The 72,089-nt window shown below is 40.7% G+C and overlaps 1 long non-coding RNA gene across 2 annotated transcripts; it reads left to right on the plus strand.

The window, feature by feature from the left end:
* Nucleotides 1-4,036: 4,036 nt before the first annotated feature.
* Nucleotides 4,037-58,697, plus strand: LOC129655359 (uncharacterized). 2 transcript variants are annotated; one of them, XR_008715930.1, is made up of 4 exons: nt 4,037-4,230; nt 15,418-15,588; nt 21,185-21,331; nt 57,968-58,697. It is a non-coding gene; the product is annotated as an uncharacterized LOC129655359 (long non-coding RNA). The 2 variants fall into 2 exon arrangements; XR_008715933.1 differs by lacking the exon at nt 4,037-4,230 and adding an exon at nt 12,310-12,514.
* The last annotated feature ends 13,392 nt before the right edge of the window (nt 58,698-72,089 follow it).

The following is a 72,089-nucleotide window of genomic DNA, read 5'->3' on the forward strand; positions in this document are numbered from 1 at the left end:
GAATTTAACTGTCAAAAGACGGAGAAAAAAAGATCTTTTATTCATGTTATGTACATGGGAATTCACAGAAAAATGTAACTCAAGAAGTGACTAGAATCCGGGGCTTATATATCATCATAATGGGTGTCCCAGGTGGTGCAGTGGTAAAGAACCCCCCTGCCAATGCAGGAAATGCAAGAGACTCGGGTTCAACCCCTGGGTCAGAAAGATCTCCTGGAGTAGGAAATGGCAACCCGCTCCAGTATTCTTGCCTGGAAAATCCCATGGATAGAGAAGCCTGGGGGGCTATAATCCATGAAGTCACAAAGAGTCGGACACGACTGAACAACTGTGCGCAAGCATGAATACCAACATAGCAAGGGAAGAGAAGGGGGAAAGGGGCACTTATGGGAAGACCAAATGACTCTGGGGAAGATAAAGGAACCTTTATGAGGTTAGGTAGTAGTTTAATGACAATATCTATTTAGGTGACTTCTTATTCTAGTACTATCTCCAGTGATAGAAGTCAATCCTTCTTGGATTCCTGGAGGGCATTTATGACAGTATAATTCTTTTGGGAGTCTCTGCTTTTAGTCAGATAAGGAAAATTTAGGAAAGAAAATTCTTCACAGTGATATATTCAGAATTCCTTCACCATGTTTGTATTACTCACCCCAATACCAGTTTCTGTAGCCTCTGCCAAGGGGAACTGACCCACTCATGGTTCCAAATAACTGGGTGGGGCTCCCCTCCTCTCCTGCCCTCTCCCTACCAGTCAGCAGCTAATTGGAACAAGACCAGCTACGTGACCATGGACAAGCACTGTGTTCGTTTTAAGGGTGCTTGCGGCACGTCTTTACTCAGAAAGGGAAAAGCTGAACCAATCATGATCTCATTATTGTATAGATTTGAGATGAGAAATAAGCAGAAATGCGAACTGTTCACAGTGAATGCACAGCTTAAAGATGCATGAAGGAGAGATGAGACAGAGTAGTTACCTTGAAAGATCATAAAGAGGTCAATTGAGACTATAGAGAAGCAGGATATAGTAGTACGATAAGCTATGAGGTTGATACAAATATGTAGAATAAAGAGTAGTGTTTTAGAGTAAAGGCTTTGAAGTCTGATAGAATTTGAATTTTCACAGTTCTACTTAAATGGTATTTGACTTGCACTAACTAATCTTCTGAGCCATATTTTCCTTATCAGTGACATGTGGATAATATTTCTCTTATGGAGCTGTTGAAAGAATTAATTGAGCTATTACAGGCAGGGTAAGACCACCTTCTGGAAGATATTAAGAAGAGGTGGCAAGAATACACAGAAAAACTGTACAAAAAAGATCTTCATGACCAAGATAATCACGATGGTGTGATCACTCACCTAAAGCCAGACATCCTGGAATGTGAAGTCAAGTGGGCCTTAGAAAGCATCACTACAAACAAAGCTAGTGGAGGTGATGGAATTCCAGTGGAACTATTTCAAATCCTGAAAGATGATGCTGTGAAAGTGCTGCACTCAATATGCCAGCAAATTTGGAAAACTCAGCAGTGGCCACAGGACTGGAAAATGTCCGTTTTCATTCCAATCCCAAGAAAGGCAATGCCAAAGAATGCTCAAACTACTGCACAATTGCACTCATCTCACACACCAGTAAAGTAATGCTCAAAATCCTCCAAGTCAGGCTTCAGCAATATGTGAACCGTGAACTTCCAGATGTTCAAGCTGGTTTTAGAAAAGGCAGAGGAACCAGAGATCAAATTGCCAACATCTGCTGGATCATGGAAAAAGCAGGAGAGTTCCAGAAAAACATCTGTTTCTGCATTGTTGACTGTGCCAAAGCCTTTGACTGTGTGGATCACAATAAACTGTGGAAAATTCTGAAAGAGATGGAAATACCAGACCACCTGACCTGCCTCTTCAGAAACCTATATGCAGGTTCAGGAAGCAACAGTTAGAACTGGATATGGAACAACAGACTGGTTCCAAATAGGAAAAGGAGTATGTCAAGGCTGTGTATTGTCACCCTGCTTATTTAACTTATATGCGGAATACATCATGAGAAACACTGGGCTGGAAGAAGCACAATCTGGAATTAAGATTGCCGGGGGAAATATCAATAACCTCAGATATGCAGATGACACCACCCTTATGGCAGAAAGTGAAGAGGAACTAAAAAGCCTCTTGATGAAAGTGAAAGAGGAGAGTGAAAAAGTTGGCTTAAAAAAAAAACTCAACATTCAGAAAATGAAGATCATGGCATCTGGTCCCATCACTTCATGGAAAATAGATGGGGAAACAGTGGAAACAGTGTCAGACTTTATTTTGGGGGGCTCCAAAATCACTGCAGATGGTGATTGCAGCCATGAAATTAAAAGATGCTTACTCCTTGGAAGGAAAATTATGAACAACCTAGATATCATATTGAAAAGCAGAGATACTACTTTGCCAACAAAGGTCCGTCTAGTCAAGGCTATGGTTTTTCCAGTAGTCATGTATGGATGTGAGAGTTGGACTGTGAAGAAAGCTGAGCGTCGAAAAATTGATGCTTTTGAACTGTGGTGTTGGAGAAGACTCTTGAGATTCCTTTGGATTGCAAGGAGATCCAACCAGTCTGTTCTAAAGGAGATCAGCCCTGGGATTTCTTTGGAAGGACTGATGCTAAAGCTAAAACTCCAATACTTTGGCCACCTCATGTGAAGAGTTGACTCATTGGAAAAGACTCTGATGCTGGCAGGGATTGGGGGCAGGAGGAAAAGGGGACGACAGAGGATGAGAAGGCTGGATGGCATCACCGGCTCAATGGACGTGAGTTTGAGTGAACTCCAGGAGTTGGTGATGGACAGGGAGGCCTGGCGTGCTACGATTCATGGGGTCACAAAGAGTCAGACACGACTGAGCGACTGAACTAACTAAGACCACCTTAACTGCCTCCTGAGAAATCTGTATGCAGGTCAAGAAGCAACAGTTAGAACCAGACATACAACAACAGACTGGTTCCAAATTGGGAAAGGAGTATGTCAAGGCTATATACTGTCATCTTGCTTATTTAACTTATATACAGAGTACATCATGCAAAATGCCAGACTGGATGAAACACAAGCTGGAATCAGGACTGCAGGGAGAAATATCAATAACCTCAGATATACAGATGACACCACCCTTATGGCAGAAAACGAAGAGGAACTAAAGACTTTCTTGATGAAAGTGAAAGAGGAGAGTGAAAAAGCTGGCTTAAAACTCAGCATTCAAAAAATGAAGATCATGGCATCGAGTCCCATCACTTCATGGCAAATAGATGAGGAAACAATGGAAACAGTGACAGACTTTATTTTCTTGACTCCAAAATCACTGCAGATGATGACTGCAGCCATGAAATTAAAAGACATTTGCTCCTTGGAAGAAAAGCTATGACAAACCTAGACAGGTTAAAAAGCAGTGAAGTGAAAGTCACTCAGTCATGTCCGACTGTTTGTGACACCAGGGACTATACAATTCATGGAATTCTTCAGGCCAGAATACTGGAGTTGGTAGGCTTTCCCTTCTTCAGGGGATCTTTCCAAACCAGGGACTGAACCTAGGTCTCCTGCACTGCAAGCTGATTCTTTACCAGTTGAGCCACCAGGGAAGCCCAAGAATACAGGAATGGGTAGCCTATCCGTTCTCCTGGGCAACTTCCCAACCCAGGAATTGGATCAAGGTCTCCTGCATTGCAGGTGGATTCTTTACCAGCTGAGCTACCAGGGAAGCCATTAAAAAGCAGAGACATTACTTTACCAATAAAGGTCCATCTAGTCAAAGCTATGGTTTTTCCAGTAGTCATGTATAGTTGTGAGAGTTGGACCATAAAGAAAGCTGAGTGCTGAAGAATTGATGCTTTTGAACTGTGGTGTTGGAGAAGACTATTGAGAGTCCCTTGGACTGCAAGGAGATCCAACCAGTCAGTCCTAAAGGAAATGAGTCCTGAATATTCATAGATGGACTGATGCTGAAGCTGAAACTCCAATCCTTTGGCCACCTGATACGAAGAACTGACTCATTTGAAAAGACACTGATGCTGGTAGAGATTGAAGGCAGGAGGATAAGGGGACTACAGGGAATGAGATGATTGGGGCATCACCGACTCAATGGACATGAGTTTGAGCCAGCTCTGGGAGTAGGTAATGGACAGGGAAGCCTGGTGTGCTACAGTCCATGGGGTCGCAAAGAGCCAAACATGACTGAGCGACTTAACAGAACTGAACTGAACAGGTAGGATTCTTAGCACACAGTGTCTGATACATAAGAAGCACTAAATATGTAAAATCACTATTATAACTATTTCTCCTCAAATATAACATATATTTGATATCCTTCCTGTACTATATTTTGAATCTTTGGTATTTAATATATCAGTTAATGAATATGTGATTAATGTTTGTAATTATGTTCTATAAAGTTTTTGTATTGAAGTTTGGATTTTTTTATTGACCAAAATTCTGAAATAACCAAATCAGTTTTCTTATCTACAACTTTATTCTACTTTTAAGGAAAAAAGGTGATTCTACCAAGACTGCTTATTTAATTTGGGCCATATGTTAATAACGTGAATTTTCTTTCCCACAGTCTGTTAAAGTTTTGAACTCACACAGTAAACAAGGTTATTAGCTGTGAAATGCCAGTTGACAACTGGGTAGACTGTATTCTCATAAGATTTTTGAAGTTTCTTACCTTTTTCTCTCAGAAAGGAAGTGCCTAGAATTTTCACTCTTGCTGGAATGGTACAAAAAGCGGGGAGGGGATTCAGTTTTTAGTCATGTCAACTTTCTGCCTCTTCTCATCCCCTCCCTACCAGATAATTAAGGACCACGTGTCATGTATAAATAGCTTCAGCTGAGAACATCCTCATATCTTTGCCCCTCTCATCATTGAGCTGAGCCCATAACTGATGTTGCAATTAGAGTACTGATTTAGCTCTGAGAGACACATTGCAAATGATCCTCTGAGGAGGATGGTATTTATATCAGTACTGACTGATGAAGACTTTGTCAACTGTACTTTTGGCAGGTCATTTCATGGCATGCCCCTGGGTTAATCTACTTCTCATTATAACCAATGATCCATGATGATGTATTTTCAGAACCACTCATCTTACACAGGGTACCATGATGTGGAACAGACCTATGGAAATGCAGACAATTAAGAAAATTCTCAATCAAAATGTAGGGGTCAACAGAAGAGCTGTAGAGGTCAGGCATTTCATGATTTATTGGAACATGTTTGGTATCATTTGTGCCACAGGAATTCATACTTCTGTACTTCAGGCTTAACTGTCTATTTTTTAAAATTTTGATTAATTTATTTTAGTTGGAGGCTAATTACTTTACAATATTGTGGTGGTTTTTGCCATACATTGACATGAGTCAGCCACAGGTGTACATGTATCCCCACGTCCCAAACCACCTCCCACCTCCCTCTCCATCCTATCCCTCTGGGTTGTCCCAGTGCACTGGCTTTGAGTGCCCTGTTTCATGGATCAAACTTGGACCAGTCATCTATTTCACATATGGTAATATACTTGTTTCAATGCTATTCTCTCAAATCACCCCACCCTCACCTTCTCCCACGGAGTCCAAAAGTCTGTTCTTTACATCTGTATCTCTTGCTATCTTGCATATAGGGTTATCATTGCCGTCTTTCTGAATTCCATTTATATGCATTAATATACTGTATTGGTGTTTTTCTTTATGACTTACTTCACTCTGTGTAATAGGCTCCAGTTTCATCCACCTCATTAGAACTGACTCAAATGCATTCTTTTAATAGCTGAGTGATATTCGATTGTGTATACGTACCACCACTTTCTTATCCATTCGTCTGCCAATGGACATCTAGGTTGCTTCCATGTCCTAGCTATTGTAAACAGTGCTGCAGTGAATACTGGGGCAGGTACACATGACTCTTTCAGTTCTGGTTTCCTCAGTGTATATGCCCAGCAGTGGGATTGCTGGATCATATGGCAGTTCTATTTCCAGTTTTTTAAGGAATATCCAAACTAAGCTATACTAGTTTGCATTCCCACCAACAGTGTAAGAGGTTCCCTTTTCTCCACACCCTCTCCAGCGTTTATTGTTTGTAGACTTTTTGATGGCAGCTATTCTGACTAGTGTGAGATGGTACCTTGTGGTTTTGATTTGCATTTCTCTGATAATGATGTTGAGCATCTTTTCATGTGTTTGTTAGCCATCTGTATGTCTTCTTTGGAGAAATGTCTATTTAGTTCTTTGGCCCATTTTATGACTGGGTCATTTATTTTTCTGGTGTTGAACTGCATGAGCTGCTTGTATATTTGGGGGGGGGATTAATTCTTTGTCAGTTGTTTCATTTGCTACTATTTTCTTCCATTCTGAACGCTGTCTTTTCACCTTACTTATAGCTTCCTTTGTTGTGCAAAAGTTTTTAAGTATAATTAGGTCCCAATTGTTTATTTGTGCTTTTATTTCCATAACTCTGGGAGGTGGGTCATAGAGGATCTTGCTGTGATTTATGTCAGAGAGTGTTCTGCCTATGTTTTCCTCTAAGAGTTTTATAGTTTTTGGTCTTACATTTAGATCTGTAATCTATTTTGAGTTTATTTTGTGTATGGTGTTAGAAAGTGCTCTAGTTTCCTTCTTTTACAGGTGGTTGCCCAGTTTTCCCAGCACCACTTGTTAAAGAGATTGTCTTTTCTCCATTGTATATTTTTGCCTCCTTTGTTAAAGATAAGCTGTCCATAGACGTGTGGATTCATCTCTGGGCTTTCTACTTTGTTCCCTTGATCTATATTTCTGTCCTTTTGCCAGTACTATACTGTCTTGATAACTGTAGCTTTGTAGTATAGTCTGAAGTCAGGCAGGTTGATTCCTCCAGTTAACTGTCTACTGTGACATAAGAGAAAGAAAATGTAAATAGATTGACTAGTGAAGTTTACCATAGAAAAGTCAGGCAATTTGAAGTCTTTTCATTTCTTAGATGCTATGAGTGCTTCAGAATCATAACATATTCTCAGAGTCAAGTAAGTAATACCAGAATCAGAAATTCTAGGATTATTCAGTTCAGTTCAGTTCAGTCGCTCAGTCGTGTCTGACTCTTTGTGACCCCAAGGACCGCAGCACGCCAGGCTTCCTTATCCATCACCAACTCCTGGAGCTTTCTCAAACTCACGTCCATCGAGTCAGTGATGCCATCCAACTATTTCATCCTCTGTCATCCCCTTTTCCTCCTGCCTTCAATCTTTCCCAGCATCAGGGTCTTTTCCAATGAATCAGTTCTTTGCGTCAGTTGGCCAAAGTATTGGAGCTTCAGCTTCATCATCAGTTCTTCCAATGAGTATTCAGGACTGATTTTCTTTAGGATGTACTGGTTGGATCTCCTTGCAATCCAAGAGACTCTCAAGAGTCTTCTCTAACACCACAGTTCAAAAGCATCAATTTTTTGGTGCTCAGCTTTCTTTATGGTCCAACTCTCACATTTGTACATGACTACTGGTGATGGACAGGGAGGCCTGGCATGCTGCGATTCATGGGGTCACAAAGAGTCAGACATGACTGAGCAACTGAACTGACTGACTGGAAAAACCATAGCTTTGGCTAGATAGACTTCTGTTGGCAAAGTAATGGCTCTGCTTTTTAACCTGTCTAGGTTTGTCACAGCTTTTCTTCCAAGGAGCAAGTGTCTTTTAATTTCATGGCTGCAGTCACCATCTGCAGTGATTTTGGAGCCCCCCCAAATAAAGTCTGTCACTGTTTCCATTGTTTCCCCATCTATTTGTCATGAAGTGATGGGACCAGATTCCATGATTATTTGGTTAGAGTTAAAAGCCAATGATTATTTGCCTATTTATTATCTATCTATCTTTCCTTAGAGAAAGATGAGTAGTGGAAACACAGATAGGGAGGTGGACTCACTCTTTCTAACTCTGTCCTGGCTAGGATGTGGGATCTTATAGTCCTTTAGTAGAGAGCTTCATCTTTGCTCTCTTCTTTCATATGGAGAATTGGTATTTGCAAACATAGCTTCACACCGTTCCTGATTTTCAGCAGTCCCAAGTAGATTACCACCTCTCAGCCTTCCCTCCTAGAAAGACTTCTATTGGTTAAACATGCTGCAGGAGTCTAGATGATGTTTCAGTACGGAAAGCCACTGCTTAGTACACACTGAATCCCCCTGAGGCACCAGGGCACTCCTCTTCCTCTCCTTCTTCTATGGTTCCCTTCTCTCAGGACCAATCTCTTCACCTTCTCTGATTCTGGCTCAAGTGCTCAGCCAGTTAGATGGGTCCTTTGGAGCTGGAGATGCAGGAAGTTAGGGGGAATTCTTACTCTTAAGAGAAAGGGAAGAATGAAAATGGCAACTCCTGGTCCAGTCTCAAAGTGAAACTACTACCAAACTAATTCTTGTTTTACTGGCTTTGACCCACTTTTGGAAAACTTGTGTTGTTTTGTATTTCTTCTCTTTGACCTTAGACCCTCCATATTGTTCTAAATTGTATACAATAAGATGAGGAGAACATTACTATATAATCAAGGCCTTTCCTGTCTTCTTCTATAAATATCTGCTTCCCTCGTGACAACTGGCTGTGGGCTAAGGACCATCGCTATGCTCATTTCTGAAATATCTGATATTGCCCCTTGGGAGGATAAAAAAAATAAGCAGGAAATCAACATCTGATTTAGGACTTATATAAGAATTTTCAAAACTCAGAACTAAGGAAAAAACTCAATATAAAAATGGACAAATAACCTGAAAAGAAACTTTAAAAAAATATAAATACCTAATAAACACATGAGAGGATGCTCACCATTGTTCAGTTCAGCTCAGTTCAGCCGCTCAGTCGTGTCCAACTCTTTGGACCACATGAACCGCAGCACGCCAGGCCTCCCTGTCCATCACCAACTCCTGGAGTTCACTCAGACTCACGTCCATCGAGTCAAGTGATGCCATCCAGCCATCTCATCCTCTGTCATCCCTTTCTCCTCCTGCCCCCAATCCCTGCCAGCATCAGAGTCTTTTCCAATGAGTCAACTCTTCGCATGAGGTGGCCAAAGTATTGGAGTTTCAGCTTTAGCATCATTCCTTCCAAAAAAATCCCAGGGCTGATCTTCTTCAGAATGGACTGGTTGGATTTCCTCGAAGTCCAAGGGACTCTCAAGAGTCTTCTCCAACACCACAGTTCAAAAACATCAATTCTTCGATGCTCAGCTTTCTTCACAGTCCAACTCTCACATCCATAAATGACCACTGGAAAAACCATAGCCTTGACTAGACGGACCTTTGTGGGCAAAGTAATGTCTCTGCTTTTGAATATGCTATCTAGGTTGGTCATAACTTTCCTTCCAAGGAGTAAGCACCTTTTAATTTCATGGCTGCAATCACCATCTGCAGTGATTTTGGAGCCCAGAAAAATAAAGTCTGAGACTGTTTCCACTGTTTCCTCATCTATTTGCCATGAAGTGATGGCACCAGATGCCATGATCTTAGTTTTCTGAATGTTGAGCTTTAAGCCAACGTTTTCACTCTCCTCTTTCACTTTCATCAAGAGGCTCTTTAGTTTCTCTTCACTTTCTGCCATTAGGGTGGTGTCATTTGCATATCTGAGACCAGCTTGTGCTTCTTCCAGCCCAGCGTTTCTCATGATGTACTCTGCATGTAAGTTAAATAAGCAGGGTGACAATACACAGCCTTGACATACTCCTTTTCCTATTTGGAACCAGTCGGTTCTTCCATGTCCAGTTCTAACTGTTGCTTCCTGACCTGCATACAGGTTTCTCAAGAGGCAGGTCAGGTGGTCTGATATTCCCATCTCTTTCAGAATTTTCCACAGTTTATTGTGATCCACACACTCAAAGGCTTTGGCATAGTCAATAAAGCAGAAATAGTGTTTTTCTGAAACTCTCTTCCTTTTTCCATGATCCAGCATTGTTAGAGAAATGCAAATTAAAACCACAATGGGAAGCTACACATATAAAAGAGTGGCTAAAATAATAAAATAAAATAAAACTTGACAATAGCAAGTACTGATGAGGATGCATAGTAATTTGAACCCTTGTCCATTCTTGGTGAGAATTGCAAAAGGATATAGCCATTTTAGAAAATAGTTTGGCAATATCTTATAAAATTTAAATACACCATATGACTCAGTAATCCCACTTTTAGGTGCTACCCTAAATGAACCGAAAACTTATGTTCATACAAAAGCCTGTATACAATGTTTACAGCAGCATTATTCATAAGCACCAAAATCTAGAAACAATCCTATCCTTCTACTGGTGAATGGATAAACAAACTATAGTCCACCCAAATAATGGAACCCCACTGAGTGAAAAAAAGGAAGTAACTTGTGATACATGCAAGGATATGGATGGATCTCAAATGCATTATGCTAAGTGAAACAGTCCAGACTCAAAATGCTCAAAAGCATACCAGCTGATTCCATTTTTATGACATTCAAGAAAAGGCAAAACTACAAAGACAGAAAAGAGATAGTAGTTGCCAGGGACTGAAGGGGAAAACAAAGAACTGTAAGGGAACTTTTTGAGATGGTTGAGATGTTCTGTATCTTCATGGTCATCATTATATCATTGTATGCATTTGTTAAGACTCATAGGATTATACCCTAAAAGGAGTGAAGTTTACTATATGTAAATTACACTACAATAATTTTTTAAAAGGGATGGCCATCGATAAAATAGACAAAATTAAATGGGATCAACGATGGCAAGAAAGCTTTAAAAAAGATAAGAAAATTAGACAAATCTCTGATGATATTAACCAGGGTTGCCAAAAAGAGCCAGGGAGAGAGGTGGAGCATGTAAGGTAACAGGCCCATCCAAGGCAGTCTCTCTTATGTCCCTCTGAGGTTAGGACTGCAGAGGAAAGGGACAATGACTAAGCGCTAGGAAAATAACACCTATGAGGAAAGGTTAAAGGAATTGAGATTACTTTCCCTGGCAACAAGGGGCCAGAGGGATGATTTAATAGCAGTCTTTGGGTTTCCAAGCCTCCTTGACAGCTTGATTACAGTGCCATTTAGCAGGGTGAGCAGCTTCAATGATCTTTAGCACATTATAATGGAATTGTGTCCATGGGATTAATGGTTTCAGTAAACAGGGAGGTCCTCTCTGAAAGGGAAAGTACTTGTATTGTCCTATAGAATGAGAATGTGCCTGACAAGCACAGAATAGCCATAAGGCTTGCAGCCTCTGTCTCCATCTACAAATTGGACACAGCGTTACCTATTTATTGTTTTGAAAAGAGAATTCAAACAGACGGCTTATGAAAAGTGCCTGGTTATCCTTCTGCTTTCCAAAATCATCCTTTCCTAATTGGAAGCTCAAGCATTAAGATTTTGAAGATAATAATATTAAAAAACTAATAATTTATTGTGCTTTCTATATGCCAGATGGGCTTCTTGGTGGCTTCATGGTAAAGAATCTGCCTGCAATTCAGGAGACACAGGAGATGGGTATTTGATCCCTGGGTCGTGAAGATCCCCTGGAGAAGGGTATGGCAACCCACTCCAGAGTTCTTGCCAGGAAAATCCATGGGGTTGCAAAGAGTCTGACATAACTGAAGCAACTGAGCACAAATGCCGGATAGTCTTCTCTTCTCTTCATGTTTATTAACTCGTTTAATCATCTCAGCAATCCTATGGCAGGAGGTAGTATTATTTCCGTTTTATAGATTTGGACATTGAGGAACAAGAGAGGGAGTTGCAGTTCTATCTCTGGTACTTTTAGAAAGCCCTCAAGTGACTGTAAATGTAAACTGGAGCTAAGAAACACTGAAAACAATTGCTGAATAATGCCGAGGGCTTCATGCCCATCCTGCCTAAGTAAAATTTTCATTATTATTTACTCTCACATTCATTCACTTATTAATTCGAAAATGTTTACTGAGTACTTGCTATGTGTCGGTTGCTTTACTAAACAATGAAAAAGTCTTATTTCACTGATTATTTCCCTCTCATTTTAACAATCATATTGTGGATTAAATCCTTCAAAAATGTAACAGGAGTCAAGATACTTGAACACTTACTATGTATTACTGAAATTTTACAATGTCTGCTTGTGGTAGCCCTGTCCTTATTATGTCCCACGTTTGACAAATGAGGGAGATGAGGCACAGAGAAGTGAAGTAACTTGCCTAAGGCCACACAGCTAGGAGCTGGCAGGGCTCAGCGGCTCCAGAACGGTGTCCTTAACTGCTCTGCTGTGCCTTACCTCCATGCTGAGCCCAAAGATAGTGCTATACAAACATGTCTTGACAACTCAGAAATACTGAAAGCACAGTTAGCCAGAGAGCTTTAAAATGATGAAGGAGATCTTGTTTCAAATGAATGCATTTCACTGGCCGGTATGGAGTCATGCGGCCGCATCTTGTTGCAGGTGAGGCTGAGAAAAGCATTCTGGCTGTGTGTAGACGAGGAAAGGGCAAAAGGATGAGTGAACAAGGCGCCAATCTTTGCTACAGTCTCCTCTGAGAGGTTTTGAATTTAGCAGTCAAAGTGTCACTTTTTGTAAGTTATGAACTTGTTGTCTTTTTTTAAATTAATTTTTATTGGAGTATAATTGCTTTACAGTATTACTTTCTACTGTATGGCAAAGTGAATCAGCTATACATATACATATATCCTCTCTTTTTTTGGATTTCATTCCCATTTACTGTATAGCACAGAGAACTCTATTCGATGGTCTGTGGTGCCCTAAATCGTGTCTTATTTTAAAAATACTTCTCTGTTATAAGGACATGAAGATTTTATGTTGTATTCTTGTCTAAAAGATTTCACTTTTGACTTATACATATAAGTCTCTAATCTACCTGGCATCATTTTTGGTGTATGTTGTGAGGTATGGATTACATTTATTCTCTTTATGTCTGACGTTCTAGAATTTCATGTTGCTGCTTTTTGGTATAACTTTTTTCTTTTGTGCTAAAGTCTCTCAACCTGAAGGTTAATGTTCTTTAAACTCTGAAGACATTTCCTGAGTTCTTTATTTGATAGTTTAATGCCCTTTGTTTTCTCTTTCTGGAATTTCCTATCAATATTTGACTTGGATTGATCTTTTATACATTCTATTTTCCTCTCATATTATGCAGCTTTATCTTCTGTTCCACATTTGTGTGTGTGTTTTATTTAATTATCATTATTGATTTAATACTAATAGCTATCATTTCACATACAGCATGTTCTCAACCAACATTGACAAAGGCCATTCAAAAAAGCTGATGTCACCATTTTGACTGATGGTGACACAGGAGTGCAAGCCAATAGATGTTCTATTAGATGCTCTAATAGAGGCAGACATGACCCTTGCCTCTCTGCAAACTTCATAGCAGAGCCTGGAGGCCTGTGTGATTTCAAGTCCAGTGTTCACATACTCACAAAACTTTGCCAGGTCTCTTTTTTTTTGGTGAAAAGCAGGGGAGAGAATGCTCAGGAAGAGGCAGCGTGAACTGAGCCAAGAAGCCTGGCAAAGGTGTGGTATCGGAGCTTCACTGCCGCTGTCAACCACTCATTCTTTCCCTCACTCCTTAGACATTTGCCAGCCTTGTGTGCATGGGATTTAAGATTACAGACATTTCTAGTGGCTGAGAGCCCTCCAGTGTAGCCCAGGGCAGGGGACATGTAAGAAAAATGGGTTAGGGAAGACAAGTAGACTCTATAATCCTGCTGTTGGGGAAGGGGGAGGGGACTGACTGATAATTAAGTGTATTTATGTGTATATATAGATATATTGGAGAAGGCAATGGCACCCCACTCCAGTACTCTTGCCTGGAATATACTTTATTTTCCAACCATTTTATCAGATTTTCCATTTTAGAAGAATGGAAATTTTTAAAAGTAGCACATTTTCCTATTTTTAAGTTTCCCAGAATTCTTTATTATTCTCTGTTCTTTTTTAAAAATAGCATTTTGGTGCTTTTTTTTTTTTTTATAAATGAAATATCTTTTTTAACCTTTCAGAAGATACAAGTTCTCTTTGGCTTTCTATGTTTTCTTTGTTTATTCTGAGATGCTATTATCTGTTTGTTTTTCCTGGTGTCTCCCAACTATAAAGGTCTGGTCACCTGCAGCATTTTGTTCATAATTAAGCATGAGCTGCAGAAAGCAGAGTGGGGATGCTTCTCATCTGGGTGGGGCTTCCTATCCAGTGACAGCAGGATTAGGTGATTGGCAGGGAGTTGGCTCACTGCTGGGAAGCTTCCAAATGCCATTCTTTGGAGGTCTTTTCTCTGGAGCCATTCAGCTTTTCCAGATAAGAAATCTCATAATTCTCGTCTAGAGAAAAAAAAGGGCCTGGCTACCAGGAAACTGGGTTCAGGCATCTGTGGATGTATAATGTATTGATAAAGTGTTCCAAATACAGGCCTCCTCAATCAGTCCTGTTCTTTGCTGTATTAATAATATAAATGGCAAACTCTTATCTATAGCTTTCTTTTGTCAGGCACTGATCTAACTGCTTTACACTGGTATTTACTTTATTCATTGCTTTACTCATTGAATCCCCTAAACAGACGGTGTTACAAAAGAGGAAACTGAGGCACAGGGAAATCAAGGAACTAGCCTGAGATCACAGAGCTACTAATTGTAAAGCCAGGATTTGAACCCAGGTCTTCTGTCTGAATGCTGCCTCCTTGAAAGAAAAATGATACAGGCTGGCATTCAGACAGTGTTATTTCAGAGGGCACCCCAGGACTGTAAGCTCCATGATGGAAGGGATTTTGTCTATTTTACTCACCACTGTTCACCCAAACTCTCACACAGACCAGGGCAATAAGCATGCTTTATATGCTTACATGAAAAAAAATTGGGTCTTAATGTTAAGGATTTATTGCTCTTTTGACAGTGTAGTTATACTGTCCACTAAAAGCTTTTTGTAAAAAATGGGCCCATGCATAATCAGCATCTGAAGTTTTATTGCCAATGTCACTAATATTTATTGTAGTGGGGGAGTAGAAATGATTGCCTTTTAATTTGAACTGCTTGTTTGCAGTTCCAGACTTCTCAATGGGTTATGGTTAAGGAAAATACTTTTGGTGGATTTTTTGTTTGTTTGTTTGTTTGTTTTAGGAGGACAGCTGTCTTAGTCTGTCCAGGGTGTCATAATAGAATACCAAAGACTAGTTGGCTTATAACAGCAGAAATTTGTTTCTCACAGTTCTAGAGGCAGAAAGTCCAAGACCAAGTCATGGGCAGATTCGGTATCTGGGGAGAGTCCACTTCCTGATTTATAGATTACTGTCTTTTCACTATCCTCATATCACAGGAGGAACAAGACTGCTCTGTGGGATCCATTTTATTTTTTGATTGTATTTATTTTTTATTGGAGTATAGTTGATTTACAGTGTTTTGTTAGTTTCAGATACATAGCAAAGTGATTCAGTTATACATTTGTATGTATCTATTTTTCTTTCCAGATTCTTTTCTCGTATAGGTTATTACAAAATACTGAGGAGAGTTCCCTGTGCTATACACTATTTCTTGTTGGCTGGGATTTATTTTGTATGGACACTAATTCCACTCATGAAGATTCTGTCCTTATGACCTAAGTACCTCCTAAAAGCCATCCTGATGCCATCACACTGGGGGTAAGCATTTCAGCATATGAATTTAGAGGAAGGATACAAATATTCAGTACATAACAGTGGCTGTGCTGATAGGACTTTTGTTTGTTTGCTTTGTTTTGTTTAATTAAAGAATGCAGTTCACTGGAAGAAAAGGTGTGATATGAATAGGAAAATGAAAAATTACTTAAAAGCAATTAGCAGCTATCAGAAATTGCTTAATTAAAAATCACAGAAACCCATTTGGTCTATGTTAAACAAAATAGAAATATTTATTGAAAATTATGGAAGCCTAATATAGGTGAGTACAAAAGGACTGAAAAGTCAGAGCCTAAGATCTCCCCCCTTCCGTTTCCCTCCCTCTCTCTCTTCTTCCTTTCCTTCCTCCATTCCTTCCTTCCACATACCCCCATCTGCCAAGTACTGTGGATACAGTGGAGAACTAGTCATACGAGAGCTCTCTTGTCAGTGTATATTCTCATAGAAGAAGATTGACAATAAGTAACCCAAAGTCAAACAAAAATAAGAGTCTTATAAATAGGATGACCATAGATTTTTTGGCCACACTCGAGAGCAAAAAAAAAAAAAACTATTAATAGTCATGCTTGACAATAAGTGTAAACCTGTCCAGGGCACACACACACCGGAAATGTCATGGGCAAAGGGCTATGGAGAGGATTAGAATAGAGCAGTGTGGCAACTCCTGGGAGGCTACTTAAGAGAGGTGATAAGAGGTGCTCTCATGTAATCTATAACCTGAATGACAAGAAGGAGCTGAGCACTGGAAGATGGCAGGGACGAGCCTTCCAGGCACAGAGATCAACTAGGTATCTCAGGGAGGTGAGGGCATGGAGCAGCCAGTGTGGCTGGCGTGCAGTGGGAGAGACGGGTCAGGAATAGGATCAGGGATGCAGATGGGGCCATGTGAGGCTGGGCCTTCTAATCCTTAATAAGGGAGTTGGCTTTATTCAAAGCATGATGGGAAGGCAATGGAAAGTTCTCAGCGCAGAAATGACATGATGTGCTTCACCTTTTAAAAAGAACACCCCATAAAGTTATGCAGTTAGGGTGTTTAAAAAATTGGTTGCAATTTTTGCTAATCTTTTCTTTGGTAAGATGTTCCAATATATGATAGAATATTACTCAGCCATAAAAGGAACAAATCTTAGTCAGCTGTAATGACGTGGATGATCCCAGAGCCTCTTATATAGAGTGAAGTAAGTCAGAAAGAGAAAAACAAATATTCTGTATTAACACATATATATGATTTTCTTTGAAAGTTCTTATCTTTAAGAGATGAAAACTGATGCAAAGTCATATTGCTTATAGAACGAATGATGAGGCATCTGGAATTTATCTGAAAATTAGAAATGAAACAGAATTGGCCATGATTGAATGCTTGTTGAAGGTGGGCTCATGATTTGATTCACTTTTGTTTCTTGTGTTGGGCTTCCCTTGTGGCTCAACTGGTAAAGAATCCGCCTACAATGCAGGAGACCTGGGTTAGATCCCTGGGTTGGAAAGATCCCCTGGAGAAGGGATAGGCTACCCGCTAAAGTATTCTGGCCTGGAGAATTCCATGGACTGTATAGTCCGTGGGGTTGCGAAGTCGGACACAACTGAGCAGCTTTCACCTTCTTTTGTTACTATTATCACTATTGTTAATATAGTTACTAGTGTTTCAACTTTTGTATATGCTTGCAATTTTTTTATGGTGAAATGTAAAAAAATTAAAAAAGCTCACTCTTACTGCAACTGTGAGAAGATTGTATTGTTGAGAAGTAAAGAGCAAGAGGGCCAGTTAGGTCCAGAAGGGTCCACCTGAGATATGGTAATGGATGGGGATAGGTTGGTTCTAGGCAGACAGAGAGAAGTGGGTGGATTTGGGACAGATTTTGTAGCTAGAGCCAGCAGGACCCACTGGTAGATGAATTGGGGAAAGGGAGGACAATGAGTGAGACCAATGACAGCTCTACAGCTTTTAGCTTAGCAACTGGCTGGATTAAGATGTTATTGACTAAGATAGAGAAGACATAGGAGGAACACGTTGGGGGAGGGAGGGAGGAAACGTTCTCTTTTGACCACGTTAATGTGCTTTTTAGACACTGATGTGGGAACGTCAATAGGTAAGGATGGCGCTGGGAGGAGAGGACAGGGATGTTGGATAAGACACCTCTGATGCATTACTTCAGGTGCTCTCTGACTCACCCGACCCTTTGCATTTTTGTTCTGCCTCTGTTGCTGGCTCTGTGCGGGCTCCCACTGACTTTCTGTGAGTGCATTCTGACAAAGCCTGCTTCCCAGGTGCCTATCAGCTTCCATCCTGGGGCTCCCCTGTTGATGCAGACCTGCTCAGTGCCCATGTGGAAGCAACTGGGGAATGAGGAGGAGTCAGTGCTCCCTGGAGTAAACCTTTGGTCACTGGGGAATGGGAGTGAGCAAATAAATTCTTCCCTCTTCCTCTCTTTGGACAGCCAGTTCTAAGATGTTCATTGTTTTTGTGGCCCCTTGGAAGATAGTTCTGGGAGATGAAGCAATCAATCATGCTTGATCCCAAGAGGAAGGCAGCTCTGTAATGCTTACTGTATTTGCTTTTCTACCTTTCCTGACCCACTCTCCTTTCCCTCAACATTTGGAGAACAAAGAAGGCAATTTCGGTAAAGCTGATGGAGAAGGAAGAAGCAAAATAGAAGGAAAGTCAGGAGAAAATTGTGTCATGGAAACCTGTGAGGGAGGTAGTACTCGTCTTTGCTGAATGCTGTAGGCAGCCAAGCAAGACAGGACTAGAAGAGGGGTCCTTACAGCTGGCAAACATGGACATCATTAGAGACCTTGACAAGCTCAGTCTTCATGGTATAAGAGGGCAGGAAGTGGACTGTAGGGAGAATATAAGATTAAACATTTAAAAAGTGGAGGCAGGAACAGAGAAAACTCTTTGCTTTGAAAAGGAGCAGAAAATGAAGTGGTGGCTGGAAGAGGATGTGTGGGAAAGGGAGGATCTTTCTTTTTTAAAAATTTGGACAATAATTACTGTATATTCATGGGACTAATCCAGGAGAGGAGCCATAATCATGAGAGTGAGAAGTCTGTGGAAAGAAAATAGGGGGGTATAATTGAAGACTCAAATGAGAGGGCAGGTGGGCATGGAAGGGCTGGAGTTTGAAGAAGGTGAATATGTATTTTGGAAATGAGGAGAGATGTGTGGAGGGGCCACTGGACCGTACTGAGGGCAAAGTGAGATTTGCAGCTGCAACAAGTCCACTTGCACTGATGTCTGTCTCTCTCAGTGAACCTGCTTCATTCTGTTTTTCCTCCCCTTGAAGACTGGCTTTTCATTTCTTCTCAGTTTAGGATAGGGAATGGGGAGTTCTGGAATCCCAGACTCTAGGAGAGGTGCCATAACCAGGATCTACTCCTATACTCCTGGTTCCATCAGCTGTGGTAGGGAGCTGGGGTCATGAGTGAGGCACAGGTTATCAAAGAGCAGGGCATAGATAGGGCAGGCACTCCAGGAGGTGTTTACCCCAACCCTCCTCAACTTCTGAATGTCCTGCTCACTAGAAGAGCCTAGAGAACAGGTTGGATGCATTTAGCTAAGTTGATTTTTTGGTTTATCTGTTTCTTGGGAATATCCTTGTTATAGACAGAGTGATCATAGTCAGTCTGTGTTCTGATTTTTAGTCTGGAACAATTGCTGCAGGGAAACATCTTTTGTTAAACTCAATCATTTCAAAGATTTGTGTAGGATGGGTAACAAAGAGAGAGAGATTATGTGTGTGTTCTTCCTGTGAGTGGTGTCTTGGTTCTTTCTAGATACATGAATCTACAAATCTTCTTTGTGAGAGAGGAGTCTTATGCAGTGATTTGTTCACAGGAGCTGCTGAGTTAAGGGACCTTTAGGGGAATGTTTTTGGAGTCTCTTTTTAGTTGTCCTTCTGGCAGCACGGGGGCAGAGGAGTTCAGAGCTTAATGAATCAATGTTTTGCTCTTTGTTACTACTGGCAAGTCTCTGGGTCATTGCATTGTCCAAGGTTGCCATGATATTCCTTTATCCAGGGTGAAAGTTTTGGAGCTCAGATCTGTAGTGAGATCCGGTTCAGGTCCTTACTCTGCCATTTCTTAGCTGAGTGACCACAGGACATTATTAATCTTCTTTATGTGGTTCTTGGGAAAAGCAAATGAGATGTGGTGTGTAGAGCATTCAGCAAGGTACCTGGCACAAAGCAGACACATAATATTAACCATAATTTCTAGAAGAACTTATTGGCATAAAATGCTGCTATTGGATACCCAGTGTAGTGTATGGTCTAGAGGAAAAAAGAGAAAGCTATTTGGTGAATGAGATGGGATTGGGGAATAGAAGAGCATGATGAAACATGGAATTACAGAACTTCAGTTAATGATGCAGATTTTGACGCAAATTCTAAGCATGCTGCTTGGGCCCTTAGGGGTAGTTACATCTCTGAGTCTCAGTTTCCCATCTCTAACATGAGACTAATGATGTTTACTTCATGAGGTTGTTGTAAGAAATAGATCAACAAAACACTAAGCACAAGGCCTGACACGTAGCAGCTAATTCATCAAAGCGCTTTGATGGTTAATAATAGAAGATGGAACTTGTTGCTCACATAATAGAGGCAGTGTAGCCGAGTGGGAAAGAGTGGCCTTCTGCATTCCTGAAATTGCACCAAATTAGTAATTATCCACTTTGCAAGGGCAGAGACTGACCCTGCCCAAATCTCAGTTCTGATGATTCAACAAATGTTGTTGGATTTGACATGACAAGGGTCCATTTCAAACACAGATAAGTTATTAAGAATCTTGAACATGAATCTTGGATACCCCATCTTTCATTTTGCTGTGGATATTTTGCTTTCTGTTAAAAGTAGTAAATATTGAATCTCATTTTTAAAAATGACTTTTATTTTTTACTTTATTGAATTCAATCACTGGGACCTTGGTAAAATCCTTGTTCTGGAGTTTGTTCAAAGTTCATGGGAACAGCATTACAATGTACTGTTCTTGCCAAAATTGCTTAAGCGGAATTGAATCACAAGGAAGCAATCAGATTAACTCAGAACATGGCACATTCTAGAAAACTGCCCCAGAGTCTCCAAGCACTTGAAAAACAAAACAACATACAAAAGAACAGAACTGAAGATAGGTAAAACTAGATTTTAAAAGACCAAGCACACATGATAACTGAATGCAAAGCAAGAATCTTGAATAAACATGGATGGTCCTCTCCCTGACCAAAAATCCAACTATAAAACACGTTTTGGGACAACAGGGAACATGGATTATGGGTTGTATATTAGATAATATGGAGTCAGTGGTAATTGTCTCTGGATGACTATGGTATTGTGACTATGTAGGAGAATATCCTTGTTTTTGTGAGTGATATAAGCGTGACTATTCAGGAGTGATGTATCACAATCTCTGCAATTTGCTTTCAAAAGGTTCAGTAAGAAAATACATAAATATTTATAAGTATATAGATAAGCATAGAGAAGGAAAAATATTCGTTGGACCATTTGGAACAGGAAAATGCGGACATCCAGTTAACCTATATGAAATGTTTATAGGTGTTCATTAAACTGTTCTTTCAACTTTTCTGTAGGTTTGAACATTTTCAAAATAAAACATTGAGGAAAAATTTCGTGGAAGAAAGCCAGCTGGCTAGTCTGTCTGTCTTCTTCCAGTGAATGTTCAGTGAAGACCCTTCATTGGAGGCTCACACACTCAGGGCTCCCACCACAAATCAAAGGTAAGGGAGGTGTTCTAACCCTTGGTCAAGCCTCACCTGGGAAATCCACAGTTCTTTAGCATCCTGCACTTGAAAATCTGGATTAGGAAATAGGTGTGGAGAGAGGGCTTGCTCGGGAAAAGGAAACAATGAAACAAACATGCATTTGAGAGAGCAACCATTTTTTAAAAAATGACAGACCCTAAGTAAGTAAAAGTCCCTTTAATTTTCGCAAAGCATTTGGCCCCTTTAAGCATGTGTATAAACTTGGTAGGACTCACGTCTTCCTAAGTAATGAAGAATCAGAATTCCAAGGTGAAAAGAATCCTGAAATCTCTGAGGAAAAATGAATATAATCATGTAATATTAATTATATATTTCAGGGGGAAGGAATTTCTTTTCAAGAATGGCTATATTAAGGACAGATGGGTCCTGGGTCATTCTCCTTGAAGCCTAATTACCTTTCTCTGACGTAGTTTGAGATCTTAATGACTTGACTCCTTCATATCCACTGGTGTCAAATTTAAAACCGACCACACAAAATGTTGGGGGCAAAAAGTAGTTCAGTAAACAAACTTATTAATAGAAATGAAATCCCACAGGGAACATGGACACACTCAAGTCGGTGAGATATTAAATTCCTGTGATAAGTTAACATGGATTAAGCAAAACTTTTTATAGTGCAAGTTCTTAGTATCAAATTTTGAAGCACAGCAACATCTAATAATATAATTATTTATATTAACCATTTCTTAATAGTTTGCAAATAATGATAAAGGAATATGTTGAAGGAAAACATTGATTTATTCAATAAATAGTTATTGGACACCCATTCTGTTCCTAATTTGGGAATAAAACCAGGGACATCTCTTCTTGGAATTCACTCGGTATGGATGAGGTAGACTTAAATGATTACAAGCTGAATTACAATAGGAGGAAACCCTATTTAAGAGTGGTTTGTAGGTGTGACATCTGTAGCAGCTTAGATCTTGTGATCATTAAATTAACGGGCAGCTCAGCTAGGGGCCCTGTGATGGCCTTGATGGGTGAGATGTGGGTGGAGTGGGAGGGAGGAATATATGTGCACATATAGCTGATTCGCTTCATTGTACAGCAGAAAGTAACACACATTATAAAGAATTATCCTTAAATAAAAAATAATTGTAGAAGAAAATAATCAAATGTAGGACTATTTTTAATATATTTAAAGTATTTTTTTAAACTTTCTTCATTGTGCAAAGGTTTTGAAAAGGCTTTAAAGATCATTTCTTAAATGCTGAAGGTTGAAACCTTAATTACCTTGCTTAGTTCTCCTCTCCCAGTACTTCCAGATAGGGTGATTTACAGGATCAGTATCTGTACATGTGATGGTGGGAAGACCTGTGGGAATTTACACATAGTCATCCACTTGATCAGCACGCTGTTGTTGTTGTTGTTGAGTCTCTCAGTTGCGTCCGACTCTTTGCCACCTCATAGACTGCAGCATGCCAGGCTTCCCTGTTTCTTCACCATCTCCCAGAGCTTGCTCAAACTCATGTCCATTGAGTCGAGGATGCCATCCAACCATCTCATCCTCTGTCATCTCCTTCCCCTCCTGCCTTCAATCTTTCCCAGCAACAGGGTTGTTTCCAACGAGCTGGCTCTTCACATCAGGTAGCCAAAGTATTGGAGCTGTAGTATGGTGGTATGGTTCAGTGGTTAAAGGTACCAATAATAGTATTAGATTCTTGCGTTGAAGACCAGGCTTTGCTACTGGGTAGCTGCCCGGTCTTGGCTAGTCAGTTGGCTCTCCTGAATCTAGTTTCCTCAGCTGAAAATGGGGATAGTAGTAGTACTACCTCCTCATGGATCCATATCTGTATTTCTATGTTTATATTTACTTCTATTTTGTATTCTAAATAAGAGGATGCAGGTGAAGCACTTGACAGAAGGCAATTACTTGATAGACTTGAACCATTCTGTGGTTACTTTATTATGACTATTAAGTTGTCTGATCATTCATAATCTGTCCTATTCTTGGCACACTCATGGCTTTTTACTCTTATTTTTGAAGTTGAGTGCACGCAGATGCCTGATTTCACACTGAATGCCTTTGTCTTCTAAAATTGTATGCAGAGTAATCAGAGTAAGTGGGCTTTTATTCCAACAGAGGTATAAAAACATAAAACTTTAGCTGCAGTATGAACACCCAAATTTAGTATAGGAAAGGAGGTTTAAAGGTATCAGAGATTAATATGTGAAAGCTGTTAAAAGGGCAAACACACGAAGTTTAGAACAGTCTTTTCCCTAAATGAACATCTAGATTGTATGCATGGTGATTTGTACACTCATGAGACCAGTTAGTGCCAGTTCCTTCTGAGTTCACTGAGGACTTGTCTAGTGACTCTGGGAAGTCCACATGTTTTTGCTTTTATCTTTTATGCTGGGCAGTGTGGCAGATATAGCTAGTTGTCCCAATATTTTTTTCTGCTTTCTTTTTGTTAGAGACTGCTGATTTTCAGTTGGACCTACAGCTAGCCAGAAATATAGACTACCTTTCCCAGGCTCCCTTGCAGTTTGTTGTGGTCATGTGACTAAGTTCTAGAAGGGCTGTGGATAGAAGAGATGTGTTCTGGAGAGGAAAGATGTGCTCTTTTGCCCTTTCTCCGTCTACTAGCCAGGATGCGGATGTTGTGGTGAGCTAACTGGACCATGCAGTTGAGGGTAACACCCCAAGAAAAGTGGAAGGAACTTGTGCTTGTGACACTATGGAGCAGTCATGTTGTATGAGGGAGAGAAATGAATTTCTATTTTGTTTTTCTATGGGTACTTTATCTCTGGTACTGTAGTCATGTCTATATCATAAATAATACATGCAGGAATGAGTATGATAGCAGAACTGTCTCTCCAATCCCTCCCTATCTTCTTTCTGGCTTGAATACTGGGGAAAATGCTAGTGTGTGAGTATGTGTGTTTTGTTTTACTCCATGTGTAAGAACTCATTTATCTGACATTTACAGCATTTATATTGAGAGTGCCAAGCATTTTACCAGGCGTATACATACATACATATATATATATATATATATTATACTTGATATATATATATATATATTATACTTGATATATATATAAATCAAGTATAATTTTTATGTTTAATGAACATACAGTCTAGAATTGGGAAAATCTATATAGTATGAGAAGACCTATGTAGCCAAAAGAAGATAATGAGCAGTAGAAAGTTGCACAAAGCCTGGGCCACCGTTTTTACTTTGAACCCAGTGAGTTACCCATAAAAGTAGAAAGAGTCTCCAGAATGACAAGGGATGGGAATCAGCTTCATTTAGTCTTCCCCACTGTTTACAGAACAGCCAGCACAGCCTATGTGCAGAACTGAGAGTCGTGTGTCAGGTTGCCCTTCCGTGGTCTTTGGCTCTCTCTTGGCACCTGTCCCCCTCCCCACTCTTGTAAGGCCCCTGCTCCAGAAGCCTCTGTTACCTCACAAACCTGGCTTTCCTTCCTCCCTTCATGCAAGGCAGGCAGCCAGCATCACTGTTCCAGTTTCACAGACAGAGCAACTGAGTCATTTTTCTATTGTTACTAGACCAAAGTTAACCAGTGAGTCATTCTAAAGTCTTAGAACCGGATCCTAATTCTTGTTCCTGGCATCATTCACAGAAGCTGAATTACACCGAAGGTTCAAGAGGATGTTGGCCTTTGAATAGCTCAGAAAGGAACACATGTCATGTGACTGAGTCAAAAACAAGGATTAACGCTCTCTTGAAAGCTGCAAAGCTGAAGAATAAAAAGAGGGAGAAATGTATCTGTGTAACATCACCATCATACCAAAAGGATTCTTAAACCCTTTCTAAATGTTCCACAAATTCTCTGGTTCATGGCTTCCTTAGTGCTAGGTTTTTAAATAGAAAATATCTTACTTGCAGTTGAGCCAATCAATTTTCTTCATCTTACCACAGTCACTTATGTGAATTTAGATCTGAGAGGATGCTAAATTTATTTCCTTCTTTTCACAAGAGAATCTTTAAAGTATATGGCAGAAAAGAAATGAACTCGCTCATGAAATAAAATTAGTAACACAAACCATTCTAAACACACACTGTTCATATTTAGTAGAGAGATGCTTTTTATGTAGCATTTTCTGCATAGCTTAGAGTCTCCAAAATTTTTTCCTTTCCTTGGGTTTTTCTTTGCATCACATGTCACCTATTTATTCATCTTGTCATGTCCCCCCCATGCCAGCAAAGTTGATGAGAGGCACAAGGTGTGACTGCAGTAGAAACTCTGGTTTAAAAGTATTAATAGCTGCAGGATCAGCTATTAACTTGAAGGCAAGTTATAGCTTTTGTACATTGAACTTGGTGATTTTATCCTTTATTCATAGCTATGGGAGAAGGGAAAATTTTGGAAAGCAGAAATAGTATTTCTTACTGGGAATACAAGAATCCTGAAAGCTGTCTTGTCAAAAATTATCATCTTCAACAACCTTTCAGACTCTTCCCCAGATGTCTTGAGTCAGGATCCTTGAAGGTGGGTCTTGAGAATGTGCATTTTCACAAATTCCCAGGTAGTTCTTATACCCACTGAAATCTCCAGGGTCCCTGATTTGAGGGTGTCCATGGCTGGTCTTCAAGGGCTCGTGAAGCCCGTCAATGTGGTGTGTATGCATATGTGCATTTTTCTGAGGGAGATTTTCAAAGGGATCTGTGACCTTGGAAAAGCTTAAGGACCTAGCTGGACAATAATTGTTAAAAAAACAAAACAAAACAAAACCCAATCTCACTTATTAGTGAACAGGAAAATGCAAGTTAAAACAAAGATTATCACTTTTCACCTACAAATTTTTGACAAATCTGACATTGCAGTTGGCAAAGATAAAGAAAAGTAGGAATTCTTATACATTGCTTATGGTTGCAGACATTTTGGGAAGCAATTTGACAATAGCTAGTAAAACTCAAAATATATTCTCTTTAAAACCCAGAAAATCTACTTTTAAGTAGAAACAAACTCTTGAAAATAATGATTGTGACTTGTTCAAGGATATTCTATAGGATATTGTTTAGAATTGACAAAATTGGAAATAAACTAAATATCCACCAATAGGCGAATAGATAAGTAAAATGTAGTATAATTAGTGATAAATAACTAACTCTAAAGTAATTGCAAGGAATGGTCTAAGTCTATACATTAATAATAATGACAATAATAATAGTAGTTACATAATTGTTAGCAGCTTTAGCTTTACAAAAATCTTTGCATATATTGTATTAACAAAAGAGGCTGAATCTCGAAGCATAATATTGAGTGGAAAAAGTACACTGGAAAATGATAAAACATGGTGATACTACCTGTATTTCAAAGTACAAAATAGTATTCATATGGCTTATCATTACATACGTAAATAGTGAAAATGTTAAAACATGGATTTCACAAATATACACAAAGTTCTCTAAAATGGTGGTCTAGGGTGGCTAGGGAAGATTTATAAGACTAGGGCAATTTAAGTCTACTTCAGCTTTATCAGATACATGTTATTTTCAAAAGACCCAGAATTAATGAACACTTACATGATACAAGACCAGTTAACAAGATGTGATGGTTAATTTTATGTGTCAGCTTGACTGGGCTAAGGGACACCCAGAGAGATGTTTAAGCATTATTTCTGAGTGTGTCTCTGAGGGTGTTTCTGGAAGAGATTAGCTCTTGAATCAGGAGACTGAGTAAAGATCACCCTTACCAGTGCTGGGTGGATATTGTTCAATTTCTTGAAGGCGTGAGTAAAACGAAAAGGCAGAGGAAGGCCAAATTTGCTCTCTGCCTGAGCTCAGACCTGCATCTTCTCCTGCCCTCAGACACTGGCACTCTGATTCTTGGGTTTTCATACTCAGACTCAAATTTATACCATTGGTTTCTTGATTTTCAGGTCTTCTCAGAATTCACAGTATTCAAGGAATAAAGGGCTTGGTGTTGTCAGGCATGTACCTTAATATTAAGATTGAGAAAACTGGGGAAATAAAAATATATAATTTTGATTTAGCAAAAGCACATCTCGCCTCCCCGCCAACTCCTGTGCCCCTTCCTATTGAAAAAAGAGAGAAGAAAAAAGGGTTAGAAAAAAAAAATATTTATGGCTACTCAGGGAATTCTCATTTCAACCAGATTTCAAACTTAGAGCTCTTTACCTCCTGCTTCTCTGTCCCCTTTGTCTACAAGATTAAGTGGACCTACAATAATCTCCAGGTTTGGTCCCAGCATCCTCCTGCTTCTCCCTTCCTGCCACCCTCGTGGATTCCTCCCCCTTCATTTTTTATCGGCCAACCTTTGCCCATGCCCTGACCCTGCCTGCCTGGGAAAGCCCAGTCATCCTTCAAGAACCTGCTCAAAGGTCACACCCTTAGTTAAGGCTCCCCTGAAGGAGGAGCAGCACAGTTGCTCTTTATACACTCAGTTATTCACCTCACATATGCTTACCAAGTGCTGTTAATGTCCTTTAGCCAAAGACCACCAGGACCATCTGACAATGAAGCAAGATAGGCTTGTTACTCACTGTTGGAGAGAGAACATGCTCCTTGGGGAATCATGGAGTGTCTCAGTAACAGAGTAATAGGCAAAGTTATGCAGTGGCCTTATTTTGTTTCATTCTATTATGGTTCAGAGTAAGCTTGTCTGAGGTTGGTGTTCTGTGAGCTTGTTTATGTCCAACTAGGGAATAGAATTGCCAAGCTATGAGTATCAGACCAGCTTGCAGTGCTTTTGGGGTCCAGCTGTGATTATTTCCAGATGTCAGGGGCTGCTTTCTTTCTCTCTCAGCACCTAGAATGCACCAATCATTGGACTGTGATATTTTACATTTGTCTTTTACGTCACTCAGCATGTTGTATTGTGTAGTAGATATGGTGGTTATCTCTCAAGATCTGTTCTAACCCTTCCCCAAAGTGGAGCAGCCATGGGATGTCAATGAGACAGACTCCACTTCCAGCTTCAATGATCAGTTCTGATTTGTCTAGAACCACCTCGGTGACTGGTTCAAGGATGGGTATTTCAGGTGGGGTTCCCTGGAAATAGACACTGCAGATTTGCATGCAGGAGATTTGGTGGGGAGGTGTTCACAGGAATGATGTAATGGAGCAAGGGAAGCCCTCTATGGCGGAGAGAAATGTGGCTGCCCAAAGTCTCACTCGATACCCCATGTGAGCTCCAGAGCTGGGATCTCCCTCCAGATGTCTGAACTGAGGTGGGGCTTTTGTGCCAACCCATTGACTAGTCCTTCAAGGCAATTTCTTCTGAAGATAAGCAAGCAGCTCCTTTTGGTGAGGGCAGTGCCTGGGGAGGAACTTAGCTGTGAACAAACAGCAGTAATCCCTTCCAGTAGTAGGGGGAGTAGGGGGTGGAGGAGAGGAAATGAGAATTTCAGTCCTAAAAAACATCTGGTTAGCATAGTCATTACAATGGGCAAATATTATAAACAAGCTATTTTCTCACCTTGCTGATAATTTCATCTTCTAGAGGACAGGTTTTGGGTGCTATTAATAATTCTCTCCAACAAGGAGCACTTGTTAGGTAAAATGAAGAGCCTTATTTAAACACATTGCCCAAGGCTAAGTCAGTGGGGAGTACCATTCCTTGGGTAGAGTGATTATTTCAGAGGCATTTAGAATTTTTTTTTTTTTTAATAATTAAGGGAAGAGACGCTTGTTCGTTCACTGGACACTACCAAGAAAACATACAGTCCCTGTTTCTGACTGCATCGTCAGGATAAAATCAGCACACCAAGGATGGAGGAACCATGAGACTTGCAGAGAATGGAGGGTGGCAGTGGTGTGTCTGAGCTAGCCTGCACCAGGCCAGAGGTGGATGTGTACATCTTGTCCCAATTCTGTGTTCAGGAACTTCCTGCTGATAGCTTGAAAGAAACAGACCATGTGAGGAGTATTTACAGCATGGAAATTGGCAAACACTATGAATCAAAGCTTTGTTCTCTAGAGTTAGTTAGTTGTTAGATATGCTCCAGAACATCACTGAAGGAGCCCAAATCAAACCATGCCTGAAGCCTACCCTCCTCTGGGCCTTTAAATTACATGAATCAACACACTGTCTTTATTACATAAACTATTTTGACTCCTAATTATCACATACAATTTATCTGTTTGCACATTTGTTTTCTGCAACAAGCTGAAAGCGTCCTAAAAGTCATGGAAGATACTAATCTTTGAATTATCAGTGCCTAGGACATACTTAGTATCTAATGTAGATTGAGTAAACGAAGCAGAATGATCCTTGAACTGAAAACGATTGAGCAAGAATTGATCAAAGAGAAATAAAGCATTTAAGATGAGTGAATGTACAAGTGTTCAAATAGTCCATTCTTCCAGCCTAAACAAATCACATTCCACAGTCGAGGGAACTTTGAGAAGTTATGGATATGGGAGAGAAGGTGAAAGGTAGGTTAAGATAGGTGGGCTCTTCTGATTTTTCAAAAAGGAAGAATGTGAATTCTGCAAGTCATATAGCTTCTTGATTATCACATATCAGGTTCTCAAAGAGATTATTGAAATGTTGGCTAGTGAAGGAAAGGGAACAATGTTCCCCAATGATCAGGCCACGCTCATTAGTAGTGAAAGAAATGTAAAAGTAGAATGGTCGCGGCTTTGCATGATGAACCGTGGCCATAGAATTAGCTTTAATAGGGATAATTGAAAGACATGTGTATTTGGGTCCAAAACACAAATAGCACACTTTAAGGATGTGACGTGGCTTAGCAGTGATGTGTATGACAAAGGTTGAGAGATGCTCTTTGACAATAAATCCAATATGAGTCACCGATATGATGTGGCCACCAGAAAAGCTGCTGCCATCCTGCTCTGCATTAAATGAAGCTTGGTTTGGTCTTGCTGCTTACTGACTGGTGTCTGGGTCTCATCTAATGACTTGAATAGAAACAGATCCTACTTGAACACCATTTTGAATAATTTGTTCTCCTTCCTTCCTCAAACCCAGCAGTCTTATTGAGAAAGCAGTGCGTGTGATTCAGTCGTGATATTACCTGCTTATGAATCACATTTGTGGTTGCATGGAGAGTCCACCCAAATTCAGGTCATCTGACTAACTTTTCACATGCCACTACTGTGCAGCAAGAATTACAGACACTTTGTGGTATGTTACTGTCTGATAGAGCTGGTTTCCCAACATAGCTATTCCCTTTCAGTATTTTTGAGATTTTTTTGATGATGTTGATGATATGTAGTCTCCTATTCACTCTGGCACCTGTGTCTCTATTTCACACCAATGGGACATGAGCATGGATGGGGAAAAAGGAAACGGCAGCTCTAAACATTCATTTCTCTCTTTCTCTATTTTCATACACACGTGAGCACACAAACACATACACACATGCACGCATGCACACACCTCTCTCTTAAGGAGACACAGTGAACATGGGCTCTAGAGTCTGACAGCCACGGCTCTAACTTCCGTTTTTGGCTCAATTACTCATTAGCTTTGATCCTTGACAGGTTCTCTAAAACCCCTAAGCCTCAGTTTCCTCATCTGTAAAGTGGGAAGAGGATGCCTCCCTCAGACTGAGAGCGAAGGGAAATGATACATGGAAAAAGTACATAGCCCAGGGAAGAGTCTTCATCAATGGAGGTTTGCTGTTTCGCTTGTAGCAGACGTTGCTTTGTTATTATATTCAACAGTTCTGTTTCTATTGTACTTATTACCATCTGCAAACCACTTCCCTTTATTTCCTTTGTTCCTGTTCCTGAATTTGAATGTGAAAACACTGCATCTCTACTGTATCAAACCTTTCCCTGAAAACTAGCTTTTCCTTCTAGGAAGAATGCAGGCAACAAGCTGCAGTGATAACGTATGAGCGCTGTGACTTTGTCACCATGGAAATCACAGGTCTTTTCATCGCATCTGATAGTTGTTGCAGGCACCTCGAAACACTGTTTTATCCCATTGCTTTTTGAAATAACAATAGTCATTTGACCCTTCATCAGATCTTATTATTTAAAGCCTTGATGAAGGAGTCCAAATATCACTATATCACATTATTTAAATATTTGATAACCATAACCGTGTAATTGTTTTCCTTTCCTTTACAGTTTTACAAATTGAAAACACTATTCTGAGAAGGGCTCTGTAGGCTTTGGAAACCAGGACATGCTAAAGGTTAAGAACCCCTGCCCTGGGGCTGTGTTGCTGCTTCAGTTTGTCATCTTGGTTGACTAAAGGGCAATGAAGGTCATCCAAGTCCCCCTGAAGAGTCAGTTTACTTCATTTCATTCTATTCATTGGTCCTATGTCCAGAGCATGTTATGGCCCGCATGCCCAGAGATCCAGTAGGGGCTGAGTAAGACCCACCCCAGCAAGCCCATGTTTGATAGGAGGTTGAGTGTTCTATAGATGATGGATCTGTCTTGGTGTTGCTTTATGGACATAGAATTTGTTAGCTGGCCAAACACAATAAAGGCAGAAATGAATCACTTGTAACTGGTGGAGAGACCTGTGGTGTATCGCAGTTCCTCCTTCTGGCTATCTCTCCCTCTCAGTCCAGGCTTTGTAGTCTGTAATCCAGTAAGGCCCCCCAGTTCCTAGTCCTTCTTCTCCATCTCCACTCTTCTATTTCTCTCCATCTTTGTTTCTGCTTCTCTTTTTCTCTCTCATCCCCACCACCTTTTCTTTCACTCTAATTCCCTTTCCTCTACTTCTTCATGGAGGAAGCAGTAGATAATTCTGAATTTAATCATTGGGCATTCTGTATACCTGGTTTTGCATTCTTGATCAATGCTTGCATTGATCCTTCTTGGTTCTGGGCCTGTGCTTGCCCCCCTCTCTGTCATCATACACACACACACACACACACACACACACACTCATTCCATTTCTGTCTCTTCCTGACACACTCACACCTCAGAAAGATTATATTTATAATACCCTAAGGCATATCTAAATATCAGCATTCATTTTGGGAGCACACTTGTTTCTCTTGCTTGGAACAGACTGAATTTTCCCCTGACTCAGAATTTTGAACTTCTTCTGGCTGAGATGGGAGAGTCTCTAAGGGACCAGCCATATGTCAGAGTGCTATCAGCTTTCTGCGCCAAGGGGTGCATGCACTCATGAGTACAGAACATTTGTTGAAGGACTCATGGCCGCATTTGGCCCAAGCAGCTCATGTTGTGCCTTTTCAGATAAAGCCTGGGTGGAGAAAGGGCATTTGGATTGGAGAGACCGGGTGTTGAGTAAGAAGAAAGAATCTGAATCCTACAGGGCTGATACTTGTAGGCCGTCAAAATAGATCTATTTCCTAGAGGAAGAGGAGGGTGTTAAAACCAGTCACTCCCCGAAGGGCAAATTATAACTTTCATTCAACTCTTGTGAATTCATTTGAGTGGCGGCTGATGGCTCTCATTTCTCAAAACTGGACCCAAAGCTATCTTTCTGCATAGGCAGACTTGGGCAGTTTTCCTCCTTTTCCTTGTATTCAGCTGTTCCATGAAATATCCTTAAAAGGGCTCAGAGGCAGCCATTCCACAATTAGAGCTATGCCTTTAAATCCTCATTCCTGTGAGAGTTGACTCACTGACTTTAATTCACACTAAAGTGTGAATGACTAACGTAAGTTTCTTTCCTTTCTTGGAAACAAGTGTATTAAATAAGAAATATGAGAGAGTATTGAAGAGAAAGAGGAGGAGGAGGGAAAGAGAGAGACTGAAGTCTGAGAGGGAACTGAGTGGAAGGACGAAGGAATGGAATTCTAGAGACTTTATAGCTTTATAACAATGCTCAGTTGTGCTGTGCTGCGCTGTGCTAAGTTGGTCCCAGTTAATTTTCTGGAGACAATTCCTTAGTTTAATTCTAGATTTCTCCCCATAAGTTTCTAGCACTCAGTTTCAACTAGACTTTCTATTGGTTGGTTTCCTTAGCCTCTCATATGAGAAGCTCTTCTGTGGGTAAGACGGCAAAGTGGCAAGAGAGAGGGGGAAGTGCTAAAATGGATCAAACATTGTTCAGAGGATGATGTTTTGTCAGCTTCCATGTAATTTCATCAGATGGCATCTCAAACCAGAGCTAACATGCTCTTTTCTACCTCGCAGCAAACAAATCTTGGGAGAAATCCTTCTGGCTGAGCGCCTCTCCAAGGCATCCTTCTTTAAGGGGAGAATGTGTAAACAATTTGATGTTGATTTTCAGTCTGGCTGCCATTTGGTAACTGTCTAGGTCACCAAGCGAAGAAACATAATGTGTCACCTGTTCTGAATATAAATATCACCTGATTGTAACTGCTCAGTGAGCTCCGAGGTCAAAGGAGAGGTTAGCACCAGTGGAAAAGTATCACTTTCAACACAGGATGTGCTGTGCATATTAGCAACATGTACCGCATTAAGCAATTTGTGCAGGTGTCCATGAACTTGCCAGCCTGGTCTATGTAAACTTCACAATGAAATCCACTTTGTTGTCAGCCCAACTTTCTAGCTCCCCTTGCAAGGAAGGAAAAGACATAAATGAGGAGGAGGAGGAGATGGGTCCCGTAGCACCGCTGCCACGGATGGAAAGGAAGAGAGTGCTGTGCTGTGCTTAGTTGCTCAATCTTGCCGGCTCTTTGAGACTAAGCACAGGCAAGAATACTAGAGAGAGTAGCCATGCCCTCCTCCAGGGGATCTTCCCAACCCAGGGATTGAACCCAGGTCTCCTGCGTTGCAGGTGGATTCTTTACCGTCTGAGCCACCAGGGAAGCCCAAGAACACTGGAGTGGGCAGCCTATCCCTTCTCTAGGGGCTCTTCCTGACCTAGGAATCAAACTGGGGTCTCCTGCATTGCAGGCAGATTTTTTACCAGCTGAGCTACCAGGGAAACCCAGGGAAGAAGTGTGGTTGAGTTTGAAGTCACTGTTCTCAGACACAGGGAAATTAGAGGAGGGTTTTCCTTGGGCCCCTCTTCCTTTGGGGGGAGATTGAGGCTCCAGTGCCAGATTGTGTAGAAGCATAGAAAAATGCTTCACTATTGGCAAAAAGTTCTTTTCAGTGTTTGTAAATTGGGAATAATAATACCTTTGGCACAGAGTTAAGAAGTAATGAGATAAACTATGGAAAGTACCTAATGTAACACTTGGTCTTAGATGTCACTCAATTGTTTCTTTATGCCCTGGTATGGCTGGAGGCAACACCCAGTTCATGGCTGATGTTTCTCACCAGTATTCCAGCTATCAGACTAGTAGAATAATATATTGTATCTTTCAGTTTAAATTTTCTGCCTCCCTCCTTCCTACTCTCCCTCCCTCCCTCCTTTCCATGAGGTTAATTAAAGGTGTCCTATGTACCAGGCATTTGGTTGGTGCTAGGTGCCTGAGGATGAATCAAACACAGGAGCACCCACGTATGGAGAAGGCAAACCTGAGCAGTGTTAAGTACAGGAGCACCTACTGAGCACGATTGGAACCATGGGCAGGGCCAACAAGAAAGACAGGGTTCCTGCCCGCACAGAGCTTACTCTTGGGAATAAATGATTATAATAGAGAACAATGAGAGCATCAGAGTTCTTGTGATGAGCCCAAAAGGGAGGAAGTTCAGCCAGGTGTGTTGGGTCAGGCTTCCCAGAAGAGGTGCCCTTTCTCTGGACACTCGGGAGCACGCCGGACGCTGGAACATGCATGACTGGCAGTAACTGTGGGTTGCCCTACCAGGAATGAGTCATGCTGAAGAACAGCAACTGCCGGTGGCCGGGCCTGGGTGCCCAGAGCTCAGAGGGACAGTGGGAGGTCGTCCTTTAGGGTTGCAGCTAGGAAGTTAGATTTTTTTTGACGGCTGTTGGAAAACTGAGCAACATAGATAGTAGCCTTTGACCATTCGTTCATTTAGTTGACAAACTTTTTCTGAGCACCTACTATGTGCTAGAGACTCTGCTGGCTGCTAGGAATACAGAGGAGAGTCAGGTCCTCAATTTCTGTCCAGTGGGCTCCGAGTTTGGGGGCAAATTTCCCCAGGGCAGCATTTTGAGGGCAGCAGTTCTTCAAGTGTGTTACAGATGTTCCTGGGCACTCAAGGAGGTGTGAAGTGGTACAGACATGAACACTTTTGATTTTATGAGTTGGCTCTGTTTAGAACAAACCTAAATAAAAGTTGAGTCTCTTTAAAGAAAATATCCAGTAAAAACAGCATAAATGGTAGGCAGGCACAGCAAAATTTATAAAGATAGGATGTTAAGGGCTGAAGTTTTGGAAATACTCTATTAGGAAAATCTGAATGATTAAGGGACACAATGCCTTTTCCTTTGAGTCCTCCCCAAAGCCTCCCTTTATAGGTTGGTGAATGGGTGTTGGGTGCTCAGGCCAGCCAGGGAGATCATGGAGTCTCCCCTGGTGACAGTGTCTGTGGCCTCAGGTCTGTCCACTCGCCCTTCCTCTTTGCTGCCTGTCTTGGGCTCTCTTTGGCCTTGGCAGCATCTGTGAGAGGTAACAGGAGGATGTGGGAACTTGCGGGTTGTCACACGGGAGAGAGTGCAGTGCGATGGAAAGGATCCAGAGACTGGAATCAGGAGATCAAATATTCAAATCCTAGTTTGCAACAGATTTCATGGGAATATCAGTGTATCAGTTTTTTTCATTTCAAATAGGAAGAGAATCATATCTACTCTACTATATAGTTGAACTGAAATAATATATGGGAAAGCTTTTGTAAAAATAGACTTTATTTTTGTGTTTTAGAACATTTTTAGGTTTACAGGGAAATTGCTCAGAAGGTACAGAGAGTTCCCAAATACCACCCACTCCCCAGCCTTGCCTACGGTTTCCTGGGTCAGGAAGATACTCAGGAGAAGGAAATGGCAACCCACTTCGGTATTCTTGCCTGGGAAATCCCACAGACAGAGGAGACTGGCAGGTTATAGTCCACGGGGTTGCAAAGAGTCGGACATGACTTAGCAACTAAACAACATCAAAGTAGTATGGAACGTTTGGTACAATTGATGATCCAATATTGATATATTGCTATTAGCTAATCCATGCTTTATATTAGGATTCACTCTTTGCATTGGAGTGGATTCTGACAAATGCATAGTGTTGGGTATCTACCATTACTGTGTCATATAGAATAATTTCACTGACCTTAAAATGCCCTGAGCTTCACCTATTCATCCCTTCCCCCTCCTCTTGAATTTTTGGCAACCACTGATCTTTTTACTGTCTCTATCGTTTTGCCTTTTCCAAAATGTCATATAATTGGAATTTGTAGCCTATTGAATTCATATATTGTGTAGCCTTTTCAGACTGGTTTCTTTTACCTTACAATATGCTTTTAAGTGGAAAATTCTTCAAGAGATGGGAATACCAGACCACCTGACCTGCCTCTTGAGAAACCTATATGCAGGTCAGGAAGCAACAGTTAGAACTGGACATGGAACAACAGACTGGTTCCAAATAGGAAAGGAGTACGTCAAGGCTGTATATTATCACCCTGCTTATTTAACTTATATGCAGAGTACATCATGAGAAACACTGGGCTGGAAGAAGCACAAGCTGGAATCAAGATTGCTGGGAGAAATATCAATAACCTCAGATATACAGATGACACCACCCTTATGGCAGAGAGTGAAGACGAACTAAAGAGCCTCTTGATGAAACTGAAAGAGAAGAGTGAAAAAGTTGGTTTAAAACTCAGCATTCAGAAAACCAAGATCATGGCATCTGGTCCCATCACTTCATGGGAAATAGATGGGGAAAGAATGGAAACAGTGTCAGACTTTATTTTTTTGGGCTCCAAAATCACTGCAGATGGTGATTGCAGCCATGAAATTAAAAGATGCTTACTCCTTGGAAGGAAAGTTATGACCAACATAGACAGCATATTAGAAAGCAGGGACATTACTTTGCCAACAAAGGTCCATCTACTCAAGGCTATAATTTTTCCAGTGGTCGTGTATGGATGTGAGAGTCGGACTGTGAAGAAAGCTGAGCGCCAAAGAATTGATGCTTTTGAACTGTAATGTTGGAGAAGACTCTTGAGAGTCCCTTGGACTGCAAGGAGATCCAATCAGTCCATTCTAAAGGAGATCAGTCCTGGATGTTCTTTGGAAGGAATGATGATAAAGCTGAAACTCCAATACTTTGGCCACCTCATGCAAAGAGTTGACTCATTGGAAAAGACTCTGATACTGGGAGGGATTGGGGGCAGGAGGAAAAGGGGATGACAGAGGATGAGATGGCTGGATGGCATCACCAACTCGATGGACATGAGTTTGAGTGAACTCTGGGAGTTGGTGATGGACAGGGAGGCCTGGCGTGCTGTGATTCATGGGGTCGCAAAGAGTCAGACAGGACTGAGCGATGGAACTGAACTGAACTGATGCTCTTAAGATTTCCCCATGTTTTACTATGGCTTGTAATCTCATTAATATTTTTTTTAAATCACTGGTTAATATTCCATTGCCTGAATTTATCACCATGTTTACACATTCACATGTTAAAAGGATCTATTGGTTGTTTCCAAGTTTTGGTAACTTTGCTACTTTGTCAAAGATCATTTCAGTTGACTATATTTATTTATGCTGTGCTGTGCTTAGTTGCTCAGTCGTATCGACTGTTTTTGACCCCATGGAATGTAGCCCACCAGACTACTCTGTCCATGGGGCTTCTCCGGGCAGGAATACTGGAGTGGGTTGCCATGCCCTCCTCCAGGGGATCTTCCCAACCCAGGGATCGAACCCACGTCTTCTGCATTACAGGCAGTTTGTTTACCGTCTGAGTCACCAGGAAGCTCTGACTATATTTATATGGGCCTATATATTTATTCTGGGCTGTCTATTCTGTTCCATTGATCTAGTTGTCTTGATCACTGGAGAGGCTTTTTTTTTTTTTTTTTTTTTAATTGACCCACGCCCTGTGTCTTGCAGGATCCCCAAGCAGGGATTAAACCCATGCCCTCAACAGTGAAAGTGTGAAGTCTTAACCACTGGACCAATAGGGAATTCCCTGGCTTTCTAAAACCATAAAGTCTTAAAGCCACGGGTGGCACTATTACTAGAGGCAGTGATCAGACAGGGCCTAGTGGGCATCTGCCTCAGTTCTTATCCTGTCTGCTTTTTGTGAATTAAGGATTGTGATCGCTCATCTCTGAGGAGAGAAAGTCGAGGCTACAAAGCCCCAAGGGTCATGGTATACTCGGTCTCCTCCTTTCTTAAGTTGGAGGACAGGGGTTGTTCAGAATGTCTGTTTGAGGGACTTCCCTGATGATCCAGTGGCTAAGACTCCATGCTGGTAGTGCAGGGGGGCCAGGTTCCATCCCTGGTCAGGGAATTAGATCCCACATCCTGCAATTAAGAGATCACACACTGTGGCAGATTCATTTTGATATTTGGCAAAACTAATACAATTATGTAAAGTTTAAAAATAAAATAAAATTTAAAAAAAAAAAGAGAGAGATCACACTTTGCAGCAAAGATCAAAGATCCCGTGTGCTGCAATTAAGACTTGACACAGCCAAATAAATAAATAAATATTTAAAACAAACAAACAAAAATGTTTGATTAATCCCTGCCCTTTTTTGACTTTAAAGATCAGATCACAACATTTTGCTTCTGGTAAGTCAGGCATTAGATCTTCTATTATTTGCATATGTTTTATTATTTTCTTCTTTATTCTGGACAAAAATGTTTCTTTTTACTGCTCAATCTGGACATGCTTCATGATCATCCATTATAGCTGGCATTCTTCCTGTGCCTTCACAGTGGTTCGCAAAGTGGTCCTTGGCCAGCTGAGTCAGCCTGCCCTGACTGGGAAGTTGTTAGAAGTGCATGTTCTCAGGCCTGACCCTGATCTGATGAACGAAACCTCTGTAGGAGAAGCCAAGTAATCTGTTTTTGAACAAGCTCTCCAGAAGATGCACATTGGAGCTGGAGAACCAGTAACTTTGAGTCAGCTTTTTATTCTGTCGGTAGCCACATTCTTACATGCATTCTCTTGGATAGACGGTCACATAGCCCACTTGCCCTCTTGAGCTGGAGGAATGGAGGTTTAGACATGCCATGAGGAGGAGGGTCCAGAGCCAGGCTCATCTTGGAGTGACTATAGTTCTCCTTTCCCTTTGGGCATCAGAGCTCATCACAGATGTCCTTGCCTCTGCTGGTTCACCTTAAGGAAGTTATCCTAGAATACAACTCAAAGCACTTCCCGCATGGCCTCAGGAAGGAGAGCATCACTGGTCAGGCTGTTGAGTGACAGCTGATTGACAGCCTGCCTCATCTGCTACTTTGAGTCCTGTCTCAGAGGAGCTCCCTCTCCCTTCTTGATATTTCTTTCTATCTCTGTAGTCACATCTGCCCAGATCAGCTGAGCCACAGCCACTGCCTGTCTCTGAAGGAGACTGTGTGGCCAGAGAACAGTTGGGCAGATGGAATGGCCTCTCCTTAGAAACACTCTCTGCAGGTCAAGGTCTCAGAAGATTGCCTGTTAGGGCATGGGGCAAGGGCTTGTCTGTTTATTGAGGGTGTGGACTGGGAGTCAAGGCAGGCTTTTTATGAATAGAGAAGAAGTTTTGTAGACTTTGTGACCTTGTGCTGATTCTTTTGGGAAAGCTGACTGGCATGAATAGAGAAATCTATGATGGGGGATGGGAATCAATTTTAGTAAAGTAAATGTAGGTAGATTCACTTTTATTTGTCAATATCTTTCTTCCATTTGTTGGTACTTCATCCATAAATTGCATGCATATACCCATAGATTCAGAATCCTTTTTATTAACCATCTAGTTTGCTTTTTCTCAAGCTTAGTATCTGCCAGTGTGGTAGTAGATTCTGGCTGCTGTAGGTGGTGGCCCTTCTGACAGTTGATAAACAGTGATGGGCAGCATGTGCCCTTAGTTCTGTGGCACGCAAACACACACACACATATACAGGGGCGCACATTCTATGTCTATTTAACTTCCAAGAGTCTGTTAGACATATAACATTTGCCTTAGCCTGAAGTATAAAGTTAAAAACTCTGAAATAATGGATGAAAGCCATTCAGGCACTTGGTGGTTTAAAGTAAAGCTGAATTGCCTGCTATTTGGAAAGCTTATTTCCATAAATAAAGCTAAGTGGGCAGAGGAAGACCTATTCCTCCCTACTGAACGGGAAGCAAAACTACACATATTAAAGAATGTCTCAAAGGTGCTCATACTGCTTGGGAAAAATGCCCTAGACACTCAGCCTATTTGTGTTAAGATTGAACACATGATCTAAATGTGAATTAAGTAAGGCCACGGTAAAGTTGACTGAAAATGAGTCAGCAGAACTTTGGGAGCCATTCATTCTCCTATTAAAACATCTTCCTCCTTAGAAAAATTCCTCTCTTTTTTGAACTTGGGCAGTCTTTAAAAGACAAAATTCATCTGTGATGATCTAATCTCTTTTAAAAATGCTTTGCCCTCATCTATTGCTTGTAGGGATTTAAAATAGTATAGCTGCTATGAAAATGTTTGATTCCTCAGTAAGTTAAACACAAAGTTATTATGTATGCTTATGACCCAGAATATTCCACTCCTATGTATATATCCAAGGTAATCAGACCATAGGTTCATATAAACACTTGTATATGAATGTTCAAGCAACATTACTCATAACAGCCCCAAAGTAGAAACAGCTTAAAAGTCCATTAACTGAAGATGAGATAAACAAATGTTATATTCATACAATGGAATATTATTCAACCATCAGAAGGAATGAAGTGTTGTTGCATGCTACATGGATGAACCTTGGAAACATTATGCTAAGGGAAAGAAGACAGAAACAGAGGCCTGCATGCTTCTATTTATATGAAAAGTCCAGAATAGGCAAACCCATGGAGACAGGAGGTAGATTAATGGTTTCCAGGGCCTGGTGGGAGAGGAGAAATGAAGAATGACTACGAATGGGTATGAGGTTTCTCTTAGGGGTGATGAAGATATTCTGGAGTTAGATAGTGATGATGATTGCAGATCCTAGTGATGATATTAAAAACCACTAAAATGTATACTAAAAGGATGAATTTAGTGGTATGTGAGTTATATCTCAACTAAAAAAATAAAAGCCCTCAACAAGGCTCTACTACTTCATTTTTCTTCTTTTAGATTAAATCAGGTAAGTAGAATGCTTCGTTACTTGGGCCCCTGGTCAAGTCTTCATTGAGCTGAGTGCTCTCCTTTGCCTTCTTAATATGCTATAAGGTATCAAGTCTTAGATCTGAAAGAGCAGATAATAACTAAGAGGAGCTCATAAAGGAGTAAAGAGTTGGACAGGTTATCTGAGATTCTTAGGGAAGAGTTAAACTCTACATATTTATGTAGTCAAGTATTTATGGAACCCTTTCATGGACTAAATACCATGTGATTATTAACACAAGTAGGACCAAGTCTCTACCTTCATGAAGCTCAAGTTAAGGTGTGCTAAGCAAAAAATTTTAATTCAGAGTGATCCACCTACCACAGGAATGTAAAAGAGATTCTGGATTTCGCAGGAGAACTTGCAGAAGAGATGGGGGCAGAAGATAATGTCTTCCAAGCATTGTCAGCAAGAACAAAGGGGCAGAAGTAAGAAATGGTGGTGTATTTAGGGAAGATGGGGAAATGGTCAGAATTTCATTCACATCCTCAAGGCAAGAATGCACAATTCTTTGCTTTGTTTTTTGTAAAAATTCTTTCTAAATGTTAGCTGCATTGGCAAAAGTTTTGAACAGTACAAAAAGGAAATACACTGGAGGGTAATCTCCCTGATACCCCTTCTCCTAATTGTCCTCTCCAGATGAAACTTATCTCCAGAAAGGCTTCTAATAGACCCTATGCATCCCCCTTTACTTTATTTTTTGAGAAATAGGGCCTTCTTCATCAAGACTAGATCACAGAGAGAATAAAATTTTAAAATTGAATTCTATAAATTGATTGTTTTCCATTTGCCTAATTCAGTTGAGTTCAGTCTAATCTGCTTCATTCAACCAAGTCTAATTATCTTTACCTTGTGGCAGTCATTTCATAGTAATTAATTGATTATAAAATTTTAAATTAAAAATGTTTTTCAATTGATTTTCATTCATTCAAACATTTGTCATTCAATAAATACTTCCTGAATCTCCTACCAACTGTGGGCTCTGTTCTAAGACTTGGATACATACTGAACAAGATAAACATCTTGTATCTGTCCTCAGAGAGCTCACTGGGGGATAATAAAGATAAGAAAGTATGTAAGTTAACAAGAAAAGCAGGTGGTAATAAGTTCTATGGTGGCAATTTTTTAAAGGGTGAAGACATAGAAAATGGGGAACAGGGGACCTATTCTAGATTATCTAGTTTTTGAGGATGTGATATTTAGTTTAAGACCTCAAACCAAGAAGGACCAGCCATGCAAAGATCCGGTGACAGGCGCAGCTAGTGCCAAGAACCTACAGTGGGAACCAATCTGGCAATTTAAAGAAACAGGGAGAAGGCAAGGATGGCTGAATTTCAGAGTGAGTGAGTGGACCTGTATTAGTATGTTAGGGCTTCTGTAGGAAAGAACCACAGCCTGGGTGGCTTAAACAACTGAAATTTGTTTTCTCATGTTTCTGGAAGTTAGACGTCCAAGATCAATGTGTCAGCATTGTTGATTTCTTCCCAGGCCCCTCTCAGTGCTTTTTAGATGACCAGCTTTCCCTCTGTCTTCACATGGCCTTTCCTTTGTGCATGTCTGTATTTTAATTGCTTCTTATTTTAAAGACAACTATCACATTGGATTAGGGCCCACTCATATCATCCCCATTTTACCTTAACTACTTCTTTCAATACCCTATCTCCAAATATAGTCACATTTTGAGGTATTGAAGTTAGGATGTCAATATGTAAATTTTGGAGGGACATAATTCTGCCCCTAAGAGGACTGGTAATGTCTGAGCAGGAGCCAGACCGTATAGGGTTTTCTTGGCCAAGGTAAGGAGTTTTATTTAATAATAAGAGCCACTGGAGTGTTTTAAGCAGGTGGGTCTGCAGATCTGACCAATATTTGGGAGTTAGAACTTCTCTGCAGATTCCCATAAGGAGAACCAAAGCACTCCTGGCCCTAGCCCAGAGATGATTTTCCCTATCAACCCAGGGCCTGGATTAAACTTTTTTCATCCTGTTCACAGTCCCTGTTTTTCATTAGAGTTTCATCAGAGTACAAAAACAAACCAATACACTCAAGATAGCATTCCTCAATACTCCAAACAAATTCTGAAAAATGTAAAGGGTCAAAGATAAATACACATTTTGCAAGACTCTCTGATCTATTTACGTCACAAAAATCTCCTAGGTAGAGGAATTGCATTGACTGCAAATAGCCGTTGTTGACTTTCTATGAGTACATGATTAGCATGTGGGTTGTACACCACAGGATTGTTGAAAAGAGAGATTTCTGCATGGTGGTAAATTTCTGTACTCATCAGTAGACTTTACTTTTTTCATTTGGATCAAGATTTCCAACCATAAACAAAGGGGAAATTTTGGCTTGAGAAATATCTACGTTGTTAATAAGCAAATCTGAAACTGGAAAAAAATACTTTTGTTTTGTAAACACAGACTCGTTCAGTTAGTGCAAAACATAGCTCTTATAAAACGCTACAGGGACATGGTCCCATGAGGCTAGTAGTTAAAATGGAGGGATAGAAACAGCAGGCCTGTTTATTGTGCAAATGCAGGGAATGTCAAAGCTAGATAAAAATTATTTTAAACAACTGAATGCCACTTACCAGCTGTGAGCTACCTGGCTCAACCAGCCTCTTTCAAGCTTAAAAGGAGAAAAATCTGTCTTTTCTCTCCATGCATTTGAATTCAGCATCAGAATTAACATCTGACTCATAAATAGTCCATGAAACAGATGACTCTTCACATCCTATGACTTGATGTTTTCAGATAAAATCTCTTTCTCTTTTGCATTTTTAAAAGCTAGTTTCCTTCTCTGCTTGGTCCTCTGGTTAATGTGTGGAGGAAGGCTCTTGGCAGCCAGATGGGATATAATCTATATTTAGGCTTCCATTAACTCTTATGTTTGAATGTGCTACCATTTCCTAATTTTAATACAAATATTTTATGAGAGTGGATTGCCATTTATGTTATTGCTACATAAAACAGTCATTATGCTAATATATCTTGTTTTTCATGGAGATTAATTTAAAAACATGTGTGCCCCCTTTTCATTGGTCACATGTGGACAAGTGGGATCACATTTGATATCCAACTGCTGCTGCTGCTGCTAAGTCGCTTTCAGTCATGTCCGACTCTGTGCGACCCCATAGACGGCAGCCCACCAGGCTCCCCTGTCCCTGGTATTCTCCAGGCAAGAACACTGGAGTGGGTTGCCATTTCCTTCTCCAATACATGAAAGTGAAAAGTGAAAGTGAAGTCGCTCAGTCGTGTCCAACTCTTTTCGACCCCATGGACTGCAGCCCACCAGGCTCCTCCGCCCATGAGATTTTCCAGGCAAGAGTACTGGAGTGGGGTGCCATTGGACTGGTCAACCTCAATTCTCGTTTTACTCCATGTCCCTTCCAGGCTGGTCTGGACTCTGTTAGTGCTTTCTTTTTAGTTTGTGGAAGTTTAGTAACCCAATTAACCTTGAGAATGGAGGAATGAGAAATGGAACCAGTTCATCTTAAGCTATAAGGTTCATGTTGCCAGAGTAACTTTTTTCCTAGAGTAAGAGATTATTATGTCATTCCAAATGCATAGGCAACTACTGTACGAAAGTGCTACAGCGAGCTTAACGCTAAACTTTGCTCAAATTAGTATTAATGCAAGTTTGGGGGTAGTCAAACTCAAGAGAGAGATATTCTGCTTTTATTACCACTTCCCAAACCTGTGTAATAGAAGGCTCTAATGATGATTATAATAATAACAGCTCCTCCTTGCTTGTGCTCGACAGAATATAAAGCAGTTTCACAACATTTTTGCTTTGAATCAGAGTAATCCTCCCTGTGTCCTCTAGCAAACACTTCCCTTGGGCCAACAGAATGCTGGCATTGCCATCAGAATCCTGGGAGTCAAGTCTTGGGTGGGTCTTGGGATTCTAATAAATACAGCACATGGAACAATCTTATTGAATCATACTCTTTAACAGAAAAGAAAAATCTGAGATCACAATTACTCAAAAGGTTTTTTGGACCTTAGAAAGGAGATGAGGAACCTAATAATGGCCTTCTATGCAAAAGAAGGTAGATAATCAGACTCATGTAAGTTCTCAATTATAGCAGCTATTTGAATTCCAGAAGGAATATCCACTATCTAGTTTGTCACATGATGGAAAAGATCAGAAATTGGGCTTGGTCATTTCCAGTCACCAAGGTGAGTTCCAGTTGCTTCTGGATCAGAAGATCAGACATGGATTCCGATGTTTGCTCTTTTACACGTCAACTCAGACAAGCTTCTTGCTGCCATGTCACAAGGCCCCTGGCTGGAGAGGATGATGAGGGGAGAGCTGAAGTCACATCAATAACTTTCCATCCAGCTCCTGCTATTCTTACAGTCTTTGTTCTCCCCTCACAATGAGCCACTGCAGGCTCCCTTCTGACTTTTCTGACTGCTTTTCTCTGCTTTCTTCCTGAGCCTCTCTTCCCAAAACTGGCAACTTAAATGTTGACATCCCTTGGGTTTACCGTATCTTTTATCTGTTCTCAGTTTACCTACAGTCTTTGGACAGCCTTGTCCATTCTCATGGCTCCAGTTGTCATGTTGTGATGGATCTAAAATTAAATATACGTCTCTAGCCCAGGCCTCTTTCTCTGCTTCCTTAGATGTCTCAAACTCAACATGTTTGATCTGAATTCACAGTGCTCCCACCCCACCTGTGTTTTCCTCCAAGATCCTTGTCTCTGGGACAAGGTTGACTGCTCATGGTATTCCAGGCTTGGTTGGTTCCAAGCATTTAATGCCCGTTACCTCATTTCACCTTTGAAGAGCCCGATACAGAACGTACAGCTATTGTTGCCATTTCACGTATCAGAAGTAAAAAGTAGTCCAGTGCTTTGCCCCAGGTTCAAGAGTTCATCATGAGTAGAGCTGGAGTTTGAATGTAGACTGGGTAGACAGGGCCCACACTTTTTGTTTGCTTTGTGTTGGCTGAGTGGCCTGCAGGATCTTAGCTCATCAACCAGGGATTGAACCCATGCCCCCTGCAGTGGCAACACAGAGTCTTGATTACTGGACTACCAGGGAAGTCCCTGGAGCCTACACTTTTGATGACTCTGCCTTCTGCTTGCTGTGGAACATTTACCCAGGTCAGAAACCCGTGCAGCATTTTTTTTCCTGTATTTAAAAAAATAAAATTCTTTATTGAATTTGTTATAATATTGGTGGTTTTATGTTTTGTCTTTCTGGTCCCCGGGTATGTGGGATCTTAGCAACCTCATCAGGGATCAGACCCACACGCCCTGCATGGGAAGGTGAAGTCTCAACCACTAGACTACCAGGGAAGGCCCCCAGGCAATCATTTCTGAAGTCTCGTTCTTGCTGGCCTCCCATATGTAGTCCAGGGCCACGCCTATCATTTTTGCCTCCAGAATAAATTTCTGTTTCTCTCCGTCCTTACTGTCACCACCTTAGTCCAAGATATTGCCACTTTCCTGGACATATGCAATGGCCTAATGGCCCTTTCTGCCTGTCTTTCTTTTCTCCTTCCCACCCCATATACGTCCCATATTGCAACAAAAGAAATATCTGAAACATAAATTAAGTGTTGCCACTCTGCTAAATAAAATGCTCGAATTGTATCCTACCGTCCTCAGGTCAAAGCCTAAACTCCTGTTAAAGGATAAAGTGAGGCATATTAAAGAGTTTTAGAGTTTATTTGAGAAAAAAATCAATTTGAATTGGGCCACTCCAAACCAGAAGTGGTTAGGAGTGCTGCAGACAGGAGCCCGGGGAAAGACCTATTGTGAAAGTGTGGAAGCAAGGAAAGGAGATTCTGTCACTGGACACAGCTTAAAGTCTTATTAGTTGTTTGTGAGTAGTCCTCCTTAGGTTTGCATTTCTTAACCTTGAGAAATTTTCAAACTTAGATTTTTGGTTTGCTTGTGTAGATCAACCAACTTTAGAGCTACCTCAGTCTAACGGACTCTTGAGTTTAACTAATTTAACACTTTTCAACATATCTTATGGAGAAACAAATGGCAACCCACTCCAGTATTCTTGCCTGGAAAATCCCATGGACAAAGGAGCCTGGTGGGCTACAGTCCATGGGGTCGTAAAGAGTCGGACACGACTGAGTGACTTCACTTTCACGTTTCACTTTCATGCATTGGAGAAGGAAATGGCAACCCACTCCAGTGTTCTTGCCTGGAGAATGCCAGGGACAGGGGAGCCTGGTGGGCTGCCGTCTATGGGGTTGCACAGAGTCGGACACGACTGAAGCGACTTAGCGGCAGCAACATGTCTTAGGGTTTCCCTGATGGCTCAGCAGGTAAAGAATCTGCCTGCATTACAGGTGATACAGGTTTGACCCCTGGGCCAGGAAGATCCCCTGGAGAAGGAAATGACAACAGACTCCTGTAATCTTACTTGAAAATCCCATGTAAAGAGGAAACTGGTGGGCTACAGTCCATGGGGTTACAAAGAATTGGACATGACATAATCATGATGGTGTGATCACTCACCTAGAGCCAGACATCCTGGAATGTAAAGTCAAGTGGGACTTAGAAAGCATCACTATGAACAAAGCTAGTGGAGGTGATGGAATTCCAGTTGAGCTATTTCAAATCCTGAAAGATGATGCTGTGAAAGTGCTGCACTCCATATGCCAGCAAATTTGGAAAACTCAGCAGTGGCCGCAGGACTGGAAAAGGTCAGTTTTCATTCCAATCCCAAAGAAAGGCAATGCCAAAGAATGCTCAGACTACCTCACAATTGCACTCATCTCAGTTCAGTTCAGTTCAGTCATGTCCAACTCTTTTCGACCCCATGAATCACAGCAAGCCAGGCCTTCCTGTCCATCACCAACTCCCGGAGTTCACTCAAACTCATGTCCATTGAGTCGGTGATGCCATCCAGCCATCTCATCCTCTGTCGTCCCCCTCTCCTCCTGCCCCCAATCCCTCCCAGCATCAGAGTCTTTTCCAATGAGTCAACTCTTCACATGAGGTGGCCAAAGTACTGGAGTTTCAGCTTTAGCATCAGTCCTTGCAATGAACACCCAGCACTCATCTCACACTTTAGTGAAGTAATGCTCAAAATTCTCCAAGCCAGGTTTCAGCAATACGTGAACTGTGAACTTCCAGATGTTCAAGCTGGATTTAGAAAAGGCAGAGGAACCAGAGATCAAATTGCCAACATCTGCTGGATCATCAAAAAAGCAACAGAGTTCCAGAAAAACATCTATTTCTGCTTTATTGACTATGCCAAAGCCTTTGACTTTGTGGATCACAGTAAGCTGTGAAAAATTCTGAAAGAGATGGGAATACCAGACAACCTGACCTGCCTCTTGAGAAACCTATATGCAGGTCAGGAAGCAACAGTTAGAACTGGACATGGAACAACAGACTGGTTCCAAATAGGAAAAGGAGTACGTCAAGGCTGTATATTGTCACCCTGCTTATTTAAATTATATGCAGAGTACATCATGAGAAACACTGGGCTGGAAGAAGCACAAGCTGGAATCAAGATTGCTGGGAGAAATATCAATAACCTCAGATATGCAGATGACACCACCCTTATGGCAGAAAGTGAAGAGGAACTAAAAAGCCTCTTGATGAAAGCGAAAGAGGAGAGTGAAAAAGTTGGCTTAAGCTCAACATTCAGAAAATGAAGATCATGGCATCTGGTCCCATCACTTCATGGGAAATAGATGGGGATACAGTGGAAACAGTGTCAGACTTTATTTTTCTGGGCTCCCAAATCACTGCAGATGGTGACTGCAGCCATGAAATTAAAAGGCGCTTACTCCTTGGAAGAAAAGTTATGACCAACCTAGATAGCATATTGAAGAGCAGAGACATTACTTTGCCAACAAAGGTCCATCTAGTTAAGACTATGGTTTTTCCAGTAGTCATGTATGGATGTGAGAGTTGGACTGTGAAGAAAGCTGAGCGCCAAAGAATTGATGCTTTTGAACTGTGGTGTTGGAGAAGACTCTTGAGAGTCCCTTGGACTGCAAGGAGATCCAACCAGTCCATTCTAAAGGAGATCAGTCCTGGGTGTTCATTGCAAGGACTGATGCTAAAGCTGAAACTCCAATACTTTGGCCACCTCATGCGAAGAGTTGACTCATTGGAAAAGACTCTGATGCTGGGAGGGATTGGGGGCAGGAGGAGAAGGGAATGACGGAGGATGAGATGGCGGATGGCATCACTGACTCGATGGATGTGAGTTTGAGTGAACTCCAGGAGTTGGTGATGGACAGGGAGGCTTGGCATGCTGCCATCCATGAGGTTGCAAAGAGTCAGACACAACTGATCGACTGAACTGGACTGACTGAGCGACTAGCTCGCATGCAGCATGTCTTTAAAGCCCCACCCTGGGCTCTGTTCTCTCCAGCCTCATCCTTCTCCCCATACTCCCTCCCCTCCCCTTGTGTTGTCCACATGATCCAGTCTTTCTGAACATCTTCCCTTTTCTGGCTTTTGGAAAGACATCTGCTCTCTTTCACCTCTCAGCCTCTGAGCTGCCTGATCCCTTTGCCTGGAGCACTCTCCCCCTTCTCTCTAGCTGGTTTACACCTGCTCAATCTTTAAAGCCTAGGGGTCTCTTCCCTGAGGTCCTTGAAAGGGATTTTGGTGGCTTGGCTGTGTGTTCCAGAGCAGCTGACACTTACCATGTGCCAGGCTCTGTTCTGAGCATTTTAAATACATTCACTCATTTAGTTTCACAACAACCCCCTGAGATGCAATTATAATTTCCTTCTAGCAGACCAAGAAGTTGAAGCACAAAGTGTATCAGTCACAGTCCAGTCAAACAGTTTATCTGTATTCATTCATTTAATTTCACAATTATAATTTCCATATAGCACATGAGGAAGTGCTATATGAGTACTCCGAGTGACCAAAGCTGAGTCAGGGTGGAGAAGACCACAGCAGGAGGATGTAAGAGAAAATGATCAGGGTAAAAGCTCACCATTGAAAACTCTTGAGGCCATTTACAGATCAAAATCTGAGAACTGCCCATCTGAAGGTAAGGTGGGACTGAGAGTTTCACCTCTCTAGGACAAATTATTTCTGTTTTTAATTCAGTAATTGAGTTGGTATGCACTGGGAGCAAACTGCTCTGCCTGTTTCCCTACATAGAGAAGACGGCAAAGATAATTCACACTAAGTGTTGGGCTTCCCTGGTGGCTCAGATGGTAAAGAATCCACTTGCAATGCAGGAGACCTGGGTTCAATCCCTGGGTTGGGAAGATCCCCTGGAGGAGGGCATGACAACCCACTCCAGTATTCTTGCCTGGAGAAACCCATGGACAGAGGAGCCAGGCTACAGTCCATGGGGGCACAAAGAGTCAGACATTACTAAGTGTTGGAAAGGCTGTGACAAATTAATTACCGATGAATTTTGGCCCAAGGACATGGACTAAAACTAATTTTTTTATTTATTTGCAACAAGTATGCTTTGGGGATGTTGCCCTTTCTTGAAGCTGGTCATCTCACCAGTTGAAAGAGTTGGGCTTCTTGTGAGAAGCCATTGTGTTTTTATCAAACAAATAATATAAATTATGTGCTTACTGATGGTTCCCTTTTTCCTTTGGCTGCTTACAAAGGGCAGAGCCTGGACTGGCCTTTCTGCTCTTGGAGGCCTGTAGGATTTCACAGCCCACCTTTCAATTCCTAACCTCACCACTGCAACTCATTTTCTATCCCATTTTCTTTGTCTTCTTTTCTTCAACTTATGTTTGAAGGCTTGTATATTGCTGAATGTATCTTTCTTCTTTGTGATTGCATAATTGCATCTTTGTAAGCCACCCCTAGTCCTTCAGGAACAACATAAATAAATAGTCACCAACTCAAATGTTTTTTATCATAGACTTGATTCCTCTCTTCGGTTTTAGCTGAGAACTTTAAATTACTGACATGCATCAATGTCCCATTAATTTCTAGAATGAATGAATTTAGCAGAAGCCTGGGCTTCCCTTGTGGCTCAGATGGGAAAGAATCTGACTGGAATGCGGGAGACCTGGGTTAGATCCCTGGGTTGGAAAGATCCCCTGGAGAAGGGAAAGGCTACCCACTCCAGTATCCTGGCCTAGAGAATTCCATGGACTGTACAGTCCATGGGGTTGCAAAGAGTTGGACACAAGTGAGCGACTTTCACTTTTACTTTTTTAAGGCAAAAAGCTAAATATTAAAAATGTGTGGCTTCTAGCTGAGAGATTGTAATTTTAGAATTAACTGATTAAGAAATATATGTTGAGTGGTCGCCTGAGGCCGAGGATGAGAGGTGAGTAAAATGGGTGAAAAGGGTCAAAGGTAAAAAACTTCCAGTCGTAAGATAAATAATTCCTAGGGATGAGAAGTATAGCATGGTGACTATGGTTAACAGTCAACCCATATGGTTGACTTTCAAATTGTATATGTGCACGTTGTTACTGCTACTGCTACTGCTAAGTCACTTCAGTTGTTTCCGACTCTGTGTGACCCCATAGACAAGAGAGAGTAAATCTTAAAAGTCTCATCACTAGAAAAAATATTTGTAATGATGTGTAGTGATGGCTGTTAACTAGATTTATTGTGGTAATCATTTTGTAATATATACAAATATCATTATGTTGTACACCTAAAATGAACATAATGTTATATGTCAGTTATGTCTCAAAAATACAAACAAATAAAATCAGATACTCATTTAAAAAAATAATTGAGTCATCAGAAATGATAGTAAGTGACTGAAGAAATAGTGTTTGCCAGAATGAGAGGTACCAGAGGCAAGGCAGTCTGGATGTCTTAATATTGGCTTGTTAAACTCATTCCTAGCTATTACATTTGTTGTATTTTGGCTTTTGCTCTTGTAAAATATAGGCATGGTATACAAAAGAGAGGGGCTTCCCTGGTAGCTCAGCTGGTAAAGAAGCCACCTGCAATGCAGGAGACCTGGTTCGATTCCTGGGTCAGGAAGATCCCCTGGAGAAGGGATAGGCTACCCACTCCAGTATTCTTGGGCTTCCCTGGTGGCTCAGACATTAAAGAATTTGCCTGCAATGCAAGAGACCTGGGTTTGATCCCTGGGTTGGGCAGATCTCCTGGCAGAGGGCATGGCAACCCACTCCAGTATTCTTGCCTGGAGAATTCCATCGACAGAGGAGCCTGGCAGTCTACAGTCCATGGGGTCACAAAGAGTCGGACACGATTGAATGACAAAGCACAGCACAACACAGCACAGCATATAGTAGAGATCAAGGAAAAGGGACTAATTCGAGCAAGTAGATTAATACAAATAACTCTGTGATGGTCAGTGCTAAAAAAAAGACAAAGAAAGAATTATATATTAAAAATCAGACTGATTTTGAATTTGCTTAAAAATGAATTTATATTTTATTAATGCACATATGAAAATAAAATTAATAAATTTGGCTACCTGATGTGAAGAACTGACTCATTGGAAAAGACCCTGATCCTGGGAAAGATTGAAGGCAGGAGGAGAAGGGGACGACAGAGGATGAGATGGTTGGATGGCATCAGTGACTTGATGGACATGAGTTTGAGCAGGCTCTGAGAGTTGGTGATGGACAGGGAAGCCTGGCGTGCTGCAGTCCATGGGGTGGCAAGGAGTCGGACATGACTGAACGACTGAACTGAACTGAATTGTATTTGACTAATTGCAACCAGTCTATATATATTTGAAGAATAGGGGCATAGACATCCAGTGAAAACAAAGTCTTTGTTGGTTCTTAGATCAGTCTTGAGCACATGGAGAGAAGACCCTTCCCAAGAGCCTGTAGTGCCCTAGAGGCTGAGGATCCTGGCCTTGCCCTGTTTTCAAGGCATACGTGGTTACTGCTAGCGCCCCAGGTATGCTGTTGCACTAGAGCGCTTTCCTTTTGTGAAAAATGGACAACAATGGCTCAGACGCCACCTTCATTGATAAAATTTCCCTTCTAACTTTCCAGACACACATCAAAATCATTTCATTAAATTTGAACAATGTTTGCATAAGGTATCTTTGTACTGGATTTTTAAACTTTTAAAATTTTCTAATATAATATTTTTCATTTTTTATTTTTTTCTTTCAGTTTTATTGAGATATAATTGACATATAGAATTGTATAAATTTAAGATGTTCAGTGAAATGACTTACGCACATCAAAAAATGATTACCGTAGTAAATTTAGTGAACATTCATCATCTCATGTAGATTCAAAATAAAAGAAAGAAAAAAATTTTTTCCTTGTGATGAGAGCTCTTAGGATTTACTCTCTAACAACTTTCATATATAACATGCAGCATTGTTAATTACATTAATCATGTTGTACATTACATCCTTAGTACATATTTTATTCGTATCAATTATAGGTAATTTAACAGTTGTATGTTTCTATTAAAGAATAGATCTAAGAAGGCAGGGATATCATTGTGTGAAAAGGAAGTTGCAGAGAGGCTTTTGAGGCAACCCTTCAGGTTGGAGACTGAGCTGAGACTCTAACATTATTTCCTAAAATGAATTCTGTTGCTTTTCCCATGACTATGGGCTGTCTTTTTTTTTTTTTTTCCCCTAAATCTTTTTTAGGTAAACAAGTTAGCAGCGATCCCTTCATCTGTCAGCCTCCCCTCCACATGACAGTACAGTACCCAGACCTGTGTCTCTGTGTTCTCCAACACTTTTGCCTCCCACTCGGGTCTTGAAATCTGTCTACCATCTACAGGCAATAAGAAATCCAGATTGTTCATTCTAGATAGCAGCTTTTCTGCTGTATTGATTACGTCTTTTATGGAAAAAAAAAAAAAAACTGGCACATCTGATCTATAGGATTTCTGTGGTTGTTAAATGGAATTTATTGAAACCAACTCAGCAAAGCAGTGTTTGCACGGATAACCATGCCTCAGGAAAAGTCTGTGCTAAAAGTCCGACCCACCAATGACACTCCTGCCCTGCAGACACTTGCCAGGCTTAGGGGAGAGCTAGCAGGACTCCATTTCGCTAATTTGTGTGTGGAGTTTCTCCTCAGCCCCTCACATGGTTAATTCTGAATTATAATCCAGTGTACTTTCTGGGGGGAAGGGGCAGGGGGTGGATTGTTCCTGAGGAAATTTGGAGAGAGAATGAGACTTGTTTTGTTGAACTGAAAATCAAGTAGCCCATGTTTGGCTAAGAATTGGGGGTAGGAAATGAAAGAAAAACTCATGAGAAGAAACAATGAAACACAAGCTCCGTCTTTCATACGGGGCAATGCAGGGTACAGGAGGACAGTGGGAGGAGGTGGGGAGTATACAGGAGGCAGCTGAGTTTATTTTTAACACCAAGTTAAAGGCATACTCTGTGTTCTTTCCTTTTAAAAATAGACTTTTAACCTCTTGAAGCATTTTGACTCTATTCTGCCTATGGGGTAATACCCCTTTTGTGGCTGGCAACTCCCACTGGAATTTTTCCCATTGCTGGCTTACTGGTCAAGTAGTTAGAAGGATGGAAAAACCCCAGACTTTTTCTTCTGAGAGCTCCTGATCAGCATATACACATAGCTCCTGTGTGCAGAGAGGCTTATAAACTCTGATTGCCATCCTGGACCTTGAGCTTTATGGCATTTTTGAAAACTTGATGGTTTGAGAAAATGTCCTTATTTAAAAATAGGTTAGTGAAATTGTGGATATAGTCTTTCTGAAGTCCATTGAAGCAATTTATTCATTGAGTTTATGAATGACACGATAGACATGTCTATACACGTTTACACCCATGAAATTAGAGTAAGTATAAATAACATGATAGTAGCTGATCTTTAATACTTATCGAGGGCGTCCTATGTGCCAGACACTGTTTCACATACATTTAAAGCTTTGAACAATGCTCCCAATATAATCATCCCATTTTACAGATGAAGAAGCTTGGGCTCAGGGCTATTCAGTAACTTGTGAAGATTATAAAGTCAGTGAGTGGTTTGTAGGGGAGGAATTCAAAGTCAGGAAGTCAAGCAGTTCAAGTCCACTGCTAGCCCATACAGTGAGTCTGTAATTAGAAAAGATGTACCTGCTGTAAGACAATTTTGTTTCCATCTGTTGGAAGTTTGGGGCTGTTATCAAATGTACTGATTTTGTTAGAAAATTTTATTACTATCTGCAAGATAGCTGTCATAATAAGAATATAAATCCACAATGTTGACGATATGAAGGGTGTCCCCTTAAATGTGATACTCTTGTGCAGTGCACAACCCACACAAAGGTACTTGGCCGCCCAAAGTACTCACACACAAGTGCACACGCATGTAGTCCTGTAGGCATGGCCGTTTATGAAGAAAAAACACAGCGCTTGTCCTCTGCAAAGGCCCACTTCTGTCTGTGGAGTGTGCTTCTCCCTGAATCTGAATAACTCCACTTCTTACCAGAAAAAAAAACAAAAGAAAAAGCACCAGACTGCTGTAGTTCAGAAGAAGAGGAAGCTGATCTGATGTAGCAGCAGCTCTTCTATATGCCTCAGTCTACACCTAGGAAAAACCTTACGTGAAACTCTGGAGCTGGTGTTTGTGCCCAGTACAAAAGTACTCACACTTCCCTTTTCTTCTGTTCTGGGGAGTAAACACTGAATTCACATTAGAACAGGGTGGCCCGTTATGTATGTGTGTTAAGCTGTGTGTGAGAAGAAATAGAACAGCTCACAAACCTAGGAGATTACATTTTTATTATGGAAAATTTTAAAAATGTACTGAAGTAGACCAAAAAGCAGAGTGAACCTCCTTTATCCTCATGAAAATGAGCAGTTAATTATGAATTAATGACCAGTCCTGCTTCATCTATATTTCTACTCACTCCTCCCTTATTTGAAGCAAATTCTAGAGAACATATTATTTTATCTTTACAATGTATTTTTTTAAAAAACAACCACAATATTATCATTATATCTCAAGAGAAAGAGTAATAAATCATATATCCAATCAGTGTTCAAAAATTCAATTGTCTGTCAAATGGCCCAAATTTTCTTTTGTTTTGTTGATTTTACCTTGTGTTGATTTGAAATGGGAATCAGCTAAGTTCAAACATCACATTGGTAGCAGTATGTCTTATTTTCTTTCAATGTACAAGTTCTCCCTTCATCTCTTTTTTAGTCTGGATTTTGCTGAAATGCTGACATGGCATCCTCATCGTGTAGTTTAAACACATTTCTCTGTAGCAGAATCCTTTCTGGGAGGAGTCCAGGCATATGTATATTCTTTTACGGTGCTTGGGTGGTGAATTTGAGCCACAGGCAGGCTTGGAAGGCCCTGGAAAAGCTCAAAGTCTGCTCCCAGATTTCTTAATGTCTTGGTTGCAGGGATAAATTCTGAGGATCTTACTTGAGTGCCATGGTGAAAGCATACGTCCACCACTTGTTGACAGGTGAAGAATGCTGGCTTGCTTGTTGAGGACATATAGACTCCCCACTGTCATTTCCTATTCTCCAGGAGAAAGTTTCTCAGTCAGGCTTGAAAGAGAGTAATAGACCTGCATTGTTGATATCACAAAAAAGAGACTTTCCCTGATGAGGTGATTTGCTTTCAATTCGGTCCATATGTGAACCAGTCATCAGCCCGCAAATTGCGGGAAAAGCCTTTATTTTGCAGGCCTGAATAAGCAGGTGCTTGACTTAAGTGAAGTTTAAATAACTTTTTTTTTTATGCAAACTGGAATCAAGATTGCAGGGAAAAATATCAATAACCTCAGATATGCAGATGACACCACCCTTATGGCAGAAAGTGAAAAGAAATTAAAGCGCCTCTTGATGAAAGTGAAAGAGGAGAGTGAAAACGTTGGCTTAAAACTCAACATTCAGAAAACCAAGATCATGGCATCCGGTCCCATCACTTCATGGCAAATAGATGGAGAAACAATGGAAACTGACAGACTATTTTCTTGGGCTTCAAAATCACTGCATTGCAGTCACCAGAAATTAAAAGATACTTGCTCCTTAGAAGAAAAGTTATTACAAACCTAGACAGCATACTAAAAAGCAGAGACATTACTCTACCAACAAAGGTCCGTCTAGTCAAAGCTATGGTTTTTCCAGTAGTCGTGTATGGATGTGAGAGTTGGACCATAAAGAAAGTTGAGCACCAAAGAATTGATGTTTTCGAACTGTGGTGTTGGAAAAGACTCTTGAGATTCCCTTGGACTGCAAGGAGATCAAACCTGACAATCCTAAAGGAAATCAGTCCTGAATATTCATTAGAAGGACTGATGCTAAAGTTCAAGCTCCGGTACTTTGGCCACCTGATGTGAAGAGCTGACTCATTTGAAAAGACCCTGATGCTGGGAAAGATTGAAGGCAGGAGAAGGGGATGATAGAGGATAAGATGGTTGGATGGCATCACCAACTCAACAGACATGATCTGAACAAGCTCTGGGAGTTGGTGATGGACAGGGAGGCCCAGCATGCTGCAGTCCATGGGGTCGCAAAAAGTCGGACATGACTAATTGACTGAACTGAACTGAAATAACTGGTAAATCAAATGTTCTATGGATATCTAACTGATGTTAAATCTATCTGTATTCAATGGATTAGGACATGAACACATTTGATTCATTTTCAATATTTTTATTTTTTTTTAAAGATTCTGACTTTACTGAAGAAATCAAAGGCCAATATGTTCCTGGGCTCTGGCTTTTCAGCTTCCTTCTCCACAAGACTCTACGGCACCAGTGTCATTGATGGCAAAGGCAGCCTCACTCTCGCATGGCAGAAACCATGGAGTTATCTATCCTAGGCTGTTCTGCTTCTTGGGCAGAGAAAGAAAGGTCACTTGACTTTTCTTCTGTGTCTCTTGAAGGCTCAAGAGAATTAAAAAATAATAACAGAGCATAGTAGTTTCTTGGTAAGGTTACAGTTTGAGCTTTCCCCATCTCCACTTCCACATTGGTCATCAGCACTTGCCCCATTCCCTGCCGCCCTCCTTCCCCATGCCAGCTGCCCAGAGAGGTGTTTGCACTGTGCTTGTTGTCAGAGAGCCTGGGGTCAAGATCTGCTCTGCAACCTAATTGTCAACCTGGGTGATGTTGGGTAGGCCACTTGATTCTGTGAGCACTGATATCTTTACCTGTGAAATAAAGATTGTAGCACATGCTCTGCCTATCACATGAAGATGTTATGAAGATCAAGTCAAGCTAATGTAGGTGAAAATCCTTTGTTAAGCATCGCACAAGTGCCCTTGCTCCCCCCACTGCATCTGTTCACAATGTAGAAGAAATTACATGAATTTTAAAGTCAAACAAGGTCCCATTGCCTTTTGGCTGTGTCATTTTGGGCAAATCATGCTCCCAGCATTGGCTTCCTCATAAATAAAATGGGGATCATTTTATCTGACATTTGTTTACTTGAATCTTTATTTACTCATGCTACACCTTGATCTACTGTTGTTTTGTGGACTAAAGCTTTCTACGTGAGATAACAGATACAAAGCACCTAACAGATTTGATACTCTAGGTTCTCAATAAATAGTCATTCTTTTTCCTGTCCTGTTCTTGGCAATTGGACTGTGGTATGACCCAGCTGACATGTCTTCCGTTATAGACAAAGAGCTCTTCCTCTAGATTGCTGAGTGCAGAACTGCCTGCTTGCTCCTCTGTCCTCACCTATGAGGATGCTTGATTACAGCCCAGACATGTTTCAAATTCTCTTTGTAAGTCTATAGACTAGGGAATTACATAATGAAGAAGTCCTTCTCTTATATGCTTGGGAATAAAGAGCCCTCAATAGCATATGCGAAAAAGACCCAAATGTTTGGTTGACTGCAAAATTAATGTGAGTCAATAATGTGATGGAGCAAGCAGAAGTCAATGAATTTTAGGAATTTTAGGAAACACTCATGGAGGGGTCCAATCTACTGGGCTCATCCTACTTGGTTAAGATGCTGGGCCACTGGGCTGGATCACTAGGAGAGAGCTGGTGAAGAGCTTGGGATCCAGGGTATTTGAGTAACTATTAGAAAAACTGAGGATACTGAAACTGCAGAAGACATATTTTATTGTCTTCTGTTTTTGTCTTATTGTCTTCTGGTTTTTGAATGGGCTGAGCAATTAAAGAAAATAGAATACCACCACTTTGCATTTCCTTAAAAGAACAAATTTCTAAGGGGTATGTACAGGCATACAGGTTATGTGACTCAAATGGGAGGAGTTAGAGACAGAGTTATAAGCGAGCAGTTCTAGTGGCATTTCTATTTCTATTCCAAATTCAAACTCTGGACTATTGTAAGCATTGGCTATAACAACACATTTAAAACTGGGCCTCCATATGGCCAGTCTCGGTATGGCTTTACATAAAAAAGATATCCAAAACAATATTGAAATTAGAAATTGGAAAGCAGTAGAATCACAAATATACCAGAAATTAAGACAGGTAACAAGGAAAAATCATGTACAACTTTATGTTGATTAACTGGAATATGCAAAATAGTCAATTTTCTAGAAAAACTATAATCAGTTAAAACTGATTCAAGAAGAAATAAATAACCTAAATCCTATGACTTTGAAAGACATTAAATCCCTGATTAAATCTGCACAAATTGCTTATTAAAATATGAGTAGTTTCTTACAAGTGAGTCTTACCAAATTTCTAAGGAGTATAGAGTTCCAATCTCTATAAACTGTTCCACAGATATAGAGTATGAAAAGAACCCCAAAACTCATTTTATTAAATTGGCAAAAACTTGAATCCAAAATAAGACAAAAATAATAGGGAAAATTTTAAACCAGCTTCATTTCTAAATATAAAGGTATAAATAAAATTTGGGAAAAGACAAACCAAAACAAACCAAAAACACAAAACCAGGGACTTCCCTGGCATTCCAGTGGTTAACATTCTGTGCTTCCAATTCAGAGGTTGTGGGTTCAATTCCCTGGTCGGAGAACTAAGATCCTACATGCCACGATGGGGCCACCAAAAATTGCTTTAAAAATTAACAGAACAAAACAAAACCCCACAAAACTAATAATACAGTGTGACCAAATTGGGTTTATCCCCCGAAAACAAGGATGGTCTAATGTTAGGAAAATCTATTAGTAAGATTTACCACATTAACAAATTGTAAGAGAAAAAGCACATAATTATCTTAAAAGAGGCAACAAAAATCATTTGTTAAAATTTAATACTGCTTCACATTTTTTAAGAAAACAAATACAAGTAAGCGGGAATGGACTTTATTCTGTACACATTTATTTTGTAAAACATGAAATTATTCAGAATGTTGAATAGGATTTTGTCTAGTTGATATAGGTTGTCTGTTGCAGGGAGTAATTGAGAATGGGAATCTTTCCCAAATTCTCCTTGCTAAAGGCAAAAACATAACTCCTCCCTGTTACCTGAGCTTGATATTTCTTTTGTTTATTTACTTTTACAACTTTATTGAGGTATCATTGATATACCAAAAAGGCACACATTAATGTATACAGTTTGATAAAATTGGACATATGCATGTCCAAAGATGGAGAAGCCCTATACAGTTAGCAAAAACAAGACTGGGAGCTGACTGTGGCTCAGATCATGAACTCCTTATTGCCAAATTTAGACTTAAATTGAAGAAGTAGGGAAAACCACTAGACCATTCAGGTATGACCTAAATCAAATCCCTTATGATTATACAGTGGAAGTGACAAATAGATTCAAGGGATTAGATATGATAGAGTGTCTGAAGAACTATGGATGTTCATGACATTGTACAGGAGACAGGGATCAAGATCATTCCCATAGGAAAAGAAATGCAAAAAGGCAAAATGGCTGTCTGAGGAGGCCTTACAAATAGCTGTGAATAGAAGAGAAACGAAAGGCAAAGGAGAAAAGGAAAGATATAAGCATCTGAATGCAGAGTTCCAAAGAATAGCAAGAAGAGATAAGAAAGCCTTCCTCAGCAATCAATGAAAAGAAATAGAGAAAAACAATAGAATGGGAAAGACTAGAGATCTCTTCAGGAAAATTAGATATACCAAGGGAACAGTTTATGCCAAGATAGGCTCAATAAAGGGCAGAAATGGTATGGACCTAACAGAAGCAGAAGATATTAAGAAGAGGCGTCAAGAATACACAGAAGAACTGTACAAAAAAGATCTTCATGACCCAGATAATCACGATGGTGTGATCACTCACCTAGAGCCAGACATCCTGGAATGTGAAGTCAAGTGGGCCTTAGGAAGCATAATTATGAACAAAGCTAGTGGAGGTGATGGAATTCCAGTTGAACTATTTCGAATCCTGAAAGATGATGCTGTGAAAGTGCTGCACTCAATATGCCAGCAAATTTGGAAAACTCAGCAGTGGCCGCAGGACTGGAAAAGGTCAGTTTTCATTCCAATCCCAAAGAAAGGCAATGCCAAAGAATGCTCAAACTACCACACTATTGCACTCATCTCACTTGTTAGTAAAGTAATGCTCAAAATTCTCCAAGCCAGGCTTGAACAGTATGTGAACCATGAACTTCCAGATGTTCAAGCTGGATTTAGAAAAGGCAGAAGAACCAGAGATCAAATTGCCAACATCCACTAGATCCTGGAAAAAGCAAGAGAGTTCCATAAAAACATATACTTCTGCTTTATTGACTCTGCCAAAGCCTTTGACTGTGTGGATCACAATAAACTGTGGAAAATTCTGAAAGAGATGGGAATACCAGACCACCTGACCTGCCTCTTGAGAAATCTGTATGCAGGTCAGGAAGCAACAGTTAGAACTGGACATGGAACAACAGACTGGTTCCAAATAGGAAAAGGAGTATGTCAAGGCTATATATTGTCACCCTGCTTATTTAACTTATATGCAGAGTACATCATGAGAAATGCTGGGCTGGATGAAGCACAAGCTGGGATCAAGACTGCCGAGAGAAACATCAATAACCTCAGATATGCAGATGACACCACCCTTATGGCAGAAAGTGAAGAGGAACTAAAAAGCCTCTTGATGAAAGTGAAAGAGGAGAGTGAAAAGGTTGGCTTAAAGCTCAACATTCAGAAAACTAAGATCATGGCATCTGGTCCCATCACTTCATGGGGAATAGATGGGGAAACAGTGGAAACAGTGACACTTTATTTTCTTGGGCTCCAAAAATCACTGCAGATGGTGACTGCAGCTATGAAATTAAAAGACACTTGCTCCTTGGAAGGAAAGTTATGACCAACCTAGATAGCATATTAAAAAGCAGAGACATTACTTTACCAACAAAGGTCCATCTAATCAAGGCTATGGTTTTTCCAATAGTCATGTATGGATGTGAGAGTTGGACCATAAAGAAAGCTGAGTGCTGTAGAATTGATGCTTTTGAACTGTGGTGTTGGAGAAGACTGTTGACAGTCCCTTGGAATACAAGGAGATCCAACTAGTCCATCCTAAAGGAAATCAGTCCTGAGTGTTCATTGGAAGGACTGATGCTAAAGCTGAAACTCCAATACTTTGGGCACCTGGTGGAAAGAACTGACTCATTTGAAAAGACCATGATGCTGGGAAAGATTGAGGGCAGGAGAAGAAGGGGATGACAGAGGATGAGATGGCTGGATGGCATCACCGACTCAATGGACATGAGTTTGAGTAAACTCCGGGAGTTGGCAATGGACAGGGAGGCCTGGCGTGCTGCAGTCCATGGGGTCACAGAGAGTCAGACACGACCGAGCGATTGAACTGGACTGTTGATACCATCACCGCAATCAAGGTTTTAAATAACTCCAAAAGTTTCCTTAGGTTCCTTTGCTTTTGTTGTTTTTGTTGTAAGAACACTTAACTAGATCTTCACTCTTAGCAAATTTTGAAGTGCACAATTCCATAGTGTTACCTATAGGCAGTGTGTTGTACAGCCAGATCTCTAGAACTTATTCATTTTTATAACTGTAACTTTATATCTGTTGAACTTCTCCGCAATTCCCCCTGCCCTCTTCCCCTGGCAACTTCCACTTTTTTTTCTGCTTATATAAGTTTGACAATGTAAGTAGGATCATGGAGGTATTTGTCCTACTATGATTGACTTATTCACTTGGCATAACGTCTTCCAGGTCTATCCATGTTGTTGCAAATAATAAGATTTCCTTCTTTTTTAAAACTGAATAATATTCCATCATATGTATACACCACATTTTATTTATCCATTCATCTCTCAATAGATAGACTATTTTCTATGTCTTTTTTTTCTCCTCTATTCAAGCTCTGAGTGTTTTCAGAGTTGTAACCTCACCTCATGTTCTAATTTCTACCTGGGCCTGGCAAGTTGAATATGGGTTCTTGAATCTGTTGTAAATCATAACCAGGATTAACCCAGCTATTCAACTTTGCAGGAAGGGCCAAGCCTTCAGTTCCTGCCAGGGAACTGGGATTTGATTCCGTTTCATGGTTTATCAAATCTAGACTTGTTTGTTATCATGAAATCACTTTAAAGCCTTTAGGGTGACCTATTTAAAATGCTAATATATTTTTCTCCATCTGCTTTTATATGCATAGCAAGATTGACATAGAGGAAGGGCATTCATTGGGTCAGTGACAGGGACTGAGGGAGGAGAGAAAGAAAAAGTTGCTCTTCAATTCCCACCTTTCCTTTTTGAATTTTTTTAGCGTAAGCATGTATCATTTTTATGATAAAAATTAAAATATGCAATGAAACACTGTGTTCTAGCTGGCATAATAAGCTTAGCATTTGATCCTGAGATTCTCTCTTACAGAGGCAGCTGTGGGACAGATATGTTACTCAAGGATAACTTCAGTTTCTAGGAGAAATCATTATACAGAGGTGCAACTTCAAGTCCATTAGGAAAGTGGCGAGGGCAGGGCATGGGCACGACCCCTTTACCTGATTTGAAGAGGACATTTGTGAGGAAGTCGCTGTGTAGATGCAGGGATGAGTTATGGGGCTGCCGTTCTTGTCCTGCAGCTGCTCCTGTCTCTGACAGCAGTTTAAGGGAGAGCCCAGAGGGCCAGAGCCCTTCCCCTTTAATTAGCTCCAGGAGCCAGGCAAGGTAAATATTTGTGGCTGAAACTGCGTGAATCCATGGAAGCTGGGATTTTAGCCTAGAAGCATTGTGCTGCCAAGTTGCCGTGAGACCCAGAAAGCTGGAGCTATGATCTGCCTCAGAAAATGCTTCTGAGTTTAAGAGAAATGAAAAGAATAACGAAAAGGACAGTGGTATTGAGCTCTAAGTGTTAGATGAGGATGACGAGGGTTTGTCTATGCCTTAGGCTCAATCACAAATTTTACCTATTTTTATTTCAATATTGATTTCTTTTATTAAAGAAAAAAAAAAGTCAATGTTCCAAATGTAGACATATTCAACTTATTGCATTGATTAACTCATTATCTGGTTTCCAGTTTTTGTACAATCCAGTCTGTACGAAATACAATCAGACCAAAGAATTGCCCTACTTAAAGCTTTTTGATGTCTTTCCATTTCTCTTAGAAATTAATCCTGACTTTTGTAGCCCATATGTAGAGTGAGTGTGCAATTCATAATCCAAACTGGGGTTCTCTGAATATTTATGGTGAGAAAACAGGTGTGACAGGGACTCTCCTAGGAAAACCAAGATGTATCCAAGAGGCTCTATTGGATTTAGCTTCCAGCTTCGTTTCTTACTGCCCTTGTCTGCTCACTTGGCACCAGGTATTCTGGCCTCCCATCTGTCGGTCGCTTCAGGAACTCATCATCATGGAGTCGTTCCTGTCCCCTGGGTCATGCTTATGTGTACACTATTTAACTTTGGGGTTTCAGATATCAACTCCTCAGGTAAACCTTCCCTACCACCAGTCTAGAGTGGTCTCTGGAGTTACTGTTTCATTTCTCTTCTCCTTTCCATCATCATACCTGTTACGATCTCTAAGGATCATGTCTGGGTGTTTGTTTATTATCTGTATCAGCTGCCAGAGTGTGATCAGGGACTTGTCTGTCTTGTTAATGGGCCTGGCACATGGCAGGGGCTCAATAAATACTTGATTAATGAATGAATGAATGACCAAGTGAGAGTCTTCAAGTTGGACCGAATGGCCCAGAGATGATCACCGCCTTGACCTCAGCTTATGAATAAGGTCCATCTTAAGTAAAAGAGAATGAACGGGAATAGAGAAAAGCAGAGGGAAGAGAGGGTGGGGAGAGTGGTGGCTGATGCCAGACATGACCCTGGTTACAGGCCCTATGGATATACAAGCTATCCTTTACTTCTTCCTTAATGGACTGAGTCATCCAAATATATTGCAAACAAACCTGTTTTCCTCTTGCCTAACCTTAAATTAGCTAGAACTGAGATTGAAGTTCCATTTTTGAAACCAAAAGTGTATAGTAAAGCATAATTAACCTATATCCTTTGGGATGTATATTTCCATTTTTAAAAAGAAAGACATAGTGGCAGAATATGCTAATTGTGTGCCCCATTATCCATGTTTATCTGCTTCATTGTAACTTAAGGTATTAGTTTCCCACTGCTGCTGTAACACATTGTCATAAAATTAGTGGCTTGAAGTAACGCAAATTGTTTGTCTTATAAATTCTGGAGTCAAGCTATGTTTCTTGTAGAGTCTCTAGGAAAAGAATCTGTTTCTATGCCTTTTCCAGATTCTACAGGCTACATGCATTTCTTGGCTGGGGGCCACTTCCTCGTATCACCCTGACCTCTGCTTTCCCTGACACATCTTCTCTGACTCTGACCCTTTTATCAGACTTCTGTAACTGCCCACATGGATAATCTAGAATAATCTCCCTCTCTCAAGATCCTTAACTAAATCACAACTGTAAAGTCCCTTTTCCATATTAAGTAAGATATTTATGGGTTTTAGGACTGGCACAGGGTTATCTTTAGCAGACCATACCCTTCTTTACCTGTTGCTTCTTCTGATGGCTGGGATGTAAGCATAGCAGCGGAAGGTCAAGCAGCCATCCTGGGCCATGCTTTGGAAGACGCGCTAAGGATAAGAGAGCAGCAACGTAGAAGGATGATCTACTGTAATCAGGTGGGACAAGCTCACCCTGATTGAATGAACAGCATTTACAAGAAAATCTTCCGCCTCATATGTTTTACAACTGAAAAACCCAAATCAGTACGCTGATGGGAACATAACAAAGGAAACATTTTTAAAGTTATCAAGGTTGCAGTAACATTGTTCAGGTAATTTAAAAAATAACACTTTTACATTCCTTGAGTAAAATCTAACTTCATTAAATATTTTAGGTTGAATTTTTCAGCAGTTTGTGCTGGTGGGAAATGAGCCCTTTGTATTCTCATTCCCCAGTGGAGCATTAATAAATTATTCTCTCAACATCCCACAAACAGCACATGAAGCAGTCTCTAGTGCTCTGTATTAGTTCCCTCAATAGCAGTCATAAAAGAAGTTCAAAGGAACATATAAATATAGGTCAATGACAAGAGCACATGGGTGTGTGTAATTATACTGAAGATCAGGTCTGCAGCATATTTCTCTATGGAATGACTATCCCTTGTGGGTAAAATTTAAGACGTTCTTTATACCTATTTATTTAGCTTACCACTCTCAATTTCCTTCCCCTTTACTTTTCTTCACTGTATTCTTTACCACTAACCATTGTATATTTATTTGGTTTTGTTGTTGTTGTTTGGCTTCCTTGCTAAGATGTAGACTATAGGGCAGAATTCTATCTGCCTACTCACTGGAGTCTCCACAGTATCCAATCACGAATGCCAGCTGCAAGGTGGGGAGTGACTGGAGGTGATACCAAAGGGGAGTGGAGTGACTGGATCATAAGGGAGCTGAAAGGGCTTTGACAGGATCCTGAGTAGTGGGGAGCTGCAGAAGGGTATAAAGCTGGCATTTGGGGGTGAGTGACATGATCAGACTTGGATTTTAGATAATAATTCCATGTTTGGTATGGACAAAGGGTATGAGTTGATGGAACAGTCTGGAGGCAGGGACATCTGTGAGGAGACTATTATGTTATTTCAGAAGAGCAGAGATGAGAGCCAAGCAAGAAAATTGGTAATAATGAGAGTGATAATAATAATAATTAATTTAACAAGGTTTGCTGCACAGTGACTAACATCCATTTCCTGACCGCATTTACCAGGTTCCTTTGCAGTTGGGTGTAGCCATGTGATTATGTTCCAGCTAATAGAATGTGAGTAGAAATAATGAGCTCTAATTCCAGGTCTGATCCCTGGGATTCTTCCATACAGACTCTCTGTTTCTTCCCTTCTTCTGGTTAATAGGAATGGAGAAGCCATGTACTGAAGGTAACTTAGAATCCATTAATGTGGGCCCTTGAAAAGCCATGTAGAGAAAAGTTACCCAACTGACCAGGAAAACCTTGGACTGTTATATAAATGCGGAAGAACTATCTACCATGTTTGAGCCATTGGATAATTTTAGCTCTTTGTTATAGCAGCTAATGTGACCCTAATGAATTTAAGCACTCATTTTTGGCTAGGCATCCCCATTCTTAATGGTTTCTATATGACAACTCATTTAATCTTCATAACAATGCAGTAAGTAACATATTATTATTATTATTATTATTATCCCCAATTTACAGATGAGGAAATTGTGATCAAAAGGGACTGTGTAACCTTCTCCCGTTACATAGCTGGGAAATGATAGAGCCAGATTTCAGAGTTCCAGCTCCAGTGTTTTAAGCAATACCTGGTAGTGGCTGTGGATAGAAATTAATAGACTTTTTAAATAAGAAAAGATAGATGTTCTTTCTTTTCAATTAAACATTCTGAAGAAAAAAAAAAACAGAACCTTTAAAATGTTTAACAGTCCAGCATGAACATTAATTACAATTGAAGTCACTGTTTACAAAATAGTAATATTTCCAAAAAAATCTTTAAAGAGATAAATTGCTTTGGGTTGGGATTTTTGAAAACAAACTCTGAAACTGAGATTTCCAAGCAGATTTATTGAGAAGTGCTCCCTGGAAGTAAGGGAAGCAGGCTTGGGCAGAGAGAGAAGATGAACTAATGTAATCACGACAGAGAACTCAGCCTATCCCACAGGAAGCTCTGGAGCTGGGCAACCCTTCAGAGTTACTCCCCACCAAGGCAGGAGGCCAGGGGTTTTTGTCCTGCTTCAACCAGTCATCAAATGTGGGCTGCTGGCAGGGAGGGCATGTCCACTTGGGTGAGGCTGTGCCTTTGGAGAGAGATTCAGCTATGAACCTGTGCTCCCAGCAGCTGGAGGAATGAGCACTGTTGTCTGGAAAGGTGGTCAGGGCAAGGAATCTGGTTGTTGCATCACAGTATTCACTATGAAAACAATTCAGAATAAATAAGTACTATATTTGTAAATTTTTGATGGTTCTACTGAGCTGCAGACTCACATAGCCCACTATTTCCTGCTTGTGCCTGAAGCATAAGGTGGTGTCTTGTGAAGGGACTGATGAGAGATGAGACTTCAGAGGTGAGCTGAGCTCACAGGAGAGAGGAAACAGTACACCAAGGCATTCAGGGAAGCCTGGTGGGAGCATGGAGATGGTGTAGCACAGGGATGGACCCCTGGCAGGTGTACCATTCGGAGCAGTCATCACAATCCATTGCTCCATGAGGACTAAAGCGTGAACCAGTATCAGTGGGATGGAGAAGGGCTGAACCTGCAAGACATTTTAAGGATAGGTTTTAGTGGCTTTAGTGGATGAATGTGAGGATAAGGGAAGACTGGAAGCAAACTCTGTAGTTGTAGCTTCAGAGACTATGAAAGGTGATGCTCAAGGGAGAGTATGGTCATTTTCACTCTATAGAAGCCAGCACAAAATCTTGACTTTTTTTTTAAAGTTTTATTTATTTACTTACTTATTTATTTTTGCACTGAGTCTTCATTGCTGCATACAGGCTTTCTCTAGTTGTGGAGAGGGGGCTACTCTTCATTGCAGTGCCTGGGGATCTCATTGTGGTGGTTTCTATTATTGTGTAGCACAGGTTCCAGAGCTCGGGCTCAGCAGTTGTGGTCCAGGGACTTAGTTGCCCTGTATCATATGAAGTCTTCCCAGGCCAAGGATCAAACTTGTGTCTCTTACATTGGCAGGAGGATTCTTTACTACTGGACCACCAGGGGAGTCCTTGACTATTTATTAAATTAACAAAACAAAATTCTTATTCTTTTTTCTTTCCTCCTTTCATTCCTTCCTTTAATTTTTCTTTTATTTGAAGAAACTTTCTCTTGCTTCCTCCTGTCCCTTAAAATGTGTTGTTCTTTCCATCTATAATTGTTTTTTTTTCATTTATCTATTTTAACAAAAATTTCTTTCATCACATTTTCCCTTTTTCAGTTATAAAGCTAAGTGTACCCAAACAAAACATGCACTTCAGTAAAACCAAGCAAAGTTTTAAGGCACAGATAGGAAATCCATTTTTAAAAAATATTTTCAATTTTTAGCAGTTCTGTCACGGTTCCACACTGGAAGTTCTAATAACAACTTGACTGTAGGTGCAATTAGAGGTGACATGAAGTGTGCTGGCGGAGAGGGCAATGGCACCCCACTCCAGTACTCTTGCCTGGAGAGTCCCATGGACGGAGGAGCCTGGTGGGCTGCAGTCCATGGGGTCGCTAAGAGTCAGACATGACTGAGCGACTTCACCTTCACTTTTCACTTTCATGCATTGGAGAAGGAAATGGCAACCCACTCCAGTGTTCTTACCTGGAGAATCCCAGGGACGGCAGGGCCTGGTGGGCTGCCTTCTCTGGGTCGCACAGAGTCAGACACGACTGAAGTGACTTAGCAGCAGCAGCAGAAGTGTGCTGGACTTGGGGACAATGTTACCTAGTGAGTGGCTGGCTGCTATCAGGTATATAGATATACAGATCATTTACTTAGGCCGGGTCTGAGTGACCATCTTAAATCCCTTGGTTTACTCAATGAGTAGATGTTATGCAGCTCCGATCTTTGTACTACACCCCTTTTATTTTCTGGAGCAAAGATGAGAATCTAGCCTTCTGCAGGCTGCATTTTTGCCAAGCAACTGGAAAACTTCTAATAGTGTAGAAATTTGTTTTTAAAAGGGAAAAAAGTAATGAAGTGACAGCACATCAGTGTAGAAGACATTGAGGTTGTGTACACTCAGGGCAGCCAAATCAAGTCAGCATTCACTGAATAACATTTATCATGTAGATTCCCTGTGTGCCAGGCATTGTCCTAGCTGTGCCAAAAGTACAAAGGGGAAGAGATAGATGAGGTCTGTCTCTCACAGAATGTATCTCCTAGTTAAGGGAAACAGAAAAGAAGAAATAATAAGATAGCTTCTGATGTTTGCAAGTGCTTGGAAGAAAATAAAAGTTGGAATTCACTAGTTTATCCAGTCCTTTCTTCCTATTTCAAGAGACTGCCTTGGTGAGAAACTGGGTCTTTTAGGGACCTAGAAATGAGATAATGTGAACCCAAACTAACTGCCTGAATAGGTAAATTAATAGACTTTATTTATTGGATAGGGAGGATAGGATTTTACAACTATGAGTATAAATAGGATAGATTAAATTTAAACTCCTTCCTAAGACTGATACCAGGCGTTGTCTATAAAGGCATTGCTTAGTATTAACAATTAGCTAGTAAAAATTGTGGTGGGCACTCTTTTAGCCAGTTGCCACTTAAGTGACTCATGGGAAGAACAAGTGCTCTCTATTCCCTGCGTGAGGACCCAGCTGGTACTCAGAGCACGCTGAACAGTCTGCCCACACCAGCGCATCTCTCCCTCAAGAGTTGTTTCCCACTGTCTGAGAGTCAGAACTGTTTATTCTTTTATTCTCTAATATATTTGTGCCAGTTTTACTTGTTATTAAAGTTATGCAATTTATTTTAATATGACACAACTAATGAAACGTGTCTAGAAAATGAGAAAAAATTATTGCAATGAAATTTGAATGGAATGCTATGGAAAGACTCAATGTCAAATGAGTTAACTAGCGAAAATTTGAAAAAATAATAAAATGTATATGTTGCTCATGTGTATACTTCATGTGAAGTGTATTTAACTTCTCACTCACTACAGAGAAAGAAAAAATGAAAGTGAAAAATGAGATCTTATGGTTGTGTCTTTGGGTAAAAAATGCAGCTTTGGAACCTTTCCAGTGAATTCAATAGTGAGGGAAAGTGCCATGACAGTTGAGCAAACTTACATTTATTTAAGGTAAAACGCTTGAAACATAAATGTATCCCTTCTCCGACACCCCTCCCATCTCTGATTAGCCCGTTAGTTAGCGGTTCTGATTGTGCTGCAGAAGATTTTTACTGTATTGTAAAGTGTGTGTTCAGTGCAGCGGGGACTCACAATCCTTCCATTCAGAGAGCTCCAGAGCATAGCCTTGACATTATTAGATAAGAATTTATGTCTTCCAATCATTCCTTAACCTAAGCCATTCTCCTTTTCACCATTTGCCCAAGAGAAGCAGAGAAAATATTTTCACCTTTCAGTAGCACCTTTCCTTTGAGAATATCAAAGCTCTTTAAAGAACACATTTCTGATTGAGCAACAATGCTCGTCTCCCCAGAGAGAGGTGGACAGAGAGGATTTATTACCCCCTCACTGAGGATGTTAGACTCATGTTAAGTAGCTAACAGATGTCTCCGTGCTGTCTCTCAGGAGAATCATGTTTCTGCTAATCTCCTGGCCACACTGTGTCCTGGTCCCTATTCTTCATAATTCCCAGTATTACAGAGGACTATTCAAGCATGAAAAGGGCACTGGTCCGAGGCCAGGACACATGGGCTCACACCCGGGCTGTGCCGCTAACTCGTGTGACCTTGGGCATTTGGGTCAGCCTTTCTGTG

Source organism: Bubalus kerabau, chromosome 1, assembly GCF_029407905.1.
Source record: "Bubalus kerabau isolate K-KA32 ecotype Philippines breed swamp buffalo chromosome 1, PCC_UOA_SB_1v2, whole genome shotgun sequence".
NCBI classification, from domain to species: domain Eukaryota; kingdom Metazoa; phylum Chordata; class Mammalia; order Artiodactyla; family Bovidae; genus Bubalus; species Bubalus kerabau.